Source organism: Anguilla anguilla, chromosome 17 (assembly GCF_013347855.1).
Source record: "Anguilla anguilla isolate fAngAng1 chromosome 17, fAngAng1.pri, whole genome shotgun sequence".
Classification (NCBI taxonomy): Eukaryota; Metazoa; Chordata; class Actinopteri; order Anguilliformes; family Anguillidae; genus Anguilla; species Anguilla anguilla.
The window spans coordinates 822,771-894,859 of NC_049217.1; the positions used below are offsets into that span (position 1 = coordinate 822,771).

The following is a 72,089-nucleotide window of genomic DNA, read 5'->3' on the forward strand; positions in this document are numbered from 1 at the left end:
TTCAACAAATTTTTAAGACAAAATAATATTTGCAAAACCAATGTATTTAATCTACAAGCTGTTTGCATATCTCTGATCACTCGAAAGCTGCTCCACCTCTTTCTGCTTGCTGAATGAAATATATTTGATGAAGCCTTTTAGCTGAATGAAATATATTTGATGAAGCCTTTGGGCTGAATAAAATATATTTGATAAATCCTTTGAGCTGAATGAAATATATTTGATAAAGCCTTTGAGCTGAATAAAATATATTTGATAAATCCTTTGAGCTGAATGAAATATATTTGATAAAGCCTTTGATCTGAATGAAATATACTTGATAAAGCCTTTGATCTGAATGAAACATATTTGATAAAGCCTTTGAAAGTACATTTGAAAGTAATGAAAGGAGCAATGGCACATGCACACACAAAAAACACAAACACACATGAAGAATACACATATATGCATGCACACGTGCACACACACATACATGTACAGATGCACACACAATCACATACACACACACATCCGCACATGCACACACACACGTGCGCGCGCACACACACATAAATGTACAGATGCACACGTGGTCACACACACACGTGTACACACGCACGCCTGCACACACGTTCAGATGCACACATGGTCACATACACATCCACATACGTACGCACGCGTACACACACACACACGGTCGCATGCACACACACACACACATATGCACGTACACGCACACACACACATACAGATGCACACATGGTCGCATGCACACACACACACACGTACAGATGCACACGCAGTCACATGCACACACACACACAAACATACAGATGCAGGCATGCACTGTTGCATACACACACATGCACACACTTGCACACACACACACACATACAGATGCACACGTGGTCGCATACACACACACAAACGTACAGATGCATGCATGCACGGTTGCATACACACACACACACACACACACACACACACATCATGAGATCTAATTCCTTGATCAGTGTGCTTAGTGTTAAAGGCTTAAACCTTCAGGCATGAATAAACGCTAGCAGAATGCATCTTTCAGACAGTATGCAGCCTATGATTGCTGTGTGCTAGGGTTGCAACCATGTTGGGTCTTAGTTTCAAGTGCCATCATTGTCTGAAGCTTATAAGTTACATCATTACAAGAACAATACTGTCAAGGATTTATACATCAAATGTTAACATCTATTGTATATGAAGTCTCCCACAAACCCATTCGGTAGTTCTGCATTAGACACAACAAACAGGTCCAAACCTCAAATAGAAAGGCCAGGACTGATGGGCAAGACTTGGCCCTTGTTAAAATAAAGTCTGGAAAAAAGGAGTTCCCGTTATGTTTCCCTCAGTTTTTCGTAACCAACATTCAGCTATGACATCATGTGTTCACAGGAGACAAGACAAGGACAATACGGATCCAAGAGGTGGCCCTGTGTCCAGTGTAAAATGGGAAACGTGTGTCCCCTCTGCAACACTGCCACGCACGTTACTCAATCTTAAGGGTCCAGATCTGAAGCTCCGTCTAATCCCCAGCCACAAAAATGATTGTGCTAAAGAAACAGGTTATTCCCACAAGAGACCAAGAAGCAGAGGAATTAGAGGCAATGACTTTCACCTCCTCATTTAACATGTCTGGACATATTAATACACCAATACATTAAGTAGTATACAATAATACAAACACATCTCAGTAAATCAATTGAGCGTGGGATGAAATACTTATGTCCCTTTTTGCGTTTGAAAAGAAAACAGCTGACTTTTTTTTCTCAAAACCAAAAGCAGAGCTGAGAAAAATGGAAAATATCTGGGTGTCAGCGTACAGTGTCTGACCAGGATGAACCGCAACACTGGACTTCCCGCCATTTTGTTGGAGAGAGAGGCCGATGGAGCAGGTGTAGAGAGCCGGGCTGAGAGTCTCACAGAGGCCTGCCTTCAGTCCGCGTACAGGATGAACCCAGAGAAGGTGCTGTACTTGTTGCTGTTCCCCCCGTGGGCCTTTCCGCCGTCCAGCTTGATGTAGACCTCGTCCCCGGTGTCCAGGTGCAGGATGACGCTGTTGCTGGCGTAGTCGTAGTTCTGGTCTGCATCCTGAGCGATGGCACTGGCTCGCACCTGGGGGGGGGGGGGGGGGGTCAGCAGGTCAGACTCAGAACGCAGATCTCCAGAGATCTTTCACCTGATAATCGCACACTTACTGCAGAGCCACTGCTCAGATTCTCAGAGTGAATCACTTTTCAATCATTCCTTGTGTGCTAGAGTTGAATCACTTGTATGAATCACTCACCTTAGACCTGCCTTGAGAGGACAGGACATATTGGTAAAGCCCTGAACAATAGGGGATGTTTATGGTTCTGAAAGGTACTGCTGTCGGCAGGCTTCTGCAAGGCCTGGGTGAACTGTAGCATGTATCTAATTATGCACCTGCTCCCCTTAAAAAGCGCTCCCTCTCTCTCTCTCTCGCTCTCTCTCTCTCTCTCTCTCTTTCCCCTAAGACTCTTTACTCTTATACTCTTCCTCTTTGATAGTAAGTGAAAAGTAACTGAACTTTTAATTGATTTTGAATTTATATAATTCATCAAGGTCTTGAGATTAAATGAACTTCACCTAAAAACATTAAACGAGCATGAACAACTTCAGCCCAGAAATTGGAATTGGAACCTACAAAATTAAGTGGTCTTTAAAATGCTTTTTTTTATGTATGCTGTGTCCAACTAAGTGCTTAATACCCAGAGAAGAATGCTTTATGTCCTGCATGACATAAGAGAGAATAGTCTGAAAAATTATGACATCATTCTCTGTATTTGAATTTCAGAGGCCATAATACTATGCAGACCTGGGTCAAATAACTATTTGACCCAGGTCTGGTACAATGTCTTCTCATATAGAAATACAGTATCACAACAAAAACGTTTTCAATGAAAAAATGTTTTCAAAAGTTACTCACACATACAAAGCACTGTCTATAACTCATTAACTAAAACTTCCAAAATATAGGCCTGCCATTAAAAGGATTGATATCAAAATGAGTTACAACAAACAATATTGATATTATAGCTCACACAAATTAAACAAGCTATATTCCAAAGTGATGTTTCCTAAATTTTTAAATGTAACTTGGCCCTGTGTTTTTTCATCTTACCATCTGAAGAGAAAGTGGTCATTCAAACTTCATGTGTCGCATTATGTGTCGAAAGTGTAGCGTAACTAGCTAATAGTTTAGGTTAGCTAATGTAGGTAGTGTTTGAAAGAATAAATTACTTTGCTAAGCTCCTCCAAATGAGTAACATGAGTGTATGAGGATGAGTGTGCTTAGTTAGGGTTAGGGAATGTCAGTATGAGGGTGCGTAGTTAGGGTTGGGGAGTGTCAGTATGAGGGTGCTTAGTTAGGGTTAGGGAGTGTCAGTATGAGTGTGCTTAGTTAGGGTTAGGGAGTGTCAGTATGAGGGTGCTTAGTTAGGGTTAGGGAGTGTCAGTATGAGGGTGCTTAGTTAGGGTTAGGGAGTGTCAGTATGAGTGTGCTTAGTTAGGGTTAGGGAGTGTCAGTATGAGGGTGCTTAGTTAGGGTTAGGGAGTGTCAGTATGAGGGTGCTTAGTTAGGGTTAGGGAGTGTCAGTATGAGTGTGCTTAGTTAGGGTTGGGGAGTGTCAGTATGAGGGTGCTTAGTTAGGGTTAGGGAGTGTCAGTATGAGTGTGCTTAGTTAGGGTTAGGGGTTCGGGTTCGGGAGCCTCAGTATGAGTGTGCTTGGGTAGGGTTAGGGGTTAGGGTTAGGGAGTGTCAGTATGAGTGTGCTTAGTTGGGGTTAGGGTTGGGGTTAGGGAGACTCAGTATAAGTGTGCTTAGTTAGGATTAGGGTTAGGGAGTGTCAGTATGAGTGTGCTTAGTTAGGGTTAGGGAGTGTCAGCATGAGTGTGCTTAGTTATCGTTAGGGAGCCTCAGTATGAGTGTGCTTAGTTAGGGTTAGGGTTGGGGTTAGTGTTAGGGAGACTCAGTATAAGTGTGCTTAGTTAGGGTTAGGGAGTGTCAGTATGAGTGTGCTTAGTTGGGGTTAGGGTTAGGGAGCGTCAGTATGAGTGTGCTTAGTTGGGGTTAGGGTTAGGGAGCGTCAGTATGAGTGTGCTTAGTTATCGTTAGGGAGCCTCAGTACGAGTGTGCTTAGTTAGGATTAGGGTTGGGGTTAGTGTTAGGGAGCGTCAGTATGAGTGTGCTTAGTTGGGGTTAGGGTTAGGGAGCGTCAGTATGAGTGTGCTTAGTTATCATTAGGGAGCCTCAGTATGAGTGTGCTTAGTTAGGATTAGGGTTGGGGTTAGTGTTAGGGAGCGTCAGTATGAGTGTGCTTAGTTGGGGTTAGGGTTAGGGAGCGTCAGTATGAGTGTGCTTAGTTAGGGTTAGGGAGCGTCACTATGAGTGTGCTTAGTTAGGATTAGGGTTGGGGTTAGTGTTAGGGAGCCTCAGTATGAGTGTGCTTAGTTAGGGTTGGGGTTAGGGAGTGTCAGTATGAGTGTGCTTAGTTAGGGTGTGTCAGTATGAGTGTGCTTAGTTAGGATTAGGGTTGGGGTTAGTGTTAGGGAGCCTTAGTATGAGTGTGCTTAGTTAAGGTTGGGGTTAGGGTTAGGGAGTGTCAGTATTAGTGTGCTTAGTTAGGGTTAGGGTTGGGGTTAGGGTTGGGGTTAGATCTGTGGCTCAGCAGGTCAGCTGTGTGTACTGTGCAGAGCACTGAATGTTCCAAACACACAGCAGGCCTGTCTTTGTTACATTTAATTAGCCTAATTGGTTATCGAAATGGAGACTAATAAGTCATAGCTTATAGGTACCCTACTTAACACTTGATACAATATTGTTCAAACCTAGGTCAGGGTGGAGCACAAATGTACTACAATTCATGCTCTTGTGCCACAATGTGGTTAATTACATTTGGATTGAATGAATGGGCTCAATTGTGACTAATTAAGCTACATAATAGTTTCATGATGTCGCTTCTGTAAAGCAACATTATGCTCTTCTTATTGACAGGGCAATTAACCATTATTGTTACATATCCACAGCAGCGTTAGCATAGGGAACAGTGGCTGAGTGTTCTCAAAGGATGTGAATACTGCCATTAATTCCTAGGAGCTTCTAAATGTGTTAAGACTCTCCCCTTCCTTTTAAATTCAGATTACTTCATTGTTCTGAAGTGTTTACGTCTCATTTTATTCACTAAAACCAACTAAACTGATTTTATTCCAAGCCCAGCATGTTTAGAGAATGCAGATTTCTGACTATGCTCACTGGGCAAGGAGGGTCGTACCAGTTTTCTGGATTTCATGCAAACTTCTGCTCTTAATTATCACAAAAATATCTTGACAAGCCTGTGGATGACAGCTGCATGCCATGGATGTCACATGACCATATGCCATGGATGTCACATGGCCGTATGCCATGGGTGTCACATGGCCGCATGCCATGGATGTCACACGGACATTACCAAACTTCAAGGGTGAAAGGCAGAGCTGCCAAGCGCATTGGGAGGTTATAAAGGCACCGAGCATCTGGGAGAAGAGGAATGGCTGGGCTGCAGAGTTCGTTTCTCGAGTCTCATCCCAGGTGATATCTGACATCAATGAAACGCATGGTGAAATGGTTAAAATGCATTATGATGCTTGCACAGTCTGGAAGATAACACAGGTAACAAGCAAGTTTTTTCAATACAAATGACAACAGTAAAAAAGATGTCCTGCCAACTGTCTTGACATAATTTGCCTGTGGAGGCTTGTTTGAAGTGTCATAAATGTACGTGTTGTGACTCTGCACCTTGCAGATGAGTGTATCAGTTTCCCCATGCACCTTGCAGATGAGTATATCAGTTTCCTCATGCACCTTGCAGATGAGTATATCAGTTTCCCCATGCACCTTGCAGATGAGTATATCAGTTTCTCCATGCACCTTACAGATGAGTATATCACTTTCCCCATGCACCTTGCAGATGAGTATATCAGTTTCCCCATGCACCTTGCAGATGAGTATAACAGTTTCCCCATGCACCTTGCAGATGAGTATATCAGTTTCCCAATGAAAAAAGTTCTCCTGAAGAATCCTTGGTGCTGGCTCATCATCAAATCGCCAGGATGCTATGGCACTGACGCACTGATAACTGAGAAAATGCAGCTGATCTATCTATAATGAAATAAAACTCTTTCCACACTAGAGCACCAGTATTACGTTACATTGTCATCGGAGTCTGATAAAGTGTGATCTTGATCTGTAAAGCCATACCAATGACAAACATGTTTGAACATGCAAAGTTTTGTTTGGGACTTCTTAGATATTTTTAATACCTTTTTGGCACTGGAGGACCAACTAATATCAATATTTAACAGAATTTCACCTATTTTTACACAACTATTTTAATTTTGAATTTTGGTAAATAGTAGATTTGATATTCAGGAATGTGATCTTGGTATTAACTCCATTTCGACTGGATAGTGGTTTTGCAATGCTTCTGGCCTCTCGAGCAAGAGAAAAACATGTATCTCAAGCCCAAATAGGCTGACATTTATTTTTCTTAAACCAGCCTCTATGAAAATGTAGGACGTGCTTCTGTGTCTAGAAACCAACTAGAAACTGAGTTGGACACAGTGTAATTCACCACCACCTAAAATTTGCATCAGTGGCTAAACTCGTTTCAAAAAGCCATGCCCAAACTTAAAATAGGCTTATTTTAATACAATCTGCTTTAGTGAATCACAAAGAGAAAGCAAGGTAACACAAAAGAAAATAACAAAAGATTCTACTCACCAGGAAGTTATGCTGTCTACCCTGATCTCAATGTAATACAATATTTTGAAGAGAAATATTGGCACTTACATTACATGGCCAAAAGTATGTGGATATGTGACATCCAACATCTCATCCAAATTATGGGCATTATTATGGAGTTGGTCCACCCTTTACTACTATAATGACCTCCACTTTTCTGGGAAGGCTTTATACTACATGTTGGAGCATTGCTGCAGGGACTTGCTTTCATTCAGCCAGAAGAGCACTGGTTTGGTCGAGCACTCATTGGGCGATTAGGCCTGGCTCGCCATTGGCTTTCCAACTGATCCCAAAGGTGTTGGATGGGGTTGAGGTCAGGCCAGTCAAGTTCTTCCACACCGTTTTTGATAAAAAAAATTAAAAAAACATTTCTAAATGGACTTGGGGGCATTGCCATGCTGAAATAGAAAGGGGCCTTACCCAAACTGTTGGGGAAGCACAGAATCATCTAGAATGTGATTTTATGCTGTAGCATTAAGATTTGCTTTCACTGGAACTAAGGGGCCTAGCCCAAACTATACACAACAGCCCCAGTGCATGGGTTTCCAAATAATTTTGGTCATACTGTGTACATACCCCCATAAAAAAAGTATTTACCCACTTCCTGATTTCATCTATTATTGCTTATTTGTCACCAGGGCTTGACAACTTTCTGGCTCAGCAGCCACTGTAGCCAGTGGCTTTCCAATGTCACTAGACACTCAGAATTTTCACCAGATAAACCAATTTTTTAAAAATTAAAAAATTACATTATATTGGGGAATGTAATTGCATGGAATGTAACTGCACTTGTATGGACAGAACATTCCATTTGAACAGAAACTATTATTGCTATCTTACCTGAGTAAACTGTGTGTGTGTGTGTGTGTGTGTGTGTGTGTGTGAGAGAGAGAGAGAGAGAGAGAGAGAGAGAGGGTAGACAAATCAGTTTTAATCACTAGACTACACTTAAAAGCAGAACCTACAATAAAGGCTGTCTTTAAATGATAATTTAACTTATAAAACCTGCAATATATTGCCATGAGTTGCCATCAATATTCTCCAAGTGTTAGTGCAGAGAACAAAGAATACAGTACATGTATACACAATTTTACATAATAGCAATAACATGGCAAGCCGTTTTAGCTTTAATTCATTTCTAGAGGATATCGCAAATTCAAATTCTAACTAGTTAGAATGCAAATTCTTGATATCAGAAATTCAATTGTAACTAGTTATAATGTGTATTTCTGATATCATAAATATCAGAAAATGAATATTATTGATATCGGAAATCATATTTTAACTAGTCAGATTGAAAACGTTTTTCTCATCATTTCAATGGAAGTTGGAATTTCACCTAGTTAAAAAGCCAATTTCTGATATCATAAAATCAATTACTGATATCAACAATATAATTTAAACTACTTAAAATACCTATTTCTGATATCATGAATTCAGTTTTAACTAGTTAAAATTGGAATTTTTGATATCAATAATAGAATTCCAACTAGTTTTAATTACAATGTCCAATTTTAACTAGTTAAAATACAACTCTTGATATCAAGAATTTCTACTTTAACTAGTTATAATTTAATTCTTGATATCAAAAAAGATAGGTCCCATTGAAATGAATGGGGAAAACACTTGAATTTTAACTAATTACAATTGAATTTCTGATATCAAGAATTTGCATTCTAACTAGTTAGAACTGTATTTGTGATATCCTCTAGAAATGAATTAAAGCTAAAATGGCTTGCCATACAATTAAACGTGAAAATTTGCGATGTTAATCAAAATTATTTTATTACTCGCCTATAGCGAGGAGAACTGGCTATATTGGATGGTATTGAGCATCGTGTGAATATAATATGCTTATATTAATTTAATAATGCCAGCATTGAAGCTCTGCAGATGGACTTTTTTTTTTTTTGTTTTGTTTTTTTTTTTTTTACTTTTAAAAAAAAATTGCAATTGCAAAATACCATTGGCAGCAAGAGTGGGCAGTGTAGGCTCATGCAGCATATGCCACAGGGTTAAACTGAACCCTGCAACAAACCTGCTTTCTTCTTTTCTTTTTGTGCTACTGAATAAACAAAAGCAACTCCGAAATTATGGAAGTCCATCTGTCAAAGTTTATGCTCCTTTGCCAAGCTTTTGCTGTTTTTTGTGCTTAGTGAAGTAATTGTTGTCACTTCCCTGTTTTCCGATCACAACTGCAGAATCTGAATCTGTGCTCTCCACTGGCATGCAGTGTCTAAACATAACATTACATTTATTTGGCAGACACTTTTATCCAAATGAATGGTTTCAGATCATTGACAAAATTCAGTATTAGACAAAGGGAACCAGTCAAAACAAAACACATTTTTATAAATATTATTTAATTTATTTTATGAAAAAGTTTTCTAACACCCATATCACCCATTCGAAAAAGTAATTCCCCCCTAATTGGTTGCACCACATAGCAGATATAACTGCGACCAAATTTTTCTATATAATTTTATATGATTCTTTCACATTGCTGTAGACAAATTTTAGCCCACTCTTCTTTGCTGAACTGCTTTAATTTAGACAAAATGGTAAATTTTCTAGCATGAACTGCTGGCTTCAGGCCTGCCACAGCATCATTACTGGGTTCAAGTCTAGGCCACTCCAAAACTTTAATTCTGTCTCTTTTTAGCCATTCAGACGTGGACTTGGTCTTTCGGGTTTGGATCATTGTCATGTTGCATGACCCTATTACACTTCAGCTTCGGCTAATGGACTGACTCCTTAAGAATTTTCTGGTACAGGGCAGAATTCTTGGTTCCTTCAATAATGGCAAGTCATCCAGGTCCCGAGGCAGCAAAGCATCCCCATGCCATCACACTACCACCACCATGTTTGACTGTTGTTATGATGTTCTTACTGTGAAATGCAGTTTTTTTTTCCTCCGCCTCCACTCAAAATCTGTGAGCCAGCTGTTCTAAATGACAAGCACCACATGCCAGTCACATTACATCATCAGCGTACAACAGATGACCCTGTAGCGTCGCTCAGTCTGGACTGCTGCACAATGAACACAGCGTTCAGTTCAATTCAATTCAAAGAACTTTATTTATCCGTTTGGAAGTTCACTTGGGAAACAGCATCAGTGCACACACACACACATAACAGGGCAGACAGTAAACACAACAAATAGACAGCACACAATGCAGCTTAAACGCACATTTGAAAAAAATCTGAGAGCAGTTATGTCCGGTAGGCTCGGATAACCAGACTGACTCAGCTCAGGAATTCAGGAGCCGGACAGAGGTGGGCACAAACCTTGATGTGGCCCGTTTGCTTTTGAATGCTAGGGATCTGTGTCTGCGGCCTAATGGAGCAGTGCAGAGTGTGTGTCCAAGACTATCTGTGAGCCTTTGCTCCTTGTCCGTTTGTTGCCAAACGGTTCTTGGTCTTGGTTCTTCTATTACTGCTGATTCTGATGATCATATGAAGTGAGTTCAGATGGACCCTGCTCATTGCTCCAAACCAGGCTGTTATGTTGAGGGTGAGGATGGATTTAATGAAGCACTTGTTGAAGGCCTGTAAGACGGATCTGATTGATTGAACCTGGACTTTATGGAGTTTTCTGAGAAAAAAAGTGTTGTTGACATTCAGGGATGATTACACTGTTTACCTTTAAGGTGAGTTTGTGGTCAATGGTGGTGCCAAGGCATCCCTCAACCCTCTCAGGGCTGAGATGGTGGAATGTCCATGGTGATAGTCAATGGCCAGTTCTTTGGCCTTGTGAATACTGAGGAACATTTGTAAGGTCCCAAATGATCAGATGCAGATGTTGGTTGACATCCATTTGAAGCAGTTTTTGTGCCACCAGGTGAGGCTCAACCTTACTGAAGGCGCTTAAGAAATCCACATAGATCAACCTGACGTAGGCCTTGTGCTTCTCTATGTGGATATAAGCAGCATACACCAGTGACAGAACTGCATCCTCGACTCCCGTATGTTATGTTTATAAAAACTGCAGTGGGTTGGTGTGCTTGCCTACCTCCTCCAATACGCTGGGAGAGAACACGATCCTGTCAGGTCCAGGTGATTTGTTTGGGTTTATTCTCTTGAAAACGCATTCCTCTTTCACAGGTGAGCGACATGGCAGTCAGGTCAGAGATGAGCTCCTCCCTCTCCAGTGTAAAGCTATGCTGGTCGAACCTGCAGTGGAAACTTCAGCTTTCCACCCTGCTGACGCAGTGTTCTGCCTTGGAGTTAGATATGATGGGGTTTTAGGAGGGATCTGCCAGGGTCATATCATGTCGCCAGTGATGTGTTAGTATCACATTAGTGCATTCATATCAGGGGAGTATCCACCTCTTGTCAGGCATTAAACAGATGGATGGATGGATGGATGGATGGATAGATAGATTATTTGTAGTTAAAAGATGGCATATATAAACACTGTGCCATGTACCTATGCAAGCAAATATAGTAATCTACAAGTTCTTATTTATGTACTTTTCACCAGCCAACCAACCCCACACTAAAAACTTTGCATACACAAAACTGTGCTTGCGCAGTACAGCAGCTTGGTTTTCTTGCGGAAACATTATTCAACGAGTCATACATTTTCAATTTATACAGACTAAGAAGGTTTGAGACACATTTCAGACTCAATAACTTCAAACAATGGTAGTACTCTTGCCACTCTTGCCATTCCCACCCTTAATGAAGGTTATTGTACACTAAAAAACATACTTCTTAGCACAGAGGCACTTATCAAAAACAGCAAGGGTTTTCTAAGTACTCCTGGGAAAGATTCCCACCCGTGTTCTCTCAACCTGCCACTTCATTCTCCAGTTAAATTTGTTTAATACTTCTGTCCTCTCCTCTATGTTGAATACTTCTGTCCTGAGCAGAGTGAATTCGCATGTCCACAACATGGGGGATGAAGTGGACAACATTATTTATTCGCTTCCCCTATTTCTTGCATCAACTTTGTTTGAAAATTCTTCGGTAACACAAGCTTGACTGAAAAAATGCTGGAGTACAACGTTTGTCTAAAAAGTAACTAAAAAGTTATGAGAACTATCTTAAATTTACATTAATTCATCTTTAAAACCAACCCGTCAATTTAATATGAAAAGTTTCAATAAAAATCCAACAGAACTGAGAAACCCAACTATAACTTTATAAATATGTACGGTATGAAATTAAACACACGAGAGTATTTTTTAATATGAATATGTTCTCAATGGCTACATTTGGGCTGCTCTGAGACACGGGCTGTGTTTGCACATCCGTATGAGACTCGCTAGATTTAATCTGGAAGGTAAACAGTGTGGCTCACTGATCTCCATGGCAACGCAGAGCCAAACAGAGCCGCTTCCCTTCGTGGGTTCCGCACACTATTATCAGCTTCCATATGTAAAAAATACACAGTATCACCTGTTACCATAATCTATCTACAGAAAGTAATGCAGCATTTATGGTTAATAATAATAATAGTACTGACTATTTACTTTACATTGACAATTTGACCAAACATTTGACTGAAATATTTAAATTACGGTGCATTTTTTGTACACACTTTGCACATCAGAAAATAAAAAATACTGAAGCTTTATAATGAAACAGGTATGTGTGTCTTTCAGTGGGAGTGTCAGTGTGATGGTGATAATAATAATAATAATAATAATGAAACAAATTGTTAATGATAACATTAACACTGCAGTATCAATGATTAATAAAGCAATAATAACTACACTGCACATCATTTACATTAAAAAAATACAAAGTAATTATTCATCTAACATACTCAATTATATATATATATCATAAATACTAAATATTACCAAACAACATTACTGAACAAGACATTTAGAAAGGGCAGGCTTTCCACATTTCCCCATTGCAGGTTTGAATTTGCACTGTTGCTATGTTACACTCCCCATGGTACAATCTCAAAAGTTATGATCTTAAATGAAGTTCAAAGCTTCCCCCGTCTCCTTCTTAATGATACGTTTATATATATTAATACCAACTAACCAACAAAGTATTTCTTAAACATTAATAATGCAGCTAATAACTTTGAGCATTAATACGACATGGTAATCTAAAGTGTGACCAGTCGTGTTCTGCTGAAAGACTGCAGTACCTCAAGCCAAATACTCCTTCAGTACTTACATTAAACGCGATACGTTTTAGAGTTTCAGGAAGATATTTTGTTTTATCTGATGTAATCATGATAGTTGGGGTCAGCCTGCAAAAACACATGTTTTACCATTTCCATTTGGAATGGTTATTGATTGATGAGTCAAACAAAATATTTTCTATTTTTGTACATAATCAGTGCCATAATCATTGTGTCTGAAATAAATATGTTTTGCTAATGTACTTCAGTACTACCGGAAAACATGCAACATTGAGTTTGGGTAAAATCCATGGAACATCAAAATTCAGCCTATTTTTTTTTTTTTTTTGTCATGTATAGCTTGTGTGAAGATGGAGAAACTATATAAATAAAAAATGTAATTAATCTTTTAAAAAAAATTTTAGGGAAGGTGGCCTTTAAGGAAACTATAGGTCAACAGAGCCATTTTGCACACATTCTAGGATAACTAAAAGAGATTTCTTAGTTTTCTTTTGTGTCAAGGCTGGTTTTGTGCATCGATATCCAGTCCACTGTTTGTATTTGCTAGTATGCTGTAGGGGTTTTAATATTGACACGAGGAAAACAGAGGTACATGTGAGTTTGAGTTTGCATATATGCACATTGACTGAGGTGTGATGTTGAAACAATACCCTGTACTCTGGAGACTGATTGAGAGACAGCAATGGTTTAAAGAACAGTGCAGTCGTTGAACTTGGGGGAGTGCCATTCCCTTTGTATACTGAAATTCAAAAGCCACCCCCTTGTTAAGGGGGGGGGGGGATTCTGTAAAACATAATGATTCACATAAATTAAAATAAATTAATTAAAATATTCACAGGAGAAAAGAAAATCTTTCCTGTCGACTGGACATTTTCACATGATTGGCTTTTTTCACATGTGACTGACTTTTTCAAATGTGAACCACAATTTTCACATGTGAAAACAAACCATGTGACTTGAAATAGCATAGGTTTCTTTTTCCAGCTCTCTTTCCAGTTCACATGTTTCTTACCTTTATGTTAATACACAAGAGCACAGTACCTCTATGACAGACACAGCATCATTTCATGTGTTTCAACAACTTGCAAATGTCCACTGATTTCTGTTTTTACATCCCACAGCAAGACTGCAGTACCTCAAGCCAAATACTCCTTCAGTACTTACATTAAACGCGATACGTTTTAGAGTTTCAGGAAGATATTTTGTTTTATCTGATGTAATCATGATAGTTGGGGTCAGCCTGCAAAAACACATGTTTTACCATTTCCATTTGGAATGGTTATTGATTGATGAGTCAAACAAAATATTTTCTATTTTTGTACATAATCAGTGCCATAATCATTGTGTCTGAAATAAATATGTTTTGCTAATGTACTTCAGTACTACCGGAAAACATGCAACATTGAGTTTGGGTAAAATCCATGGAACATCAAAATTCAGCCTATTTTTTTTTTTTTTTTGTCATGTATAGCTTGTGTGAAGATGGAGAAACTATATAAGGGAAAGTGGTGTTGTACAGTGTGCCACTATTAGAACACTGTAGTGCAGTAGGTAGTGTTCTGGATTCATGGCCTAAGGGCTGTGTTTTCAAATCCCATCTGAATAACTTCTGCTGATGCTATAAATTTTAGTGTGTTGATAATGTTGCCGTGCTGTGGCACTGCAGACAAATAGCATGCCTAAAGCACACACTTACCTACAGTGTGCACGTAGACTGCCCGACACTTACCTACAGTGTGCACATAAACTGCCCTACACTTACCTACAGTGTGCACATAGACTGCTCTACACTTACCTACAGTGTGCACATAGACTGCCCGACACTTACCTACAGTGTGCACATAAACTGCCCTACACTTACCTACAGTGTGCACATAGACTGCTCTACACTTACCTACAGTGTGCACATAGACTGCTCTACACTTACCTACAGTGTGCACGTAGACTGCCCGACACTTACCTACAGTGTGCACATAAACTGCCCTACACTTACCTACAGTGTGCACATAGACTGCTCTACACTTACCTACAGTGTGCACATAGACTGCTCTACACTTACCTACAGTGTGCACATAAACTGCCCTACACTTACCTACAGTGTGCACATAAACTGCCCTACACTTACCTACAGTGTGCACATAGACTGCTCTACACTTACCTACAGTGTGCACATAAACTGCCCTACACTTACCTACAGTGTGCACATAAACTGCCCTACACTTACCTACAGTGTGCACATAGACTGTCCTATACTTACCTACAGTGTGCAGATAAACCGCTCTACACTTACCTACAGTGTGCACATAAACTGCTCTACACTTACCTACAGTGTGCACATAGACTGCTCTACACTTACCTACAGTGTGCACATAAACTGCCCTACACTTACCTACAGTGTGCACATAAACTGCCCTACACTTACCTACAGTGTGCACATAGACTGCCCTATACTTACCTACAGTGTGCAGATAAACTGCTCTACATTTACCTACAGTGTGCACATAAACTGCTCTACACTTACCTACAGTGTGCACGTAGACTGCTCTACACTCTAATAATATCTTTGCATTTATATAGTACCATTCTGAATGCTCAAAGTGCTTTACAGTCAGAGGGAACTCACCTCACCCACCACCAATGTGTAGCACCCACCTGGGTGATGCACGACAGCCATTTTGCGCCAGAAAGCTAATCACATATTAGCGAAGGTGAAGAGGGAGAGAACATATTTTAGCCAATTACATCTGGGGATGATTTTGGTGGCAGTTTGCGAGAGCCAGATCTGGGATTTAGCCAGGACACCAGAGAACCCCCTACTCTTTGCGATAAGTGTCATGGGATCTTTAATGACCACAGTGAGTCAGGACCTCGGTTTACCTTACAGTGTGCTGCAGAGGTTCTTACATTGTGCTGCAGAGACTCTTAAGCCGGGCACCCACCGCACGCGTATCGGCCGCGAGCGCACTACGCGCGTATTACGCTCGTAACTGAAGCGTAGTTGAAGTACTGTTATTACAACGGCAGCGGGCGACGTCGTCTCCACCAGATGCGAACGCGTCGCGTACCGGCTGCGAAGCTCGCGCGACACAAGCGAACTGAAGCGTAGTTTTTCGCTTCTGTTCTATTTTTTCGGCTTGTCGCGCGTCACGTTGGCCTGTTTATACACAGAAATATGCTCTAAAATGCTAGGTATACATGCTCTGATTTATATTTCATTCTTATATTACTGGGGGTGTGTCCCTAGTTACCTCCCAGATATTTTTTAAGCAGCTAAAAAAATACAAGCCTTTTCGTTTTGTAAAAATAAATAAATAACTGGAACCTGGGGGAAAGGCAAACTTAGTTTCGCTGTCTTATTTTGCGGAGGGGGTGGGGTAAATTTGAAAATACACCACAGAAAGACGTAGGCTATTGAGTGACGTAAAAGGGAATGCACCGAGCAGCGGTTTGTTAGCTCGAGTATTGGAAGATAGTTTTTAACCAACCATTGCTCAGCCTATTTGACTTCTCCGATGTCTTCGTTCGCCGTGCTTTCAAAAAGGGCTTATTAATAAAAATCAGATAATCCACAGAGCTTTAAAAAAATCAGATTATTTAGTGGTCTTGCCGATGAAAATGCACCTATTTTATAAATGAAGTTGTAAGCAAGCCTTTATTGCACTTGTACTTCAAAGCTTCCGGTGTTCATGGCGTTGTGGTGTTCATATCCCTTCAAGATTAAAACTGTTACTGACTTTTTCATGATTAGCTGATTTTACTAAATCTGATCCTATAAATGTTTTGACGTGAATGGCAAGACAACACGGGAATTCCCAATGGTTGATTACGGATTATTTATTATTATTATGATCATTACATATTCTTCATGAAATTGGCACGCTTGTTAACCAAGCAAATAAATTAATACAGTTTGAGATTGATTGTTATGCAGGCTACGTTGCGATTTAAGTTTATGGTACTTCTTGAAAGCGTTTACTTTCTCACGTAGGCTATTTACGAGTTAACGAAATATTACCAAATTAACAAACTGAAAAAGGTCTCTCACCAAAGTATTCACTTAACCCATAATCAACAGTCGTGAACAAACGTGAAATGCACGATGTAAAAGCCCACTGCAGACTGCGAGAGCTACTAGGAATATATAGCTTTTACGCAAGCCTTTGCGCGACACAAACGGAACCAGTGGAGACACCCTACGCGTCGCGCCGTGCTGCTTCGCCCTGCTGTTTACGCGACGCATACGCGACGCGTGCGGTGGGTGCCCGGCTTTACAGTGTGCTACAGACTTTGACAGTGTGCTGCAGAGACACTTACAGTGTGCTACAGAGTCTCTTACAGTGTGCTGCAGAGGCTCTTACAGTGTGCTGCAGAGGCTCTTACAGTGTGCTACAGTCTCTTACAGTGTGCTACAGAGACTCTTACAGTGTGCTACAGAGGCTCTTACAGTGTGCTACAGACTTTTACAGTATGCTGCAGAGACACTTAAAGTGTGCTACAGACTCTTACAGTGTGCTGCAGAGACTCTTACAGTGTGCTACAGACTTTTACAGTGTGCTGCAGAGACTCTTACAGTGTGCTACAGACTTTTACAGTATGCTGCAGAGACACTTAAAGTGTGCTACAGACTCTTACAGTGTGCTGCAGAGACTCTTACAGTGTGCTACAGACTCTTACAGTGTGCTGCAGAGACTCTTACAGTGTGCTACAGACTCTTACAGTGTGCTGCAGAGACTCTTACAGTGTGCTACAGAGTCTCTTACAGTGTGCTACAGAGACTCTTACAGTGTGCTACAGAGTCTCTTACAGTGTGCTACAGAGACTCTTACAGTGTGCTACAGACTCTTACAGTGTGCTACAAAGACTCATACAGTGTGCTACAGACTCTCACAGTGTGCTGCAGAGACTTTTACAGTGTGCTACAAACTCCTACAGTGTGCTACAAAGACTCATACAGTGTGCTATAGACTCTCACAGTGTGCTACAGAGACTCTTACAGTGTGCTACAGACTCTTACAGTGTGCTTCAGAGACTCTTACAATGTGCTGCAGAGACTCTTACAGTGTGCTCCAGACTCTTACAGTGTGCTCCAGACTCTTACAGTGTGCTACAAAGACTCTTACAGTGTGCTGCAAAGACTCTTACAGTGTGCTGCAGAGGTTCATACAGTGTGCTACAGACTCTTACAGTGTGCTACAGAGACTCTTACAGTGTGCTACAGACTCTTACAGTGTGCTACAGAGACTCTTACAGTGTGCTACAGACTCTTACAGTGTGCTGCAGAGACTCTTACAGTGTGCTACAGAGACTCTTACGGTGTGCTGCAGAGGCTCTTACAGTGTGCTACAGAGACTCATACAGTGTGCTACAGAGACTCATACAGTGTGCTACAGAGACTCATACAGTGTGCTGCAGAGACTCATACAGTGTGCTACAGAGACTCTCACAGTGTGCGGCAGAGTCTCTTACAGTGTGCTAGAGAGGCTACTCCACACTACTTCATGATAAAAAGAAGATTACTTATAAACATTTTTGTGGCTCTGGACAGCTGACAGAGACACTCACTGACATTAGATTTCTCAAGCAGATCTGAATATTTCTCTGTTTCTCTCATTATACATAGGTGTTATGTAGGCTTCAAGGCAAGATCCTATAAAATCAGTGATGAATTATTAGCATTATTAATATATGTGTTAAATTAGTTTGGCTGATTTCATGTATATGACTAAAAGTATCTGGACACCCTTGGTCTGGGGCTGTTTTTCATGGTTTGGGCTAGGCCCCTTATTTTCAGCAAAGCCAAAACTTAATCCAATGACATTCTAGATGATTCTCTGCTTCCCCAACAGCTTGGTGATGGTCTTCTCCTGATTTCAGGGCACACAGCGAGGTCCATATAGAAACAGTTTTGTCAAGAACGGTGTATACCAACTTGACCCAACTTGACTGGCCTGCACAGAGCCCTGACCTCAACCCCATCCAACACCTTTGGCATTAATTTATACGCCAACTGCAAGACAGACCTAATCGCCCAATCAGTGTTCGACCTCATTAATGGTCTTCTGGCTGAATGAAAGCAAATCCCTACTGCAATGATCCAACATCCAGTATACAGCCTTCCCAGAAGAGCAGAGGTTGTTATAGCAGCAAAGGGTGGACCACCTCCATATTAATGTCCATAATTGTGGATGAATGTCAGGTATCAACATACTTTTTTCCATGTTGTGTATATTTTTGGTTGGATTTGCGTATATATACCATTCTAAAGAAGAGGGAGACATCAGGCTTTTGGATGGATGGAACTAAAACTCACTGAAATGTCCAGAGATTAATACAGTGGCTTTGGCAGTGTTGTCGTTCATAATTAAACCCTGATGTTCTCAAAAATCCATACCAAAGTTCTGCTGGAATAGTTATTTTAGTCCATATGCTGTTTATATGCGTTATACTTTTAGAGTGTTTCTAAATAATATGCACTGCACAAGCTGAACAGATGTGTGAAAATCCACCAGATGAGATGGCCTGTTGTGTCTTTGAGACATGATGCATGATGGGAGGGGGATACAATTCATATTGTGCAGTGTTTTTTTACATTTCGAAAACCTCACCAATAAACTAATTATGGCACCCGCCCACCATTATTTATAACGGCCAGCTAGGCCTGGCTTCTGCGACCTGTTGGAATTTCAGACAAATGTGTTTCACTACCTAATGGCCCTGCTTCCTAAGCAGGCTTCCAGTAATGTTCCATTTGACAGAGTATCAAATCTAACGTCCAATTATACATCACATTCAGGCTAAAGCACTGATTTTGTGCCATCTCACTGGGGAACACACAAAGTGCCATTCATTATGTGAGCTCTGCGACTCCATCTGGTTCTGTTAAAGGATCTTTCAGTTTAAATGAGTTATGGGTTGCCAGTTAGCAAGCCAATCCATTCTGTTTTCACATGGGCTGAGGCCACTGTTTTAGATCCACCAGTCTCTCAGAGTGTCCTTCAACAGTTTATTTTCTTCAGCTGTCCTTACAATGGTGCTATCCTGTTTCCCTATATACATAAATGTATTAAAGATGGCCAATTTTATGTTTAGAAATAATAAGACATTGCATCATGTAGTCTTTCTTTGTTACATTCTTTGTGTCATACACTGTGTGATACAGTTCAAAATGCAATTGCAAATATAACTGAAAACAGTGATTCCCAGCATCAAGCAAGCCACAAGTGATAATTTGTAAACACACAGAATATATGATGGTATGCGCCAACTTCAAAAACCAGTGATTTTAAGTGAATTTTCTTTTTCAAAATAGGGACCTCTATATGAATCTATACACCAAATTTCATCACATTAGGTCAAGCCATTAATGATTTGTATGCACCTGTGAGAAGCCAAACCCTCTCAAAATTAACTGGCTTATCCTTTCGCAATAAAACCACAAACAATAATACCTGTATAGAGGCTGGTCTGTAAAGATGCAGCATAACAATTAATTTGTGTAATGGTCCATTTTTGTAAGATCAAAAGCATTTAAGTCTTTTTCAAAAAAGAAAAGGCACATGTGGGGCACTCATAAATCTATACCTCGTGACGAGAGGGACCTACATACCAAGTTACTGTCTAAGCTTGTGAAGCAGAAACGATTTTATGTGTACACTATAGCACCACCAGGTGTCCAATATGGCCCATATTTTACAGCATCCAAGAGCTCAGACATCCAAACAAGCCAGCCTCAGACTTATCAGATAAAAGGTATGTGGGATCAATATGGGCAAATAAAAATGAACAAAAACAGTAGGGTTCCAGTACTTAAAGGGCTTGGGCCCCTAAAAATGCTTAATATTTTACTATAGCCAAGGCTGGAGAGGGAACCAGTTCTGTTTCAATTCAGTTTATTTGAAAGTCAATTAATGGCCTGAAAAATGTCCATAATGTTCCAATGAATGAAGTGAATGGAGGCGCTGGAACAGGCAGGCTGGCCTGCATTTCAGTTAAACTACGCAGAAATAGCAGCTGCTCAAGGCTGCTAGCATCGCGGCACGCCAACGACTGAAGTGGCACAGGGGACACGTTGAACACCGAGCCTGAATGAACAGGGGAAGGGAGAAGAGAAAAGGAAAGGAATGAACAGAGGAGAATAGGCGGGAAGCGAAAGAGAGTGGGGAAGGGATCGGGAGATTTATAAAGGGGCAGGGAGAGAGAGGAGGGAGTGAGCAGGGGTGGCGATAATTGCTGGGGAAGAGTTGTGCACAGGAACTTATTAAAGGCAGGAGGAGGCGTGATTACTCACCCCAGGCCCCCAGAGACAATGACGCTAACATCATCAGTTTTAATTAAGCCGGAAATGCGGCTCAGATTAATAAGAGTATTATAAAGGAACTTAAGAAGAAATACATACAGATTCTGGCTCCAGTTCAAAGTTTTTAAATTACAATTAAGCAGACTGCCTAAACAAAACTTTCTTTCCCAGGCGCACAGAAATTGGTTTGGCTTCATTAAACGGCCTCGTCTCCCTGGGTGTCTGGGCACCGTGAATGCACATAATGGGAACTCGCTGGATTATTTCCTAACTGACAAAAAGCAGCCTGTGAAATGCAGCGGCGATGCCATACGAAGTGTATTGCTGCGTTGAACAAAAAAAGAAAAAATGGCCGCTGACTATCAAGAAGGGATTTTGTGTATGAAACCAGCCAAGGTGATTCACTCATCTACAGGAAGCCTCTGAGGATGTGTTTGTGTGGGTAGACCCTCCCTCTGAGGATATGTCTGTGCGGGTAGACCCTCTGTGGATGTGTCTGTGCGGATAGACCCTCCCTATGAGGATGTGTCTGTGCGGGTAGACCCTCTGAGGATGTGTCTATGTGGGGAGACCCTCTGAGGATGTGTCTGTGCGGGTAGACCCTCTGTGGGTGTGTCTGTGTGGGTAGACCCTCTGAGGATGTGTCTGTGCGGGTAGACCCTCTGAGGATGTGTCTGTGCTGGGGAGACCCACTGAGGATGTGTCTGTGCTGGGGAGACCCACTGAGGATGTGTCTGTGTGGGGAGACCCTCTGAGGATGTGTCTGTGTGGGGAGACCCTCTGAGGATGTGTCTGTGCGGATAGACCCTCTGTGGATGTGTGTCTGCGGGTAGACCCTCTGTGGATGTGTGTCTGCGGGTAGACGCTCTGTGGATGTGTGTCTGCGGGTAGACCCTCTGAGGATGTGTCTGTGTGGGTAGACCCTCTGAGGATGTGGGCAGGGGTGAAGTGTGACTGACAGCTGGCTGCGAGGGCCGAGTGTTTGAACATAGACTGCCATAGATGATAAAACACCCTGTGCTATGTGTGTGCCTGTCCACAGCTTCCCGCATAGGGGCCATATCCTTCACTCTCCCGAGAATGAGATACGCAGCACTTCGTTTCAGGGCCAGTGGCTTTTCCTCTTTCTTCATCAATGACACATGGCAAGGCCCACCACATTAACTGTCATGACAGACAAGTCAGGAGGCCTTCACAACCTCTAAAACTCACAGCACCTATCTGACTTCTCTCTCTCTTTCAAGGATAAACAAACAGCTGTGCTCTTTCCTGTGCTGCGTTCACATCACAAAATCAAAAAAGTATGCCTTGTGAAACCGTTAATCAGTAGAATATTACACTGTGGAAATGTACATACTACTCTTACATTTTCAACAATGTTTGGCATTGCATTAATGTAGATGAACTATACATACTTGTCTGTTTTAAGACTTCACACCAAGTGCAGTTATTTTACATAAAGCAGAGCTGTTACTGTTATTCAGGTAGAGGAATGTATGAGCTCAACCCACAAACAGAAAACAGCCTGCAGCAATATTTTAAAATTTGTCCATCTGGGTGGCAAACATGTAGAACTGGCAACACCGCTGCCAGAAGCCTGCAGTGGTGGGATGCACTATGAAACTGCCTGTGTCGCTGTGGGCATCACATCATCACACTGGTTACATATACTAACACTGTCAAAATGGTTATTAGCTTTACCCCAGTGTGTACACTAAACACTGTTGCCATTCATTATATTCAGAAAAATCTTCCACATACTCTATATTGCAGACAAACAAGACAGTCATCTCATTCACTTCTTCCGTTCTCATTTTCTTCTTAACTACAGGAAGTTCCCCTTTGTTTCCATTGCTTATTGAAACTACTGTATCTTGTCACGTCCCTGAATGAATTTTCAGGAGGTGCATCAAACTGGGGTGTTTCAGATTCAGTGGAAAACAGAACTTTCTATGGCAAGAATACAGAGCTGACAATGCAGTTACTGTACAATACCGTCTGTGCAACCATGCTGTAGCAAGCCAGCTCAATTAATAATGTTTATGATATTTATCCAAGTGCTACTTTCGCTGAGTCAAAAGAGTGTGGTAACAAACTCTCAGCCTTTTTTTTAAAAAAAGGCTGCTCAACCCATTTGATTATTTGTTTTGATGGATCTCTCACTAGCCGCTTTCAAAGTCACTTAGATCTTTTCCTCTCGCCGTCTTGATCCAAAATCAAGGTAAACTGGGCTCAGCATTTTTATACATGTGACAGAGTATGATAGGATGTTAAATGCTTAATTGTATCACGCAGTGTACCATGGAAGCATCTGCATTCGTTATGTTCTCCACTCATTTATTGAGGTTTTTCCTTTAATTTGTCACCAGTCTGTGTGTGTGTGTATATATATATATAATATACAGTGCTTTGAAAAAGTATTTGCCCCCTAGTTTTCTCTTATTGTCTTATCTCTCTATTATTGCATATTTGTCACATTGAATGATTTCAGATTTTTAGGCAAAATGTCATATTAGACAAATGGAAACTGAGAGAACATAAACCACATTTTAAAAATGATTTTATAATTTAATGAAATAGTTATCAAATACCCATGTCACCGATGAGAATAAGTAACTGTCCCCTTAACTGCTTGCACCACCATCAATACTGCAACCAAACGCTTCCTGAAATTATTAATCAGGCTTTCACGTTGCTGTGGAGGAATTTCAGCACACTCTTCTTTGCAGAACTGCTTTAATTTAGACTAATTTGTACGTTTTCGTACCCTGCCTCAGCACTCCTATCCGACCCAAGTCAGGACTTTTTGCACTGTAGTTTATTTTAGTGCATTTCCAGCATATTCCATTAGGTTAGGGTGTATTTTTGGTTAGGGTAAATGTTCCCAGCACACACATATGTCCACTTTTTTGGATGTCCCTTTAACATTATTTTTAAGTCACAAAAAACACTGCAGGAACAGCTTTCAATAAAAAGTTGTTTTCCTAAAGATTTTGAATTGTGGATGGTAATTTAAGTTAATTTTATCAAGAATTTTATCAATTTCAGTACTCAGAATTTTCTTAAAAGGAATTTGACATGTTTACTCCATTATGTTTTCCAAGACTAAATAACCACCAGGGGATGCAACATATCTGGAATATTTCTGTGACCGAGCATGTTTAGAATAATTAAATGTTTCAAAATATTTTCCTGTTCTTGGACCATTCTTGTCATAATGATATCTCACAACCAAATGGAAATATAACCTCAATCTTCACCAACATTCTGGAAAAAAACATTAACTGAGTTGATGGTTCTATGCAAACTCATGGAGTTGTGTATTTTGTGTTTCCATGACAGCAAACACTTCCCAGGATTTCATACTACCATGATGTGTGGAATGAAGGGCTCTGCTGGTCCTGAAGAGCCTGTTGTTTTGTAGTTTCCTTCTTAGAATCAACAATCAACTCATACCCAGTAAACCAGATAAGCTGATTTAACTGTGTAATCAGGTGCTTTAATCGAGTAGTTAAATACTGAGTAACAACAAACACCAGCTGGAGATTGGTAATGTGGTAGATTTATGGCTGTGGTTTGAAATCTCAAGTCAGTTACACCGGCAATCAAAGATTAGGACATGTCACTATACCATAAGAGTACACAGTTTGTGACACAAAGTTCTTGAAATGGGGAACAATAAGTGCCGGTACTCATAAGGGCAAAGCGTAGAAGACCCCGACCGGCACACCGGTCTCTTCCAGCCCACTCGAAACACTGGCTACACAGATCTCTAAAGCGACTGTTTGAGCGACCCAAGTTAAAATGAGTGAACGGTGTTTGTCCAGCATAAATCCAACTGCAATTTTATCCACCACCTTCAAATATCCTGTGATGACAGTCTGGTTGCTCAGGCAACATCACTGCCTTTGATGAAAGGGCATGCAATAGAGAGTGTCTGCCTCTTCCTTCAGGTACAGGTATTTCATTTCAATTACTTTTCACACAGAATTATTAAGTTATAGAAGCACAGAGAAATGCTTTTTTTCCCCTTCAAATTGGCAGTTTTTATGAATTTGAAGTATTTCAAATGATATTGTATTGTAAGGGAACAGTATTGTAAGGTATGAGGTTTGTTGTGTTCTGTTCAGAAGGTCCATGTATCATTAACAGTTTTAATGGTAGATATGGGTAGGATGTTCAACAAGTGGCAACAGAAGTGTAAACCACAAAGCCAAAAAGCATGTGACGATGTGATTCATTTCTGTTTATTGAAAAAAAAGTTTTTTTTTTGTTCTGGGGCAGGAAGACTTTTTGCAATTGCATGATGATCTTGGTGCAGTTGACGGTGGTGAAACAAATACCTATAATTCTGTTCAGATTTAAAGATTTTTTTCCTACAGAAAAATATCGATGGGGCAATATTCGCAAGTATAAAGAACGGCGCTGGAGGCTTAATTCAATGTGCAGAAAAACGGTTTGTAACGCTCACTGTGACGCGGAATGGAGCTTGAAACCTAGCCTGTAGGAAACTACTGTACATGCATAAAATCACGTGTGATCTAAAGACCAAAAAAAAAAATCTGCCATACATGGTTTTTTTTTTGCCATACAGGCTATCATCTATGAGAATCTATGAGAATTAGTTAAGTCAAATACGGCTTCCCTTGAGAAATAAACGACCTGATACATATTCTACGCTGCCCTTTTAATTATGATAATAATGGTAATTATTGCAACTACTCTTACTGAAATTACTGCTATAATCATTGTCCTAAATAATAATAATAATTATTATTATTATTATTATTATTATGTTAAGAAGAAGAATACGTTACAATAATTATCATTATATTAATATTACGTGATCCGATACGGCGGATGGGGAAAATAAATAAATTATATGCACACACATACAACGACATATACCGAACCACACATAATAATATTTAAAACATGAAAAGCCTCAAAGCCCCACAACAAGCCTCAGGAGTAAGACGACACTCCTTAGGCTGAAGGTGCCTATTTGTCAGTCAGGATGTCGCTTCACAATGCACTGAATGTAGTGTAGTTAGAATCCGTTTCTGGTTAATTTGAACTGAATTTTGAGATAGTTGTGGCTGTGTTCGCACAAGTATTATTCATCGTCTGTAAAACATGGGTATGTCTAATGGCTGAACAAGTGATGCATTCACTTCGTGCGTGGGCTACTTGATACACGCTTAAACCTTGCGAGTTTATAATATTATTCGAAATTACACAAGTATTGACGAATATTGAGTCAGTATTAATTATCTTACAGCGCGAGCAAACACAGCTTGCTGAGTGTGACTTCACCCCATATCCTTCCACATCTCCGCAACTTCTATCGTAGAAAAACGTACGCTGTAGAAACAGCGCTTTACTTTTATTAACGTGTTTACTTTTGTGTACATATTATAGCGATCGTCAGGTAGGCTATCCTTGCAAGTGTACTCACAGTCGAAAACAAGATTCAGTAAGATAAACTCAGGCAAGCTATCAAGTCATAATAGTTAACACAATGCAAATATATGACATTTGTGAGACGAGTATAAAATGAACATCCAGTGTTTCCAAGATAAATACATAAGCAAGATGAGACGAGTATAAATGAACGTACAGTGTTTCCAAGATAAACACATAAACAAGAAGAGACGAGTATAAAATGAACGTCCAGTGTTTCCAAGATAAGGACGTTAGGAGATCAGGATCGCCTGTCAGGGAACTGAGCGAAGCTCATTGTGTTAATGCTTTCAAATCAATTACGGAACTACTGGCTATTCAAACGTCATAAACACGCGAAAATTCAGATTCAGGTGATAGCCACGAAAAGAGTCGCCTACAGTACAAATCAGTAGACGAAGCAACTGACTTTCCTTGTGGTGCTTGGCATTTAATTTACTTGCAGTTAAATGGCAACACGGGCGCAACTCATGTTTCACCAGCAATAAAAAAAAAAATGAAACTCTCAAAACGATCTCTCTCTCTCTCTGTTTCTGTTTTCAAATATTAATCGTACAGAGTTTAAGTCAGGGACGTACCCAAAAACAGCTTGTATTTAAAATGAGTGAAAGTGTATAAAACTTTCGCAGGCATTTCAGCTGCAAAAAAAATGTAATATGTTGCGTCAAGGAGTTTTTTTTTTTTGTTTAACGATAAAGAAAAACCATCTCGACAACTACAGGGAACGTCGTATGTCAAAAGCCGTAAGAACTTCATCAAAGGATTGCTAAACACATATAAATGAGCGAACAGAAAGGCAGTTGCCCTGTTTCTTCCTGAAAATCCACCTCTGCTTTCGTTTTTCAGGAACTTTTGGCACAGCGTGTTTAATCCGGAGGAGTGTGGAGTGCGCATTTATTACACAGCCTTCTTTCAGGTCACATGTGGCGGTGCAGCTGCGTGAAACTGAACTGTGGGGATTTCAGAAGGTACCGCTGACAGGCAGGTGCTTCCCCCACTGCATATATACACACAGAGGCATTCATTTTCTCAATGCAGCAGTGATATTTAACTATGGATCCCTCAGGTGGCTTCCACCAACAAAGCCACCTGTGTCCAAGCAGGGCTGTCAGAGGTATGCATAAAGAGAGAGAGAGAAGGAGAGCTAGAGAGAGAGTGAGAGAGAAAGAGAGGGAGAGGAAGGCAGTTTCACCCACCTGTCCATTCTTGCAGAGGTCTGCCCACATGCTGGTGCCATCCCCACCCCTCATTAGCACATGGTAGATGAAGAAGTAGGTGCCGGGAATGCTGCAGATGAACTTTCCTGAGGCGCCGTCGTAGTCATTGCCCAGGTTTGTGACGACGTCGTCGAACTTGAGGATCTCATAGCCCTCGTGGGGGTTCTTCAGCCCGGCATAGAAGGCCACCCGGGGGACGGTGGTGTACGTGGCTGTGCTGATAGCTCCACTGTATACCCCCGGCCCCATTATCCCGGGCCTGCCTGGGTCCCCCCTCTCCCCCGGGGGGCCCCTGGGCCCCGGGGGACCCGGTTCTCCTGGAGGTCCCGGGGGTCCGGGCTTCCCCGGCCGGCCCGGCTTGCCCTGCGGGCCTTGCACCAAGGTGGAAGGGGGGGGTGCCACGCCCCGTTCGCTCAGGGCCTCGGCCTCAGCACCAACCCCGTACCCAGAACTGGTGCTGGCGCTGGTGCTGCTGGCGGCTTCCTTGTTCAGGTACGGGTCGCAGACCATCCGGCACGTGCCCAGCATCTCGTAGGACCCGGCGTCGGTGCCCACGGAGCTCACCAGCACGGGAATGAGGACGACCAGCACCAGGATGAGCATGACCCCCACCGCCGCCACCACCAGGGTCTTCCTCCCCAGGCTGAGCCGGGGGAGGGGCTGCGAGGCCAGCGTGGGTCTCCCTGGGACCGAAATGGCGGCTGCCGGGCGGGGGGCGGGCCAGCCAGCGGCGGTCGGGATGAGAAGACCCCAGGAGCGGAGACGGGAGGCGTCCGAGGGAGCGGGACCCGCATGCACTCTCAGCACACTCCCACGAGCACTCGCACCGTCCGCACAGGAGGACAGGACTGGGAGGAGAGAGGAGGAGAACTCACACGGGGGGAGGGAGAGACAGAGAGAGAGAGGCAGGGAGGATGGCAGAGGGAGAGAGAGGACGGGCAGAGACAGCAGAGAATGGAAAGTGGAGAAGTGCAGAAGGAGTCAGAGAGTGGGTTTGAGCTGATTGATTCTTGGGCAGCCCTTTATATAGAGCAGCCGCGGTGGATCCACCCTCTGGCACAGAGCAGCATGAGGATGCTTCAGCGGCACGTCCTCCGTGCCAGCCCTTAGAGGAGAGGCGCTCTGACACCGGTTTGTCATCACACTGCTTCATACTATACTGCTGGCGGTGGTCCGTTCTGCTTCCCTCTCTCTCCTTTCCCTGCATTTATTTTCACTGCTTTCATACACAGGTGTGGTTCGTTATGAACCAAGACCAGGCTATGGAAATTTTAGGCAATAAAATAATAAAAACTATAAAAATAATTGTCAATAACTAAATAAGATTATTGAATACATCTAGATAATGATGTATAAAAAATGAACGGCAAAGTAAAATTAAATTAAATATACACAAAGAATGAAAATCATTACATTCATCATACACAAAGCATTACAAACTAACAATATGCATAGAAAATAAACTGTCCCGTCAATTGTAAACAAACTACCTTTTATCTCTGACAAATTAAAGGAAGAAGGCTTCCCAGAGGCTCTTTTGAAAGGGGGCTTTCACAGATGCACAGTAGGGGACACAGGGGCATAATGGAGGTTGTGTACCAAGCAAACCCTGATGTATACAGAAGCTAATCCCAAACTCCCCCTGCTGTGACATATCTGTGTGGCAGCTCTTATGATCGCGCATCAAGAGCACAGTGTGACTCTCAGTGAAGGGTTATTTACTCCACACGGCTCTTATTCAGGGACCTTTCCTTATCCCCTGTTCTATCTGCAAACATTCTACTCACTTTGGTGCTCTGGGTCAAATACTTATTCAAAGCACTTTAAATTGTTAGACGTTTCAGCAACCCTAATTTGCTAACAGAAAATGGAATCATATGAAACAAGATTTTTGCTCTGAATATTGATGGAAATACATGTTTTTTTATGATAAGTGATGGTTCTGCTGGCTTCAGGCCACTGTCGCTGAATCTGGGCTTCATTCATATTACAGTGTTTCACTGTTTGGATCCCGTGTTTTACCGGCTTCCTCCATCTCCCCCACCTCCACTTCATGCCATTGTCACTTATTGGACTCTTTCCAATATAGCTATTGATTTTCAGTTTTTAATAAGTGAGGGCACCACCTGGAAAACATCCATCAGCAAGGCTGGCATTTCACCTCAATGCCGTAGAGAAGGAAATGACAAATATGCAAGCCCACAAAACACTGGACTTGCGACACCAGACACTTCAGACTCCAGATAACATGTTAAGTGCCCATTAACAGAAAGTGGTATAAGCCCCAGTCTGTTTGACTGCAGGCACCAGATCTGAGTTCTCAAGAAGTAACCATGACTGGCAGCAATGCTAAAGGTCTCTCTTTAGTTTTTCGTATTTGTAATTTCAATGTGTGTTGTGTTCATAAAGACATAAAGAATGTTAATAAGACAGTAGATGAGCCAGGTGTTGGTGAATTTTGGAGGGGGTGGGGGGTGCCGGTCCTGCTTAAGGCACCTGAGCTTGGGCTGATACTGAGCTGCTGGCCTGAAATTGTCTCGTAAGTTTCACTGCATCTTATGATCTGCATTCGCTGTGTCGCCTTAGACTCCTGCAGGTGGCTTGTCAGTGCAGTTTTGATGTGATAGAAATAGTTGTTTCTTGCCAGAATAATAACAATCATATGTTGCAAATAAGTGAAATGCATATTTTAAATTGTAATGAGATTTTACTTAATTGCTTTATTTATTTTTCTGCCAGCCAGAATTTGTAGAAGGCTTTAAATTTCCCAGACTTCAATCATTTTACCTGTGAAAAGCGAGCACCTGCTAGTTACTCCAAACGGTGCCCTGGCATGCACAGACAGGCCTCTGCTTCTGTAAACAGAACAGTACTCAAAGATGCTTCACTCTCACACAGTCAGGCCTTTTTCCATTTCACTTCTCATTTACCTGTGACATCTGAGAGTCTCTGCTCTTGTTACGTGATGTTCTTCGGTAACACTGAAAGATAAATTGGTGGATATATGTCCAATACATGGCTAGATTTCCTTTTTATTATCTGTGGAACTGCAATCAATTGCTTTGCTACAGAATACAAGGCCCTACATGCGTTTTTCCACTATTGACTGTTTTATACCACAGGGTTTCTGCTGCATTATAATTAGGGCCAGTATTTTCAGGATTTTACACATTGAAATTCAGCTGAGATCTACCATGTGTGTCAAGTTGAACACATAAAATTACAATCTGTAATTATAGCTATTAATTAGATCCTATGAGACAATAATGTATCTGATAAAATGCAACAATTTGTTGTTTTTATCGTGAATGGATAAGGATTCTGTTAAAAAAGTAAAACCAACCATGTCGAAAAGCAGCAGCATCTCCCCGATACACCATACAGAGATGAATGCATCTACAGTGCGTTCTGTGTGATATTTTATTCAAAAACACTGAAACTCAAAATTAATTGTTTTAGTGTAACATTGATTCATGTAAGAAAATAATTTTGAGGAAAAAAACAGAAATATTCTGTTTGTATACATTTTCAACCCCAGTGCTCTGCTCTGGAAGTTTACACAGATGAAAATAAGGCGTCCAACAAGGATAACAGTTGCCTTACCTTTGTCACAGTTTGCCTCTGTATGCACTCCATTAAAGTAACCTTTTTTTCTGGATGAAACCCCCACTTTGCTTAACCTCTTAAAACCACTTAAAATCTGGGAGTTTTTGTAAGAATCCCTTCTGTCTTAAATAAACCCCATTAACTACAAAACTATATACAGTACAGACATAGTTCAAAGGTTGAAATAAAGGGCACATTTGTATAATAATGACCAAATCGTTGATCCTACCAGATTCTCATTCAGTAAACATACAGGACATATTAATTCTGGAAAAACACCAAAGAAATCCAAAAACCGTTTTTTATTTTCTTTATTCTGTAGTGAGTATATGTACTTCTTATACTGGGTGAAACCAGATTTCTTTTTCCAATCATACCACAGCATGGATACAACACCAGGATAAAAGTCTGGAGTGGAAGAAGCATCAAAATGCGAAGAGTCTAAGCTTTACAATGGTATATGGGTTATAGCGCTGCACCTTGAATCAGTGACCCATAAAACAATGATTTCAGACATGTTATTGTTAGATGCTGACATCTCATTTCATGGCTATTTTGCTGTTAGGGTTTAAGAACCATTGGCCAGACTGTGAAGGAAAGCTGTGGAACTGAAAACTAAGGAGCATTCTCCGCAAGTTAGTGTTTGGATATCCCAGTAAGCACCGTTGGATCAATAATCAGGAAATGGAAGCTGCATCACACCAGACTCTGCCTAGAAAAGGCCATCCTTCAAAGCTCAGCATCGGACCCAGAAGGAGATTTGTGAGGGAAGCCATGGCTTTAGGATGAAATACAGGAGAATGGGAGAATGCTCACCTTTCAGCAGGACTATGATCCCCAGCACAAGGCCAAAGCAGCAGTCAAGTGGCTCAAGAACAAAAAAATGTCCTACAGTGGCCCAGTGAAAGTCTTGATCTCAATCGCATTGAGAATCTGTGGCACTATTTGAAAATTGAGGCCCACAGGCACCATCCAACCCACCGGAACAACCTGGAGAACATATACCAAGATGAATGGGCAAAAATTACTTTCAAACAGTGGGCAAAACTGGTAGAAGCTTACTCTAAAAAATCTAAAACTCATATTGCAGTTAAAGGTGGCTCTACTGATGGGACAATGGACAACAATTATATTCAGGAAGCCCCTCTGCATACACATTCAGTGCTGCCTCCAACCATCATTTCAAATGGGCTGAAATCCAATACTGTAAAAGGAATTATGCAACACATTTGCCTACAGAGAATCCATGAGAGAGCTATTTCTTGCTGTTAGCTCTAAAGAGATCCAATAACTAGAGAACTGCTTTTTAATTTGAAAGTAACAACTTTGTGTCTGAACCCCTGATTATGGTTCCTATCATCAGGCTTTTAATTTAAAAACTTGTTAATTATACTTGCAAGGACCTGATATTACATTGGAGGCTGTGTACAGGAAGTGTGACTCTTTAGCTTCGGAGAAGACAGCCAGTGAGCAACGCCTTCCCTGAGTCAGGACCGGATTAAGCCTACACGAGCCCTGGGGCAACGGCAACCTTTAGCCACCCATCCCCCACCACTAGCGTTGTCAGATTTAGAATCTGCCAAAATTTGGTGGACAATATGCACTGCTGGAAGCTTAACCGGGGTGAGGCTATCGTGCTTCGGAACGGACCGGGTGGTTGTGAGGAGGGGGTTTTTAGGAATGGATCACATGGACTGGGGGGGTGATTGGGGTGATTTGTAATCAATTACAAAGTACCGGTACAGTTTTTCCAACAAATATGCAGCAGTAGCCGACCAAACGTGAAAGCAGAACCAATACCCTGCCATGTGTAACCCTTCTAGAGATGGGCCTTCAGTGCCTGGGGGGAATTTTCTTTGATTACTCGAGTGCTTGTTCACTTCAGAAGGGGGGGGGGGGGGGGGGGGGAGTGGGAGGGATTCCTTAATTATTCCCATTTTTGCCAGTTCATTCCTCGTTTTTTTTTGCGATTTCCACGACTTCCTTCATTTTTAATGCTTTCCATGACTTTTCCGCAGTTTTGGGTGGGAACTGTCAACCTTAACATAGTCTACAGCAGGGGTGGGGAACCTCTTTCCTGTCTGAGGACAGTGACAATATGTTTCATCAAAGAATCAAACCTCGCAATGTACAACATGCTGTCCCAATGGAAACTTAAAACAATAAAAATGGATGCACGGTAGCCCAGCCCTCCATTATTGGCTGGACCGCAACAACAGGGCCAGCCCTACAAACGCGAACGTCTGTGACTGAGTGAGTGAGTGATGAAGTTACACCATTAGTCGGCCGGATCACCTGTGTTATGTCCAGCCATATACTAGGTTTTAACCTGGTCTTGTTATTTTAGTAGACCTGATGCAATTTGGGCATGATGTGCTTCACAAAGGCAGAAAAGCAGGCTTTTGTTCCGTGATGAACCAACGTGATTAAATCTGCACTGCTGTATCAATGCATTTGAATGGAATTTATTCCTAGAGCAGCAACTGCCCGCTGATTTATTTTTTAAAACTCTGTGCACTTGTTACTGTTGTTGTAGTTATGCATGTTATTTCAGTCTTTTTGGGCATGAGACCTAATTTAATAAATTAATGTTTTTAAAAAACTGCTGCTTTTTCAGTTTTCCTTGATTTTCAACAACTTTACCATGACTGCTCCATTACTTTAACCAATATTTTCCATAGCATACATCCAGCCTTAATTATATATTTTACTAGGCATATATTATATATCCTATTTGTATGTAGGTAGGCTATGTAAGCTCAATACAATGTTACAGAAATGTGACAGACCAACGATTTGTCGTTATTTTTGAGTCTCAAGTCAAGTTCGATTCAACCTATAGTTCGAGACAATGGTTTATTCGATCTCGCTCATTCATTGGTTGTTCCGCTTGCTATGTTTGAGCGCTGCACCTACCGTAGCAGGCTGCAGTGTTGAGTGGAAAAATGCAGGGAGAGGCCGATTCATGAGCACTCTGATGTTTGACAGGCTGGCCCGGTACATACCGGACACTAAAGAGTCGTTCAAAAAGATTTGTTCGTTCATTTTCGCACATCGCTACTCAGCCATGCCTCAACCCTAAAGTGCAAAGAATTTGCTAACAAACACTTACGTTGCAGTGTGAAACATCTTCATTATAAAATACCACTAATCTATTTAAAGACACTCAATTTCAAAAATATTGTATATAACCAAAAGCAGTAACACTTACATATCGATGAAGAGATCTTATCTGTGTTCAGTAGATAGAGACAAAGAATCAATGCTATCGTTCTCCTCTTCTGACTTGGCCCAGAAAACAGTATCAGCTGAGTCTGACAGCAAACATATGCCTTAGCCATGCTGAGAAGTTCTCAAGAATAATAATATTATCCAAGAATTGATGAAACTCATTGATAAAGTTTCACCAGGTGCAGTGTCTTACTGCTACCACGGAGTGAATGCGTAAGGCGGAGATGATGATTCACAACTTTCGGTCACGCTGAGCTATAAAACGTTATTCCAAAAGTAAAATTAGATCTATTATACATTGTAAGAAAGCTTATATGGTTACCTACTGGATTAATTGTCAATCAAGCCAAGGTTGTACTAAAAAGGGCGACAACACCGTAAACAACATGTGTGGTATTACACACAGCTATTTTGGAAGGTACGCAGGCGTCACAAATGAACATATATTTCACAAACGGATGGTTGAAGACAATAAATGACCACTGAATCTCGAAAGGAACATCTTTATGTGTAAAACCAAAAGTAATATTTTATATTTATTACGTATTTAGTCACAGATATTGAGAGTAGAATGCCATAATATAAGTATACTATAATTCCTCTTGTTTATTTCAGTGTTCAATGAGCTGCATTTTTCATGGCTGTACTGGCATACCTTCAGCTATTGTTGGCTTTATCTTGTTGCTATGATGGAATACAAATTCTCAGTGGTGAAAGAATGTTTTTATGAATGCCCAGGTAGACACTATTGTCCAGTGTGTCATGAATGGGGGGTGTAGTTACAGATGAGACTGCAGGGAGGGGGTGCTTGGTAAATAGAGGACAGGCGCCACAATGGTGGCGTTTAGAAACTCCGTCTTTAGCATAGTTGTCCTGAATCTTCTACTAATAAAGCTAGAACACAGAGTTTGCGTTTTAAACTCATAGTTTGATTGCAGGAGCACAGAACATCTGAGTTTAACAATCTCATGACGCCGGTGGCATAGTCACTAGGGGATTGCACCAACAAGTTAAACCCCCTATACCGATGAAAAGATAATTCACACTTGGAAATGATGCAAAAGTGACTTTCATGAGTCAAAACAGTTCATTTCTAGTGAAATGTATGATTATGTTATGGTTTTCAACAATGCAAAATTTAGACATTTTGGATAGATTTGAGGACACTAAGGGACACTAGGGTAAACTGCCTTTGAGCCACTGCGCTGCAAAACGTTTAATAAGTAAGATCTATGCGTCAGCCATTGTGTTTCTTCAAATCAATTCATATCATTGTGGATGGCCACTAGATAAAAAATGCCCATTCTGTTTGCAACATAGAACTTTCACTAGCTAGTCATTTCATTTACTACACATTATTGAAAAGTCATCGCTATATTCTGTAGTCGCCCCCACCGAGTCAACGCACAGCAGGTAGCGGGCTGAGAGCTGACCGTTCCTGGGTATCACTCAGGGAAACTCTTGCATCGAGGAGGAGGTGCGGGAGCTAGCGAGACACAAACCTGGTGTGGCAGCTGGATTTCTTTCAAACCCCCGCAACCTATACATCAAAATCAAGCTTAGAACCTGTAGTATTTAGCTGTATGTTATTTTCCTCCATTTAAAAAACCCAGTCAAAATATTGAAAAAAACCACGTTTTACCTTGTATTTCAGTCAATATTCATCCGTTTAAGATGTAACATGCTGTATGTATCAGTCATAGGTCTTGGCTATAATGAGCACGAAATCCATTCATGGTAACAGTTGCCACGGGAAAATATGAGGACATCAGATGGTTTGCAGTCTATCCAAACTTAGTTCAGTAGGGGAAAAAATAAATAAATAATAAAAAATAAAACAGCCAAAAAAAGTTGATGTAGGCTATTACTGTTATTGTCACGGTGGGGCGAGGGAATGGACCCAAACGCAGAGTCAAAAACACACAAGATCCAAAGGGGTGAATCCAAACTGAGAGTTTTACTTTTAAATAAAAACAAAAAAAACCAAGGAGACAAAAACAAAGCCACGCAGGGCAAGTCTCAAAAACACAAAGCAAAGTTCCTCACGCGCAAAAACAGAGAAAATGCAGAAATCCAAAAACAAAGCAAAAACAGAGCACGGGCAGGGTAGAAAACATAGGGCAGGCTAAACACAGAGTCACAAGTACACGAGGGAGAACAGACCGAAACACAATTCGAAAAGCACACAAAAGGATCCAGCACCTGAGTCAGGGAAGAAGGGAACTTAAATAGACACGACACTGACGAGACACGGGGAGACATAGCTCAGGAGGTAAGACCGATTGTCTGGTAGTCGGAGGGTTTCCGGTTCAAACCCCGCCCTGGGTGTGTCGAAGTGTCCTTGAGCAAGACACCTAACCCCTAACTGCTCTGGCGAATGAGAGGCATCAATTGTAAAGCGCTTTGGATAAAAGCGCTATATAAATGCAGTCCATTTACCATTTACACAGGAGGGCACAATGAACAATCAGGCCACAGAGAGGGAAGGGAAAACAAGACAACCCAAAAACAATAATAGAATAAGTGAAAACAATTAAACGGGGTAAAAGAACAGAACTAAAAACTGAAGGGCCGCCATTTGGCGGCCCAAAAAGGGAAACACAGGCAACCACAGAACCATGACAGTTATACGTAATTACTGTTGTACAGTAGTAATTCACGTTTCCCTAGCGAACTGCAGTAACATTAACACATCAAGAAACGCGAATGCAGCATCATTCATCCCCTTCAACTGAAGCATATGTTTCTATATACCTTTACTGTAAATAGTTTCTATTTCCAATGCAATACAGAATCTTTCGATTTATAAAACATTTTTTTCTGTTTATGATTGTTCAGTGCACCCCAGTTAAAGGGGGGGGGGGGGGGGGTGCTGGGGTTCAGACAGTTCAGAAAACTTAGTTTCGTTAAAAATAAAAAAAGAGAGAGAGAGATGAAAAGTACAGTATGAGGATGTGGAAATATATTTCATAATTAATTATATGCCATTGCATTGCCAATGAATATTAAGTTAGAAAATACAACATTTGCCTGATTCAACGTGACTTCCGGTATAAACCACACCCACTTCCGGTATTCTATCCGAATACAGATACAGATACAGATAATTTTGTTGGTTGAACGGATACAGATACAGATACAGATACAGATAATGACGTCTCTGCCCACCCCTAATATGTATAGTGTTTCCTGTTTTGTGTATCTCTCAGTCTCTGATCTCTCAGTATTCAATTTCAAATTTGAAGAGAAACATTTAGTTTTTGCATTTTAACCAAGCTAATTGCATTTGTGATGCTTCATTACTACCTAAAGTATGAATATAAATTAATCTCATTCTAAATTATACAAATGATAGTACTGTAAATGCATATAAAAGCATCTTGCATCATTTAAGCCATTTTCCAAGTGTCTGCGATGCTCACATCTGTAGATATAAAGCCTTAAATAGAACACTCCCTAAACGGACAAGGATTGGCCAGATTTGGTATCTGCGCAAAGGGGTTAAAATGAGGGCATTAGCAGTTAAACCCTCTGGATTCTGATAATAAACATATTTCACTCAATCCTCAGTGCTCCTTACAGAACCTTTCACCAAAATGAGCAATTTCTAGGTTTGAGCAATCTCCCTCCACAGTCTGAGCAAGTTGAGGTGATAGATTTGATATGCTCCTACCAGAACAAATTCCCTTAAAGTCTACATCCCCTATTTGCCATGCTACCTCAAAGGGTCCTCTCCATTAATATACAATTTATATGTTGACAATTGGACTAAAACCCAAACTACTGGTTTGATATTCATAAATGAGCTCTCTTGGTATATTACCATCTTTGATGCTCTTGGGCCTGGAGCAAATGATCACATGCAGTTTGGCCTAGTGAGTGTTGCTTTGTTTACAGGTCTTAGATGTACTGCACTTCATTCTCTTTTGGGAGACTGACTTTGCTCCCAAGTCTAGGCCTGAAATGCCCATGACCTGCTGGCCTAGAAGTACATTAATGTAAAAGGAAACCATGATAATTAACTTGAAATTCCACACCCTGGCTTTAAAAAAATCTAAACACTTTAACCTGAAAGGGACTATGTTAAGGGCTAAAGGATTGCAACTTTCGAATAGAAAAACAATGACGGCTTGCACTCCCTTGCAAAGGTCTGTGGTGTCAGGAGCTGTGCAATTTGACTGTGCTTCCTGGAGGTTTGTGAGTACAGATTGCAAGTTTTTTCATTGGGCAGTGCCTGTCTACTAGTCCCAGTGTGCTCCTATATCCAGAGCTTTCTTCTGTAATTCCTCACAGGTAAAAGTATCAGCAACACTTTTCTAGTTTTCTTTTCTCTCAAGCAGTGTAGTAATACATAGAGTCTGAAAGCCTCAGCAGAGTAAGCAGAAATGATGCAAAGCTTCCCATTGTTTACACATGGTGGACAATTTGTCTTGTTTTCAAAATCTGAAAATATTGTGATTGTTAAATTTCTTCCCAGTATTGATTTCTTTAGACCTTTGCTGTAATGTGAGTCTTTGTGTGATGTTCTGGCCTGGATTGTTTGTTATTCTGACATTGTTTTCACTCAAGATTCAAAACAGTAGATACTGCTTTTGTGGTTAATTATTTTTAATCAACATGTGGGAATTTCACTTTTATGTCACATATGGTCACATATGGTACTATTAGTGTCCTCTATATGTTAAATTAGCTTTAAATTTAACTCTCCTCTCCTACTTTACTTTAGACTTTCCTAAAGGTAGACTTACCTTTATTTTCCACCTACATGGGAATTTTCCCTTGATTCACAACATAAACTCAATTTAAAATGGACAAACAATAACCACTTGAACCACTATTTGTTAATGGTAGTTAAGGTGTTTCACAAATTGTGTTATTTATGAAGATATGCTTTCATTAAAAACAAGTTAATATAGCTAGTACAGTTGGAAATGACAACATACTGGTGTTCCGTTAAAATTTCACTAATATGTTTTTCCTGATTATTTCACTCTAAAATTAAGACAAATATGTCTCATAAGCTAACAAGCATGGTATATTCTAGCTTCATTACTTCAGTGAGTTTAGGACCCAAATAGAAAATCTTATTCTGAATCACCTTACAGTATTTATTGTTTTATTGGCCGTAGCAACCAAATGAAGACCACAAATAAGCAAAATAAAACATTTTTGAAAATAAATTCCCTCCTGAGGCCATTTTGGATTGTATCACAGCCTGCAGGGGGAAAAAATCAATGAATAAAAACAGACAGGTTCATGGTTTTCCAGCCTGTGTTTTATCTCTGAGTGTTCCTTTAGGTCTCCCAGAAGGGGCTGCTGTTTTACGAGCCGCAGGAGCACAGCTGCTCCGCCCCCAGTGTGAGCTGAAACCTGCTCACCAAGACAACAGGGCTCTCCTGACCCCGCCTTTACCTTGCAGGAGTCTGTCACCCCACACGGCTCTCAGAGCAGCTCAGAGGCAGGAGTCTGTCATCCCTCTCCCCAGAGCAGCTCAGAGGCAGGAGTCTGTCATCCCTCTCCCCAGAGCAGCTCAGAGGCAGGAGTCTGTCATCCCTCTTCCCAGAGCAGCTCAGAGGCAGGAGTCTGTCATCCCTCTCCCCAGAGCAGCTCAGAGGCAGGAGTCTGTCATCCCTCTCCCCAGAGCAGCTCAGAGGCAGGAGTCTGTCATCCCTCTCCTCAGAGCAGCTCAGAGGCAGGAGTCTGTCATCCCTCTCCCCAGAGCAGCTCAGAGTCAGGAGTCTGTCATCCCTCTCCTCAGAGCAGCTGAGAGGCAGGAGTCTGTCATCCCTCTCCCCAGAGCAGCTGAGAGGCAGGAGTCTGTCATCCCTCTCCCCAGAGCAGCTGAGAGGCAGGAGTCTGTCATCCCTCTCCCCAGAGCAGTGTCTTGCCTGACATTGCGGCTAATTGCTGAATGTGCTGGGGCCAATGCTCTGGGTCCCTGGGCACCTGGGTAATTAATGTGTGTGAGAGACTGTGTGCTCTGCACGGTCCTGGTCTGTTTGATTAAGCAGCCCTATACTGTACGTGCTGCTGAACACAAGGAGCGGCGTGCTTGCCTCAGCAGTAACAGTCTCAAACTTCTGGTTTTCAGCAATACTTAAGAGGATATGTGGGACTCTTCATCTTCATTCGTTTTTCATTTTTAAACTAAAAAGATAAGCAGAGAATCACTGCAATGCTGACTGTACCCTGGTCATTGCATTGTTGTGAAGGCAAAGGGGCTTTACAAACACCATTGTTCAGCACCTGTACATTCATTCAGTCATCCTCATATTTTCACTTATTCACCTGGCGTTAGAGCTTTTCTCAGGCTGTGACTGGCAGTGTGTAATGTGTGCATATTTTTCTCTAATGCCGTGCCCAGCCAACAGGACACCCACCTCCATTTGAATCTGAATCCTGAATCAACAGGGTTATGCAATTCAAGGCGCTTTCCCTGAGAAATAAGGCATTTATACTGTCCCAGGGATCCAGTACTGAAGACTTCAGCATCTGCATACCAATCTACTGACACAAGTGGTGTATTCACATTACAGTACATAGACAGCATGCATTGAGTTCCACTGCAGTGCCACCTCATGTTTCCTGCATTCATATATATGGAATAACCTTTGACCTAAGATGGATGTCTCAGCTCACTGAGTCATGTCTTTGTTTTTCACAGGCTAAAAGCTGCCGGTCTTTCTATTTCAGTATTTTTGGTTCAGTCTAAAATCAATGGGCCTCATTCACAAAACTTTTCTTAAATTATTCTTACTTTTGTTCTTAAAAATGTACCTATGAAAGACCAATATGTGATTCATGACACATGTGCAGACCTTTGTTTTTGTGCATATCCCAGGTGTATGAGATGATGAATGCTGGCTGTTCGTAAATTTAATGCACAATCCTGTTCATGTGATTAGCATACGGAAACAGCCATGAACAAATACAGATAAGAAAAAAAAGATGAATGCCAAAATGTTCTTGGAAACAGTTTATGATCAAATGTGATCCTGCGCATGTTTTGTGAATGAGGCCCAATGGGTGTTCACTCACACATTTCAATTAAAGCAAAGCACAACACTGGCGTGATTGTTTTAATGCCTGGAGATAATTCCAGATCAAGGTTCTCAAAGTCAGTCTCAGAGAGATCTCACTGTATGTTTTTGTTTCAATTTCACAAGTGGAATGAGTTTTTAAATGTTCTGGATTAGATGTTTTCAATGATTTAAACTCTGCCATTTCATCCAAAAATGCTGCCTGTAGTAAGTAAAAGGTATGAACATATGGGCACAGCATGGCGCATGAAACAGTCAACCCTACATCCATATTTGGTGATCCATTTAGGAAGTACATATTTTTTCATAAATAGTCTCCCCATTTTAGGGCACCAAAAGTAATTGGACAATTACATTTAAAAATGTAAATGTAAATGTAATGCAACCCTCAGTTTGTGATGTTCCCTTCCCTTCCCTCACAGCTCCAAGGTCACAGGGAACGAGGGCTCTCTGCAGATGAGTGGTGAGTCGTGATAACCTGAGATGGAGGGACTGAGTGGAAGAGACAGCGTGCCGCTGGCCAGGGGACCTAGACTTGCAGTTCTGCGGGTGGGTCAGTCACTCTACTGGTAGGGGGGGGGGGGGTGCTGAGGGTGTGACTGACGTCCCTGCAGGGAGCCCAGCATGGGGTTTTCATGGGACGAGGTGCAGTCGAGGCTGACATGGGCTGCTACATTATTCCCATGGGGACCAGTCACCTGTCCATCTCCCTCAGGGGGCACACAAAACGATAGCATATCTTTCATGTTCTTTAAGTCTGGGGGGGGGGGGGGGGGGGGGGAAGCAGGGTCACTATTATTATTATTATTATTATTATTATTATTATTATTATTATTATTATTATTATTATTAATAATAAAAATGCATTTGCCCTGTGTCACGAGTTCTCCCTGTTGACCACCAGAGGCCGCCTGTTTTCCTCGCCTTGTGTTTTTGTGTCTGGTCTGTGTTCATTTCTTGCGATTATTAGATTATTGTTGCTTCAGCAGTATGTTTGGAGTCATTATCCTGCTGCAAGGTGAAGCACTGAACAACGTCTTTTGAGGCATTTGGTTGGAACTGAGCAGTTAAGATGTTTCCATGCATCTCAGAATTCATTCTGCAGCTGACACCTGCAGACACATTATCAAGTGAGCCAGTTCCAGTGGCAGCCATACATGCCCATGCCTTAAAACTACCTCCGCCATGCTTCACAAATGGGGGGCGGTGGATCACATGCCGTGGCCAGAAGAGCTGGACACAGGGAGATGCGGGAATTCTGGATTACTCCAGGGTTTTATGGTTTTATTCACAGAAAGAGAGCGCTCTCCACCCACAAAAATAAACAAACAAAACTTCTTCGCCCGTCACCCTCACGGGATCTGGGTAAAAACTGAAACAACAAACACAAAATAAATGAAATTAGAAATTGTAGGTTTTCAACCCACTTCTGCCATGACATGCTCTCTCTCTCACCATCATGGGGGATCCCCGGTCTCAGATGCCTACTGTGGGAACAAGCACACTTTTAAATCCTGGACTGATTCATAACACAATTTAGGTGTGTCTACTTAACCAGTAGGCGTGGTCCTCTAATTGCCCGGAATTCATCCCGCTAGCCGAGTCCTGTCACAGGGGGCTTGGATCACAAGTTCTTTTCTTTCTCCACTCTTTCCTCTTTCCATCACTTTTGTTCAGATTACATGTGTCATCTATTCATAGGACTTTGTTCCAGAAATCTACTGTTTTTTTTGTTTTTTAGAAAACTCTAACCTGGCCATTCCATTCTTGAGGTTTACCAGTGGTTTGTATGTTGCAGTGAACCCTCTGAGGCCCTACGCATGATGGCCTGCTTTACTGGTATTGACACTTGTTTGGTCCTCATGTTGAGAGACAACAGCAACATACTCCAAATCTAAATTCCACACCTAGAATCAGCTCTAGACCTTCTGTTAGCTTTCTTCTGCATGACCTAATGATTCAGAGACACACAGCTGGCGAAGAAACAGCAGCCAATTGTCCAATTACTTTTGGTCCCCTAAAATGGGGAGACTATTTATGAAAAAGGCTGTACTTCCTAAATGGATCACCAAATATGGATGTAAATACCCTTACTACCCTTAAAGCTGACAGTCTGCGCATTGACCTCCTATTCATTTGTTTAATTTAAAATCCAATTTGCTGGTGTACAGACAAAAACAAAAATATAACTATGTATGTGTACAGCATCAAATTAGGTAAGCATTATTTTTGCTAAAGTGGTTCTAAGCATGAATACTGTTGGCATATATATTTTATTAACTTATTTAATAAATTATTGATAGTTTTTTTGTTTTTGTTGCTGTGGTTTAACATTAATTTTTGCTAAAATAGCAATCATTAATCGCATTGCAGTTTGCAAGGCAGACTCGCAGAGATTAGTCAAACTTGCAGCATTGACCAGCGGGTGTAGCTGGTATGTGATGAGATGCTGTCATCCTCGCTAGCTGAAATGCTCCTAACCCTGAACAGCACTAGAGCCAGCTGTGTGCTGCCCAATGGGGGTGTTGACTGGAATTGATGCCGGACCATGAGGTCCATCCAAACGAGTGCTTTAAAAGCATGAGCTATCCAGCAATCTTCATTTTAAATCTACAAAGCAAATACCGCGTTAGCTATTTCCCCGTTTTAAATTTTTGTTCTTGGAGATTCGATCGCCTGATAGGCTACTCAGCGAAAACCCTGCTTTATTCCCCGAGAGAGGAAATCAAATTAAAGAGAAATACAGCACCAGTGGGAACAAACTCAAACACTGTTTCCCAGCAGGTAATTTCAAGTGGGAGGACAAACCATAAATCAGCGCTATCCAGACTAATGGGGCCAAAGTCAAGCAAACTTCCAGCCCGTACCTGCAGACTTTGCCTTGCACGTGAAGAGTAAGGTACAGAAAAACACAGACTGCCACAAAGAGGGAAGAAACCAGTCATTTCTTCAGAGCGTTTAGTTTCCAAACCAACCTACTTCCCCAGGTTAGGACTCTGTCATTTACTCTCTAAACCCTCTTAAAACCCAGTGCATTTGGCATCTTTCTTGTATCTGTACTATGCAAAACACAGACATGGTTCAAAGCTGGATATAAAGAGCACATTTGTACCAAAATGACCAAATCCTCTGATCATATGAGAGTCTCATTCAGTGAAAAGACATATTTACTTAACAAAGAAACATTTTGCATTTTCTTTATTTTGTGGTGGTTACATGCGCTTCTGATACTGGATGAAACCAGATTTCTTTTTTTCAGTCATACCCTAGGATGTATACAACATCAGGATAAAGATTTGGAGTGGAGTGAACAAATAAGTAAATTTTGACGTCTTTTCAAAAAGTCGGCCCAAGTGTCCCTAAAACCTCTCCAAATGGCACCAAACCATATCTTATCTTTTTTCCCACCCATATTCCACTGCCAGTAACTAATTCTATTGAGGGTGATACCCTCTGGAACCCCACAAAACAAATATTCTTTATTTACCCATTCTCTCTTTTTGGCTAACCCCTGTATTTCAGTTTTTGGAGAGCTTCTATGTACAAAACATGTTCACAGTGGTTACCCATCACACACTAAATTCACTGAGAAACAAACCCCTTGGTTTTACCGTGTGCTCTGACCTGTACCCAGCTGCTGCTACCCGCTAACATGCAAACAGTGGCTGTAAGGAAAAGGGGCCACCCAGCACCGCCCCCCCTCCCAGAACCCCCCCAGCACCACCCCCCCAGCACCGCCCCCCCTCCCAGCACCCCCCTCAGCACCGCCCCCCCTCCCAGCACCCCCCCCTCCCAGCACCGCCCCCCATTCTGGTTTATCTATTCCTAGACAAACTCTGTGGATGGTGAGACCCATAGATTGTCTGCCTAGATTAGGGCATGAGTGGATTTTCAATTGCCCCAATCACATTTGCTTTGAGGCTTGTGGAGAAACAATATAATATTGTATCCAAATTACTTGTTCTCTGCCTAAGGCCATAATCTAAATACCAGATATCTGACAGTATCAAATTTTTTTTATAGATTACCTCTACTACTTAAAATATTGCCAATACAATTTAATAAAACAAAAAAATATATATTTACTTTCATCATACACATTTCAATTCAATACGGTTGCTATGTCAATAACACAGTAACATTTTCTTGAGTGTAGTTTGCTTTTGTTTAGAGTGGATGGTGGTTGGAGACTCAGGCTTCAGGATATACATCTTTTTTTTTTTTTTTGGCCTAGACTTTTAGATTGGGATCTGGCTGAGTTAATTTCTTCCAGCCCCAATTAGATGCTGCCTCTAAAAACAGCATTCTCTTATTGCTTTTATCACTGTCACTGATTCACTGCTGTAACACCTATACCGTTGTAAAGTGTAAACTCTTTGCACTTTGAGGCAAAAAACCCACAAAACCACTAGCGGTTACAAAAGGAAATAACACACCAGACCCCTTCCCCAAAGGAGGCTGAAATTGACACCCCAGGTCGATGATTATACTATTTTATAATCTAATATCTGTCCACAACGAGTCAAGCAACTGGTAATGCTACAGTGATGGTATTGATTTAGCTAAAATACCCCTCTGATCCCTAAGAAATCAATTAGTTCTTTGTATACAGGCAAGCAAAAGTCATCATTCACTATGCGTTATTTCCATTGAGCTGAAATTGTTTACAGGAGCATTTAAAAACGAGCATTTCCATGTACATAAATAAAATTTCACTCATGAAAAGTGCTGTTTTTATTTTAAAAAAGCAACTTCTTACCTTACATACAGTGAAAAAATGATCTCAATTTGACATTCCAGTGGCGAGTAAATTACCTAAAAGCAAGCTACGAATACCCTCTCTAAGATCTACCCATCATGACTTTTGCCCTGCTTGGAAACCCTGTATACGTTACAGTAAGCTTATAGTTTAATCTTTTTCAAATGTATTTACATAGCTTTCGAACGTACTTTATGGCTTTGTTCGAGCTGAAAATGATGTCTTAGCTATCCCGCTGTGTAGCCAGTTACTTTCACTTTGCGTTTTTGCATTGCACAGGAGTGGAAGCTTAGCTTTATTAATTGTTTATTGGATCTTTGTTTGTTTATCGACAAATGTTTGCATAAAAAACATTGCAGTAGTGATATTATTGTAATCTTGAAAAAGAAAAGAAAAATAATATTTGTTTTGTGGGGCTCCAGAGGGTACTGCCCTCAATGGAATTAGCATCTGGAAGTGGAATATGGCTGGGGAAAAAACATATACACAATAATCCAATTTGGATACGTTTTTTTTTCCATTTGGAGATGTTTTGGGGACATTTGGGCCCACACCTGTAAAATCGCTTGGCAAATTTTACTGCTTTGTTAAATCCACTCCAAACTTTTATCTGGGTGTTGTATACATCCTGTGGTACACTCGGAAATCTACTTTCATCCAGTATCAGAAGCACATATAATCACTACAGAATAAAGAAAATAAAAAATGAAAATTCACAAAATTTTTGAACTTGCAGCATATGCCTCACCTTCTGTGATGTTTAAACTTCCAGTTTTTTCTCTTAATAACAGCAGAATCAATACGAGTAATGAAAGCCTTTGTGACAACTCATGTGTAGTATCTCTTCTGCCTATCTTGGATGCTGCACCTTTCACAGGCAGATATGACTTAAGACAGCTGTTGAACAGATGATATTTTATTTCCTCTTCTGCGAACTACAGCTACATGGTTGTTGTCCTTTTTGCATAATGTCTTCTGTTCACATCAGACCAAGACAGCACATCATGGCCAGACCTTCTGCATACCATTTCTTTCTTCCTGTGTGTCTTTGCATAGTAGTATTCATATTCAGCCTGTACAACTGTTGTCCTGATTAACATTCAGCTTTACAGAATATTATGGACCATAACAGTGAGGCTACATCTTACTATGGCAGATTCATAAAAGCTGCAGTAAATATTGTCACCTATATCCCACAGCTGTCCTGCTGCAGACCCACAGTGAAGCGTGCAGCATGTGTTCCCTTATGGCACACCAACAACTCCGACCCACGCCGCATGTGGCAGGGTATTCAAACAATCACAGACTACAAAAGCAAAACCAGCTGTGCGCCCGCTGCTGATGCTTCTTTGCCGAATGAGCTCAACACATTTTATGCACGCTTTGAAGCTAACACCTCGGAGCCACACTGCAGGACCACCGCATCTCCTGACGACCAGGTGCTCCAACTGTCCAGGGACGATGTCTGGGGAGGATGGACACGCGCAAGGCCGCTGGACCTGATGGCATTCCTGGCCGAGCTCTCAGAGTGTGTGCGCACCAGGTAGCCGGGGTCCTTGCTGACATCTTTAATGTGTCCCTGGCACAAGCTAGAGTACCCACCTGCTTCAAGACCACCACAATCATTCCTGTCCCAAAGTCACCTGTCATCACATGTCTGAATGACTACCGCCCCGTCGCACTGACCTCCATCATTATGAAGTGCTTCGAGAGGCTGGTCGTGGCACACATCAAAGCCAGCATCCCAGACACCATAGATCTGCTCCAGTTTGCCTACCGGACTAACCGCTCCACTGAAGGTGCAATCTCCACAGCCACCCACCTTGCACTCACCCACCTTGATAACAGAGATGCGAATGTGAGGATGCTATTCGTTGACTTCATTTCGGCGTTTAACACCATCATTCCTACAAAGCTGGTTGGCAAACTACAAGCCCTTGGTCTTCTCAACTCCACATGCAACTGGATCCTGGATTTCCTCACCAGCAGACCTTAGTCTGTCAGGATGGGAGACCACACCTCCACTACACTCATCCTGAACACAGGAGCTCCGCAGGGCTGTGTCCTCAGCCCACTGTTATACTCCCAGTTTACCCACGACTGTGTCGCCAGGCATAACACAAATTCCATCATTAAATTTGCAGACGACACTACAGTGGTGGGTTTGATCCACAACAACAATGAGGCAGCATACAGGGAGGAGGTGGAGCTCCTAGCAGACTGGTGTACAAAGAACAACCTCTGCCTCAACATCAAAAAAACAAAGGAGTTGATTGCGGATTTTAGGAGACACAACACAAACCACACGCCTATCTACATTGATAGATCTGCTGTTGAGAGTGTCGATGGTTTTAAATTCTTGGGAGTACACATAACTCAAGACCTATCATGGTCCCTCCACATCTCCTCTCCCATCAAAAAGGCTCACCAACGCCTCCACTTTCTGGGGAGGCTGAGGAATATCAAGCTGCACCCTCAGATCCTCACTAACTTTTACAGATGCACGGTGGAGAGCATGCTGAGCAGCTGCATCACGGTCTGGCATGGCAGCTCCACTGTGGCTGGCCGCAAGGCTCTCCAGCGAGTGGTGAAAACAGCCCAGCATATCACTGGAACTGCACTACCACCCATACAGGACATCAAGAGATGTCTGAGGAGAGCCCACTGCATCACCAGGGACACATCACACCCCAGCCACCACCTGTTTGACCCCCTGCCATCTGGTAGGAGATACCGGACCATGCAGTCACGGACCAGCAGACTGAAGCACAGTTTCTTTCCAAGAGCTGTAAAGCTAGTGACCCCCACCCCCACCCACCCCACACACTGATTACTAAGCCTGACTATGGACACGGGTTGTGCAATAACGGGAATTTTTTAATGGCACTGCAAGACATTCGAAGATGGTTATGTATGACGACTTGCACTTTTTATACATAACTTTTAATTTTTTAAAACTCTTTTCTATTCTATTTTTATTAACCTATTTTGTTTTGTCTTTGTGTTTTTATGTCTAGTTGCACCAGAGAGACTGGCGAACAAGACGTTTTGTTATACTGGAATGGTATAATGACAATAAATTGAATTGAATTGAATTGAATTGAATTGAATTATGGCAGTGCCCATTCACACGAACACTGCCTCATGCGTAAAAGGGGCCAAAGTGGAAAAAAATACCAATTCTATAGAGGTAACAGTGACCCAGAGAGAAATAAATAAGTGATGATATGAAAGTGCACTTGTGTAGGCGCCGCAAGAATCCTGTAATTAGCCAGTACTTGCTAGTGTTAGCCTAAGTTCATCTCTGTTCATCGTGTGTGTGCTGCACAAATGGATGACTCCATAGAGTTAGCCCGATTCACACAGTGAGGAAGGCAGCGAGGAGCGTGGCGGGCCAGTTGCCAGAAGGCTACTCATTTTGTGTGAAGCTGAGCAACTGGCCAACTGATGCTGCCAGAGAAAATTGCATCATCGCCAATCACAGTTCTGCGTTCCTGGTTTTCCAACTGATACACTCCCATTTTGTGAATAATTGTTGGCTTTGCTCATTCCAATGGAGGAGCAACTAATAATTACAGTCCAAGCCTACCCTGTCCTGTGCAGCATTTTCAAAAAACAATGCAGGGACAAGCACATAAAAAATGAAGCTTGGAGGGCAGTTGCGACTGTCCTTGTTATCGATGGTAATTTCTTGAGTTATTTTATTGTGTGAGTAAAACAATGACACGACTGACAGGGCAAAATAAATGCTAGGTTAAGCAAGTCAGCTGAAGTATTGAAAGTTTTACCAAAATAGCAAAAAAGCATGATTTACTGTTCACAGGTAGATGTTGGAAGTCACTGATTTCAGAACAGGAATGTCATTTTGTCTGTTGTGTGTAGACAGCCAATCATAAATGAATGACATAAAAGACGGGCTGTAAGCTATAGCCTAAGGGCGTTTTCATATTAGGTACGATTGCTTCGTACCGTGCCTGAGTACAATTGCCCCCCCTCCCCAATCCCCCGCCGCTCAGCTTTCACATTAGTAATGTTGTTCCTTACCCGAGTACATTTGCGTCATCAACTACACGACATTTGTTTATGTTGTCGCTCCAGTGTAGAAAAGCACTCCAATTGCAAGATCCCAAGCCCATACATTGGAGTCGACCTTCGCACTATGCCTACTGTTATTGATATTTTGGAGACAATGTCAAGAACGACCCTCTCGCCTGCCTTCCTACTTTATCAGCTATGGCCTTGCAGTTCAGAGGACGAGATCGGCGCGTGCTGCGCGCATACGCAGATTTCGGAGGAGACAGGCGACGTTGAGAAGTGCCTTTGTAACTCTACTGCTAAATAGCAGTCCCCTTCTGTGTTTTGGTACGGTAGTTTTAACACCTGATGCGAACCGTGCCCGAGTACACATGAACTATACTCGAGACCACTTTTCAAGTGGACCCGGCCGCGGTTCGGTGATCCGTGCCCGTGTACGGTACACAGTGTTCACACTAATCAAACGAACTGGACTTTGGGGTCAAGTGTACTCGGATCCGGGCCCAGGTCCCTGATGGGAAAGCCTCCTAAGACTGGATGATGTACCGTAACGATAATTATCAAATGTTTATTCAAGTGTAATAAAAGTCAAAATGGATGTTTACTACAGTAACCAGTATAATTACAAATAAATAAATAAATAAAGGCAACCGCATAATGGCGATGACGTTTATTGCATTAAAAAATATTACAGCTGAGGCCAAACGTTTACATTCACCTAGGCTAAAGACATTCAAACTAAATTATTAACTCCACACATTTCATGTTACCATCCATTTCCTGTGTTAAGTCAACTAAGTCAATTAAGTCTACTTTATTTCCATAAGAGGTCATTTCAAAATAATAGCTAAGAGACAGATTTATTTCAGCTTTTATGTACTATATCAGATTTTCAGTGGGTCAAAAGTTTACATACACTTTGTTAGTATTTGGTGGCATTGTCTTTTAATTGCTTAACTTTTAATCAAACACTTTGGGTAGCCTTCCACAAGCTTCTCACAATACCTTTTTTATTCCTCCTGAAAGAACTGGTGTAACTCAGTCACGTTAGTGGGCCTCCTTGCTTGGACACGCTTTTTCAGTTCAGTCTACTTTTTTCTATGGGATTCAGGTCAGGGCTTTTTGATGGCCACTCCAATACTTTGACTTTGTTGTCTTTAAGCCATTTACAACTTTGGAGGTATGCTTAGGATTATTGTCCTGCTGAAAGACCCAGTTGCAACCAAGTTTTAACTTTCTAGCTGATGTCTTGAAGTGTTGCTTTAGTATTTCTAGATAATCCTCCTCCTCCTGTTTTCTGAAGTGCACCAGTCCCTTCTCCAGCAAAACACCCTCACAACATGATGCTGCCACCCTCATGCTTCACAGTTGGGATGATGTTCTTTGGATTAAAAGCCTCACCCTTTTCCCTCCATACATAGCGCTGATCATTATGGCCAAACAGTTCAATCTTTGTTTCATCTGACTAGAGAAAACTTTTCCAAAAGACTAGGTCTTCGTCCTAGTGATCACCTGCAAACTTCATTCTGGTTTTTTATGCTGGTCTTGGAGTAGGGGCTTCTTCCTTGCACAACAGCCTTTCAGGTCATGGCGATGTAGGATTCTCTTAATGGTGGGTGTAGATGCTTTGGTACAAGATGCCTCAAACTCATTCATCAGTTCCTTTGTTGTTGTCTTGGGGTTCAGTTGAACTTTTCGGACCAAGGTTCATTCAGCCCTGGGAGTTAATTTGTGCCTCCTTCCTGAACGATGCAGTGTCTGTGTGGTCCCAAGATTTTTATATTTGCATACAATTGTTTGTGCAGATGCACGTGGTACATTCAGTTGTTTGGAAATTGCTCCTAAGGAGGAACCGGACTTGTGGAGGTCCACAATTTTTTTTCTGAGGTGAGTTGCTTGGATTTTCCCATTGTATCATGGGCAAAAAGGCAGTGGCTCTAAAGGTAGGCCCTTAAATACAGCCACAGGTGCCAATTAACTCTCAATTAACTCCTAATTATGACAACTAGCCAATCAGAAGCTTCTAAAAAGTCATTACATCAATTTCTGGAATCTTCCAGACTGTTTAAAGAGACAGTCAACTTGGTGTATGTAAACATTTGACCCACTGGAATTCTGATATAGTGAATAAAAGCTGAAATAAGTCTCTAATCGATTGTTTTAAAATTACCTCTGATGTGAACACATTAGATGCCCTAATTGACTTACAAAAGAAATATATGGTAACATGAAATGTGCAGAGTTGTGAAAACTGAGTTTGAATATCTTTAGCCTAGGTGTATGTAAACTTCTGGCCTCAACTGTACATCTATAGCTCAATAGCCTGTCTTGCATGGCAGTTCGGTATAAAAATTCCCCAGGGAATATTTTTTATCAGTCAGTGAAATGCATAACACTCATAGAATTGCCTGTCATGCTGAATGGTAGGCAGACATGCTGTGGTTGTCTTTCTCCTCATTTTCATCTCTAACAAAGTCTCCCTCCCTCCATTTTCCACCTGCCTCCCTCCCTCCAACCCTGTACTTGTTTCCCTGTCTCTAACTTCCTCTATCATCCTTGCCTCATCCATCTGTACAGCCTGTTTTCTTCTATTTATGCTCTTTTGCATAAATAGAACCACATATCAATAAAACTAAATTTCCATTACTGTGGTTACATTGGAAGAATGTCAGAACAAAATGAAAAAAAACGCTGCACAATGTACAAGAGGGAGAAGAATGGAGACAGTGTGCAGAAGAGGAGTGGAGCTGCTGCTGGACTCCTGAAGCCCTATCTTCTGAACCAGGACACGAGAGGGAGGGGGAGAGAAAGGCTGAGAGAGTTTCCAGGATAGAGAGACACAGGAAATGGAGAAGAGTGGAGTTGAGGCTGAGGACAAAGATGAAGAAAGCGAGGAGGAGCATGGCAGGCCCATGTTCTGCTAAAAATAGGACAAGGGGAGGTGGCAGTACTCTCCACATTTGAATAGCACCTCCTAGTGGTGATCGAGGAGCCTGATAGAGAGACCAAAGGCAGGATTTCATGCTGAGGACATGTTGTTCTTAAAGAGCATTTACCCTGCTCAGAAGAGGCTCCCTTGAGCCACAAAGGCTGCATTAAAAGTGAAAATGTACCAGCTGGTATTCAAAGCTGAATAACGGCAGACTGATTCATTTCTGTCTAAACGTGTGAATGTGTGTCTGTGCGAGTGAGGGAGAGACACGTGTGTGTGCACGTCCACGGACATTGTGTGTGTGTGTGTGTGTGTGTGCACGTCCATGCGCACGTGTGTGTGTGTGTGCACGTCCATGCACAAGTGTGTGTTTGTGTGTGTGCCTGTCCATGCGCATGTGTGTGTGTGTCTGTGTGCCCACAAGCTTGTGTGTGTGTGTGTGTGTGCGCGTGATTGTGTGTGTGCATGTGAGGGGAAAGGGGAGGAGAAAGGGACAGATGATTTCTTTAATAGTTTGGTTGTGTTTTGTGTTACTTTCATTGTCTGTCAAGTTACTGTTACCACTTTTGTGTTACAAATATACAATTTATATGTGACAAAGATTTTTTGACAAACTGTTGAAAGTAACGTAAAATGTGCTGTCCTTAACTATACCTAGAGGTGTGATAAACACAACACATTATGTGTCGTTTTCAACACATCTGTTTTGAGAGTGTATTTTCCCAGACAGCAAACTGAGAAAAGCGGCTTAGGGCTGACTTAGGCGCTCTGTGGCAGATTTCTCTCGTCATCTGGAGTACCTCTGGTCTTTCAGGGGATTTTCTCCTTGTTTTTTGCCACTCAATGTTTTTCTTTTTGCTTTGTCTGAATTTTTATTTTCCTCTTCCAATGCTTCTTTCACTGACACATCAGTTAGACTTTCAGTGTTTTTCTTCTCTCAACTCTGAACTCTGAACTTGGGTTTTTCTTTGGCCAGCTTTTGGAATAGGCTGAATGGCAACTGGGGAGAAATCCTCTGTCAGCTTCTCTGATCCTGTTCTGTGGCAGGAGAGACAGAAGAGCAGGGGCTGGTCATGGTGACTTCCAGCTGTCTTCTGTGGAAACGAGGTTCTGGATTGACGGGGTAGAGAGACTTTTCAGTTCCTGGGTCAACAGCAATGAGGGTGATCAACATTTCTGCCCCCTCTTGGAGGACTGAAGTGACCACATCTGTACCTGGGTCAGGTGAGGAAGAAGAATCTGGGTTCTGGAATAGAGCTGGTATATAGGAAGTGGCACAAGAGGAGGTGGCACAGGAGGAGGTGGCACAGGAGGAGGTGGCATAGGTAGCGCCCTGTCCGTGGCAGAGAATGGCTGAAAATCCACATCAGTAAAAATATGAAGAGTGAAAGGCTGAATCCTTGTGCAGCAGAAACCTTGCTGGATGTTCGGCCTGGTAGTTGCCAACATCAGAATGATGGTGACCATCTCTTAAAACGCCACAGTTATGCCAGGATTCTTCTTGTGCCAGCTGTCCATGGTGGAGCTGAAGTATCTGCTAGGGGGCCGTACACTCTGCAGTCAAGGGGCTGCAGCCTATGAGTGCAGTGAGGAGGGAAGCAGAGAAGCACCACACCATTTTCACCGCAGAACTCGATAGCCTGGATCGAGACGTGGGACGAGTGGTTAACCAGGATTAGCACTTCATTTTCAGATGTCACGCATGTGTGGCTGACAGAGTGCTGGAGGAAGACAACAAAGTGCTCCTCCTGCATACTCCCACTCCCATCTGCTGTCTCAATGGAACCTTCAGGGCCACCTCTGAAGAACTGGGGAAAGTATTGCTTTTGAGGGAAGACAAAATGCAGTGGAATTATATTGCTCAGTGCATTACTGGCTAGAGCCATGGTGACAAGGTGGAATTATATTGCCCAGTGAATTACTGGCTTGAGCCATGGTGACAAGGGCCCCCCTTTCAGCTGATGTAACTCCCCCAATCTGCTCCTCCCCTCTACTGCCTGCAATCTTTTGTGGGGTTTGAGCTGTGGTAAAGTCTGTCTCGTGCATATTACATGTGTCCTTCCCATAAAATTTGTAGTTTTTAATTACCTTTTCAGATCTGCAAAGAAATGTTCAGTGCTTCTTTTGTTGAAACTTGTGGCGTGTGATAAGCTGGTTGCCTAGAGACGTCTGATGGACAAGGCAGGATGTCTTCGTGGGAAGCCGGTGACCCATCCCTTGCTGGCCACGCCTCTCCTCTTCCAGGAGGAAGGAGATTATAAATTCTAGTGCTCTGCAAGCTCATATGCTGATTTCAGAACCTGAAACAATAGAGCAATAGTACACTTTAATGAACTGAGCAATCACTTTGTGTGTGAATTTAAGATTAACTCTCTTATCCACCCTTTAACTATAAATGTACTTTTCTTACATTTACACAATTTATGGTTTGGGGTAGGTTTTAGGAAAATAAATAACCATTAATCCATGAATTACTAATATATTTAATTAGGGATGCACTGATATAAAAATTTCTGATGGATTTCCGATTTTTGGGGGAAAATATTGGCGGATACAGGTTGTTTGGTTGTTCTTCTTACATAATTTTTTTAAACAACAATTTAAAATCTTGCCATACTAATAAATAAAATTTCAATTACACAACTTTAACCCTTTGGCTCGTAAGGTCACATTGGTGTTTATGCACTAGAATGGTCCCTGAAGTATATAGACATCACTATCAGTGATTGATCAGTTTTAACAAGTTTGCGTGTCCTAAAATGATTTCCTGGCGAATTAAAGCACTAGAATCCAGTGTGAGCATGGCACCAACTAAAACAAGGAAAAACTAAGGCTGGAGACGGACAACCAAATATTCATGTTTTTCCTCTTGTGTTCATGATGTGCTAGTATTTTGCAAAGGTTAGAGGATTGTTAACATTAAACCTGGTAAACCTGCAAAGTAATGCCAGCTGTGTCCCTATTTTTTCCTCCAATAGCAACGCTTCTGAATATATGACCCCAACATCTCCCTGGCACTTTAATTGAATCTAATGTAAATTAGTTTGATCTAATACATTTTTATTTAATATTCTAAAAAAGCTTACTTGTCAGTGAAGTTTGTAGCATTGTTAAAGATGCTCTGTATGCAATTGTGGAGTCTTAATTATAATGTGGCACAGGTTGCACTGCATATTTTTATGCAATAAATCCAACAAATAAAAGCTATCCTCCCCTTGTGATCTTTTTGTTTTAATATACTGAGCAAACGGAAATTTTAACACAAATATAAATTGTAGACCAGCTGCAGCAACATCTAACCCATATGCCACCCAGTGTGCCATGTCTGTTTAGGGGTGTTTCGGTGTATACCACCAGGCCTGAAAATAATTGTTGGGGAACCACTGATATTTCTGGAATGTACTTTCAGTTGGAAGAATGTACTTAATTTAATATATTTCAGGAATACACTTTCAGTTGAAGGAATGAATTTTATGTGGGATGAATGTGAAGAAATGTCATAAAAATAAATGTTTAATTTTGCTGCATTACTTTAAACTTAATTGTAATTAAAATAGAGGTTTTTTAGAATGGCAAGACAAAAAAACAAAAACAAACTTTTGGAAACAGAACCACCAAACTATTGGTATCGATGTCGCCCCAAATTATCATAAATCGGTATCAGTCAGAAAATTTCAGTGTATCCCTAGAAAATGATTTACCCCTTTCTGTTTCTCATTAACGTTTCATGTCATTTATTAGGGCACAACAGAGCCATGGCCTATGCCAGTTTTAGCAGCAATGCCCATGAGTGGACAGGATCTGTCTATACTGCCCACATACCTTTCCCAGGGCCAGGCAGAATGTACCTGTAGCTGTGTATGCTCATTAGCGTCAGGGCCACGGTTTGGAGGCGCGCCAGATAGTCAGCGAGGATGACTCTCCGACCTTAGGAGACAGGCTGCCATCTGGTGATATGGCCGCCATCTGGAATACATCATGAAGAAGAGCGAGTGGCCCTCTGCATCCTGGGCCGTCATGACTTCACTCGTGTGAGCTCATCAAAACAAGCACAAGAGGCGGCTTCAAATCCTGGGGACTAAATTAAGCTCCCAAAAAGCTTAGGAGGGAGCTGCAAAATGGAGGTACAGCATAAGTCTAAACCAGGGTGAACAGTTTGATCCCTGGAGAGCCGGCGTATGCACTGGGTTTTGCTTCTACCTATTACTCTGGTTCAGTTAGCTAATTAGCCCTATACGCCTACACCAGTCCACTCATAGATCACCATTAAACACTTTGTATAGGGAAACAATAACAGTTATCAGCTGCGATTCATCACATTAATGACGAATGTGACAAATCACATAAACAATTGGGTAAATTTACGAATGGGTACTGAAATCATTAAGAAAGAAGTTGGCATGAAATGCAGAAACAGACAATGCCCTCCTTACCTACCCCAAAATATTGCACAGCAGCACTCAAAATGGGGTGTTACGAAAATGTTTATAAAGCTTTGCCTGTAGGAGTTTCTTTCCTTATTAATCAATAAAAACACAAGAGACTAGAGAGGAATTCATATTTATGTGTGAAGTCAGTTCCAGCCTCATTAAAGGTAGCAATGAAAGGAGGCCTCCACAGGAATAAGCTGTGAACTCACACTATAAACTATGTGGAGAATGAGAAATTAAGAATGTGCAGAAAAATGCAGAGAATAGTATAATATCTCTCCTTTGGTTCCTGCTTTAAAATGGCTTCCTTTTGTTTGTGAGCTGTGTGTTTATAAAAGTATGAGGTATTTGTTTTTAAACATAATGCAACAGTGCACCATGGGATTGCTGGCTCTGTGGCTCCAAAGTCTCATTTTGAAGGGGCAGTTGACTGTTCACTGTTATCAGGGGTGTGGTTTTAACAGTCACTGATTTTGATTTGATTTGGAACAGAGGCATTCAGCTGAATGCCCATACAACAAATCAATGACCATGAAATCAACACCCCTAGATACTTAAAATAGTTAGTGGCTCTCCATAAAGGCAGGCTTTGGATAGACAGCAATTCCATAGTTTTTTTTAGCAATTTTGAAACAGGAACCAATTGAGAGATATTCTACCATTCTCTACATTTCTAGTTGAACCGTTAAGCCACAGACTGTTAATTTTCCTTCCATTTATTTTGAATAAAGCCCAAAAAGAAATGTTCATTTCGTGCTGCTGGACAGACTCTGGGAGTGTGTACCTCTCGGCTCAACAGCAGAGGGATGTTTCGTGCGGGAGAACGAGTGCGTCTTCCCTGGAATTATGCACTGCCAGCCAAGCTAATAACACTGAGCAGGCTCGGGGGCATTCCACCTGGTGCACCAGAGCAATAAAGTCAGGGGCAGAATCACGGGGCTTTAATGGAAATTCTGCTGAAAGCCAGCGGGGATCTGTGCTATATTTACCATTACCCACATGCCCCGGTCATATGTCTCACTCACCAGTAAAGACAGCGTCAGCCCTTCCCACAGACTCCTCTGTTCCTCGTTCACATGAGCTCTGTCATCTTGGCTCAGTCCTTTTTTTATTTTCCTGGGCGGAAGATAGAACAGAAGGAGGCATTCCACACTAAAAAGTTTCGAAGGACCAGCAGAGAAGTCTTTGGTGGCATGCATGAGCAGGACTTTGAGGCATCCAAAATAGCTGGTGCCGTGTGGTCAGGGATGTGATGTCAGCACTTTGTGTATCATAAGTGTTTTCTTCATTTAGACCATCTGTCTCTCATGTAGGCTGATATGTGTCACAAAATGGGGCCTGGAATTATTCTATTTAAACTGCAGTGAAGAAACAGCCTCTACAGGGAGAGAAACATAATGAAGTAAAAACCTTCACTGCCCCTTTCTGGGAGCATAATGCTGTTGGCAAGGAGCCCGTAACTCAGCTGACAGTTAACACTGTGGTTCAGCATGAATGCATAACTAATACATACATTACATTTTAGATATCTACACTGCTCTTACTTGCACAGCTGCAAGTTACAAGCCCAGTTCCATAACCATTATACTGCAGTACCACTAAAAGGCACAAAGACTCCTCTTTTCCTCACAGAACAGATCTTAGTGCCCTTTATGCTGTGGCTTGTGGACATTTGGGGCTTATCTGACTGGCCTTCTCTTGCAGTCTCTCAGCATGAGAACACAGTTGTAAAGCAAGTGAGCCAAGGCCAATGTTGACATTTACTCAGAGTAGTGTACGCCTCATCGCCATCTCCCAACAGCCCAGATCCACAAGGGCCAACTGCAGTGACCCAATAAAAATGGCTTTGGCTATTGACTGGGCTGATCAAACACAACTGTGGCATAACTGACTGAAAAGGCATTAGTTTCTTCTCCAGTGTGGTTCAAAATCCTTTCTGTTTTCTTACAATATCCAGTACATTCAACTACTGCCCATCAGATACTATTCCGGTGTACACCTGTATGACTCAGATAGTATTCAGGCGTACACCTGTATGACTCAGATAGTATTCAGGTGAACACCTGTATCACTCAGATAGTATTCAGGTGTATACCTGTATGACTCAGATAGTATTTTGGTGTACACCTGTATGACTCAGATAGTATTCAGGTGTACACCTGTATGACTCAGATAGTATTCAGGTGAACACCTGTATGACCAGAGTACACTGCTTTACAACACAACAGAACGGGGAGGAAATACAATACAAAAATGTGGAATATATCTCATAGAAATGTGTATATAAACTACAAAAAAAAACAAAAAACAATAGAGGCAGCGGTCGCTTTTCAGACAGAGACCTGTAAGCCATACAAAAATGCCAGAATCCTGCATTGCAGTGAAATACGTGCACATTCAGCACTTAATATGTGCTGGATCCTGGGACCCGGGACCTCCTCCCCAACCCAAACCCTAACCCCATATTAATGCATAGTCCCCCCCCCCAAAGCTGTCAGGGGGCCTATGTGCTCTGATGGTAAAAAAAAAAATTGCAATAATCACAATTAATTAACAATGTAATTCCTGGTTGTGCTGATACTGCACTTGTTCCACAGGTGAGAGCACAGGGAGAGCTGTCACTGCCCTATTTTCCTGAGCTGTGTCTGTCTGTCACTGCCCTATTCTCCTGGGCTGTGTCTGTCTGTCACTGCCCTATTCTCCTGAGCTGTATCTGTCTGTCACTGCCCTATTCTCCTGAGCTGTGTCTGTCTGTCACTGCCCTATTCTCCTGGGCGGTGTCTGTCTGTCACTGTCCTATTCTCCTGGGCTGTGTCTGTCTGTCACTGCCCTATTCTCCTGGGCTGTGTCTGTAACTGCCCTATTCTACTGGGCTGCGTCTGTCTGTCACTGCCCTATTCTCTTGGGCTGTGTCTGTCTGTCACTGCCCTATTCTCCTGGGCTCTGTTTGTCTGTCACTGCTCTACTCTCCTGGGCTGTGTCTGTCTGTCACTGCCCTATTCTCCTGGGCTCTGTCTGTCTGTCACTGCCCTATTCTCCTGGGCTGTGTCGGTCACTGCCCTATTCTCCTGGGCTGTGTCTGTCTGTCACTGCCCTATTCTCCTGGGCTGTCTGTCATTGCCCTATTCCCCTGGGCTGTCTGTCACTGCCCTATTCTCTTCAGTTCCTGCTTGTTCTTGGGGCTTTTTGCCTTCAGTTTTGCCTTCAGCAAGTGAAATGTATGCTCAATTGGATTCCAGTCAGGTGATTGACTTGGCCATTGCAGAACATTCCACTCCTTTGCCTTAAAAAAGCCTTGGGTTGCTTTCGCAGTACGCTTCAGGTCATTGTCCATCTGCACTGTGAAGCGCCGTCCAATGAGTTTTGAAGCATTTGGCTGAATCTGAGCAGATAATACAGCCCTATACACTTCAGAATTCATCCTGCTGCTTTTGTCAGCAGTCACATCATCAATAAATATAAGGGAACCAGTTCCAGTGGCAGCTATATATGCCCACACCATAACACTACCTCCACTATGCTTCACGGATGAGGTGGTATGCTTTGGATAATGAGCAGTTCCTTCCCTTCTCCATACTCTACTCTTCTCTTCCCATCATTCTGGTGCAAGTTGACCTTTGTCTCATCTGTCCATAAGATGTTGTTCCATAACTGTACAGGCTTTTTTAGATGTTTTTTGGCAAACTCTAATCTGGTCTTCCTGTTTTTGAGGCGTACCAATAATTTACATCTTGTGGTAAACCCTCTGTATTTACTCTGGTGAAGCCTTCTCTTGATTGTTGACTTTGACACAGATACACCTACCTCCTGGAGGGTGTTCTTGATCTGGCCACCTGTTGTGAAGGGGTTTTTCTTCACTAGGGAAAGTATTCTTCTGTCATCCACCACAGTTGTTTTCTGTGGTCTTCCAGGTCTTTTGGTGTTCCTGAGCTTTCTTTTTAAGAATGTACCAAATAGTTGATTTGGCCACACCTAATGTTTTTGCTATATCTCTGATGGGTTTTTTGTTTTTTTTCAGCCTAATGATGGCTTGCTTCATAGACAGTGACAGCTCTTTGGACTTCATATTGAGAGTTAACAGCAACAGATTCCAAATGCAAATGCCATACTTGAAATCAATTTTAGACCTTTTATCTGCTTACTTGTAAATGAAATAATGAGGGAATAACACACACCTGGCCATGGAACAGCTGAGCAGCCAATCGTCCAATTACCTTTGGTCCCTTAAAAAAGGGGAGACCACATATAAAAAGTGCTGTAATTCCTACACCGTTCACCAAATTTGGATGTAAATATCTTCAAATTAAAACTGAAGGTCTGCACTTTGATCTGATATTCATTATTTAATTTCAACTCCAATATGCTGTGGTAGACAGCTAAAATAACAATAACTTTGTCAATGTCCAGATATGTATTGACCTGACTGCATGGAGATGTATGTGTACCTCATATTTGTTAAACACATGAAGTACAGGTGGCCTAATACTTCTGGCCTGTCATCAGCAGTCTCTCGAGGCGAGTATGACTGTCCTCTCCGTTGGGTCGTCTACTTGTGAGTCTTCAGATGGCTGGCCGATCCGTGATCCACATACTTTGGTGCAGCGTGGGCAGGGGAGAGTGGTGATGGTTGGTGGTGGTTGAGCCTTTTTCTCTCTCTCCTTGCGGTGCTGTTGCTTTGTCACTGCGCCATGGCGGAGTTCCATTTCATGACGTGTAGCTCCTTCCTGCGCGGATTTCTTCCAGACGCGCCTGTCCAGTGCAATGTGCTCCCAGTTGCTCAATGTGATGTGGAATTTCTTCAGATTGGTCTTGATATTGTCCTTGAAACGTTTCTTTTGCCCACCAGGGGCTCACTGACCTTCCTGCAGCTGGGAGTACAGGATCTGTTTGGGGAGACGTGTGTTGGACATGCGGATGACATAGCCTGTCCATCGGAGTTGGTGCTGCATTATTGTGGTGGTGATGCTGGTCATGTTGGCTTCCTCCAGTACACTGATGTTGGTGGTCCTCCCAGCTGATCCTCAGAATCTTTCGTAAGGATCTTTGGTGGTGTTGTTCCACAGCTCTCAGGTGCCTGCTGTAGGTGGTCCATGACTCGACTCCATACAGCACGGTGGGGAGGACAACGGCTCTGTAGACCAGGAGTTTTGTTTGGGCCTTTAGGTCTCGTCTTCAAAGACTCTTTTCCTGAGTCTGGCGTAGGCTCCACTGGCACAACTCAGACGATGGTTGACCTCAGAGTCGAATGGAATTATAAGGTTCTATCTGACTTTTTTTTGACAAAATTGAGTTAGGCACATATACTTGATCATTGGACGTTTATTTACATTTGTGTGGTGGTGTTTTTTCCAAAAAAATGTTTTTTGGGTTTGATATTTCGAAAGTTCTATCTCCAAAAGCTCATAAGAACTTGGCGTTATAAGGTTCTATCTGCAATCCAATCACATGCTTGAATCAACACAGATGGACCAATCAAAAGCCACTTAGCTATGTTCTGTAACAGCATGTTATGCTCCCCTAGCAAACAGCATAATGGCGCGCAAGCCAAAACATAAGGAAAACTTTAAAACTAGTGATGTTTTAACTTCACTTTTTAATGCTGAGAATAGTATTGAAAGGTGAGTAGGGATTAGGCAACACTATGAAGTTATTAGGATAATCGCTAATGATCGCTAACGTTAATGCTGAATAGTTAACGCTAGCTAGCTAACACAAGGTATGCCTATGGTCCATGTCCTCTTTGTTACTACCCTGCCACTGGTATTACTTGCTAGTAAGAAAATTAGCTAGCACTGGTATGGAATTAGGTTATGATAATCGCTAACGCTTGCAGGCTAATGGTGTACTCTTTGGTACTTTGCTAGCTATGCACATTAGCTAGCTAACATTAGCTAGCTAGTATTTGTCCAGACTGGCTAATTGTTGTGGTTAGTAGGCAAATATTTCTCCACAGCTAGCTACAATAACGTTAATAGTCAGCTATCAAACTAACAATCAATCTAACCAAGGAACTAGTTTCAGTAAGGTGATTAGCTGGACTGCCAGCTAACTAATGGTATCAGATTCATAGCTAATGCAGCGTGGCTTTTGTCATGTGTACATGCTGGTGTTAATAAAGAAAAATTAACTGTTAAAAATAAATGTACAAAATCGCTATTCAGCTATTTTAAGCATAAACTATACATAAGCACACTAGCAGGGTTGGGGTCAATTCATTACCATTAATTCTGGAATGAAGTCATGGAATGGAGAATTAATTCTGCATGGTTTCAGTTACACTTTGCCTCTTCCAAATGTCCAACAGTGGTTAGCATTATGTACATGAACTGAATGTACTGAGTTAACTCCAAAAGTATTTGGACAGCGACATGTTTGCTTTGACTCTTTTATTTATGTTAAAGTAAGTCTTTGCCTATGAGCTGGAGTTGCGTGATTAAAGGGAATTGCATTATGGAAATTTACTGGATTGAATTTTGTGGAATTGACCCCAACCCTGTACACTAAGCTGCAAGCTATTGTATAAAATCTGCTAAAAATAAAGTTGTTATTATTATAAACCAAATTGATTCAATGGGCTTAATTAAGATGGACTTGTTCAATTTGAATCTAGGCTTATTCGATTTGTATTTTGTTACAGCAGTGAAGGTGATGGCGTGGCAGGAACAAGCAGAAGTGAGACAGAGACTATCAGTGACGAGACAGAGGGGAGCATCAGGGGTGTGACAGATACAAGCAGAAGTGAGACAGAGACTATCAGTGACGAGACAGAGGGGAGCATCAGGGGTGTGACAGATACAAGCAGAAGTGAGACAGGGAGCATCAGGGGTGTGGCAGATACAAGCAGAAGTGAGATAGTGGAGCATCAGGGGTGTGACAGATACAAGCAGAAGTGAGACAGGGGAGCATCAGGGGTGTGGCAGATACAAGCAGAAGTGAGACAGAGACTATCAGTGACGAGACAGAGGGGAGCATCAGGGGTGTGGCAGGAACAAGCGGTGTGACAAATAAAAGCAGGGATGAGACAGAGCCAAAAAAGACGAGGAAGAGAGTGTCAAACCCATCCTCATGGGTAAATGTGAAACGCAAAAAACACCAGCAGGCAGGGAAAGCCTACACCAGGGCAAAGAACATTGATGTGCCAGCCAAACACATACAAACTCTAAAGAACTGTACCACCTCATGTAAGTTGAAATGCAACCGGAAAGTATCAGTCACAGAAAAAGAGGCTTGTTTCGCTGAATATTATTATCTCAAACAGGACAGAAAGTATGATTATATTGGAATGACCACCGAATGTCAGGTTATAGAATAAGGCCCAGAACATGCCTCATGCCACATCCATTCATTCAGATATTTCTTAAACATAAACAATGAGAAAGTACGAGTATGCAAGATGTTTTACTTAGGAACATTTGTATTAGCCAGAAACATGTGTACAACATACACTTGAAGAAAAACATGTCCACTGGCATACCAAAAGCAGATGGTAGAGGAAAACATACAGAAAAGTGCATACCTGAGGAACAAAAGGTTCAGGTCCGGGAACATCAAATCGTTTCCAGTGGTAGAATCACATTACTGCCGTGCCAGTACCCAAAAGCAGTACTTGGATCCTGCTCTTAATGTAATGAAGATGTATGAGCTCTATAAACTTAGATGCACTGAGAATGGGGACACAACAGTCAAGCAAACGTACTATAGGTACATTTTTAATACAGAGTTTAATCTCAGCTTCCATGTCCGCAAATCAGATAGGTACGATCAATGTGAAGCATATGATGCGTTTACAAAACAGGGTTTGGTGGACCAGGACTGGGAGATCTCACCAAATTCACATTGACACTAAAAATGCCATGCGCAGGGAAACACAATGAGACAGAGATGGCAAAGAGCAGCTCACTGTCTGTTTTGATTTTGAGAATGTAATATCTTGTCCACGTGCAGAAATCAGCTTGTTTTTCTACAAACGAAAGCTCAATATGTATAACCTCACAGCACACACCTCGCTCTCAAAACAAGGTTATTGTGCTGTGTGGACAGAGACCAGGGCAGGAAGAGGAGGCAATGAGATAGCAAGTGCTCTCATGACAATTCTTGAAAGGGTTTTGCAAGACCATCCAGAAGCCAAAGAAATTGTGACCTGGAGCGACAGCTGTCCCCCTCAAAATAGAAATTTTGTGATGGCCTTTGCTGTTGCAGATTTCATGACAAAACATCCCCAGATTGAAAAACTCACAATGAAATATTCGACACCCGGGCACTCAGCTGTCCAGGAAGTAGATAATATGCACAGCAACATTGAGAAGGCAATGTTTTAGTAGTGCAACTTCAGACTTATTTTTTGCTAAATATGTCTTTTATCACCCTTTTATATCTTTTTATTACAGAAATGAATGCAGTTTTCAATCAAAACTAAGCTATTCTCAGTGTAGTGTCAGATAGAACCTTATAGAACCAAACACGCACAGGCCTTATAGAATTATATGGTTCTATCTGCGTTTTGACCCTCTTAAAAAATACAAATTTTACATGTCCTAGGATTTTGATATTCTGCACTTCAAGTACCTTTAGGGTACTGGTCTTGTTGAGCTGTGAAGGTGGTTTACACTACATAACAGTTTGGCCAGCTGAGATGTGAAAACTTTGATGCTCAGTATCTCAGAACTGCACTCAACCCAGATAGAACCTTATAATTCCAAGTTCACAAAGACTTATCATGGCAGCTGCACCTTGATAGTATGCTCCACAGAGCCTGGTGGTCTACCATGTCAAAGGCTTTTTTCAGGTCTATGAAGGCCATGTACAAAGGCTGCCTTTGTTCACTACATTTTTCCTGGAGTTGACGTGCTGTGAATATCATGTCTGCTGCACCTCTGGATGGGCGGAAGCCACACTGTGATTCTGGGAGTACTTCCTTAGACAGTGGTAGCAGTCACTTTGCGAGGACACGAGCAAGGGCTCTGCCTGTTGTTGACAGGAGCGAGATGCCCCTGTGGTTTCCACATTCAGCCTTGTCCCCCTTCTTGAATATGGTCACTATCAGAGCATCTCTGAGCTCTGAGGGAAGTTCTTCTTTCTCCCAGACCTTGAGGAGTAGGGCGTGGATGTGGTACAGGAGCTCTGGTCCACTTTCCTTTAAGATCTCAGCTGGGATCCCATCTGGACTGGCAGCCTTGTTGTTTTTAAGGCTCCCGATGGCATCTTGAACCTCTGTCATGGTGGGAAGTTCCCCCATGTCTTCTCTGATGGGACTCTGGGGCATGTGGCTGGTAATGTCTGGTTCAGTTGTGCTGTCACAGTTGAGGAGTTCCTGGAAGTGCTCCTTCCATCGGGCGTTAATGGACTCGTTGTCCTACAGCAGCTCCTGCCTGTCCTTTGAGCACAGGGGGTTTAAGCTACGGTAGCTTGGACCATAGACGGCCTTAGTAGCACTGAAAAATCCTCTGGTGTCACCCAAGTCTACCAGTCTCCGGACTTCCAGAGCCTTTTCTGTCCACCAAGAGTCCACTTAAGCTCCCTCACTCGGCTCTGGACATCCGCCTTGGCTCTGGAGTGAGCCACTCTTTTGGCCTTGCAGGTTACATCATTTTGCCAGGCATAAAAGGATTTCCTTTAGTTGGAGATGAGCTGTTCTATTTCTGTGTCGTTCTCATCAAACCAGTCCTGGTGTTTTCTGGACATGTACTCAAGGGTGGTTTTACAGGTATCGAGGATGGTGGATTTGAGCAGGCTCCAGTGCTCTCCGATGTCATCAGGATATTCCTGTTGGAGGATTTCCCCAAGAGAGGCCTGAAGTCGCTGCAGGGTGGCAGTTTCATCCGGGCTTTCAAGGTTCAGTCTTGGCCGGATCTGCTTCTTTTGAACCCTCCTCTTCCTCTTGAGTTTGATGGACATCGTGGAGCGAATAAGGCAATGATCTGTCCAGCAGTCATCTGCATCGATCATGGCCCTTGTGATGTTCACGTCACAGCGGTCCCTGGCTCGTACAATGACACAGTCAATGAGATGCCACTGTAGCGGGGGTGTCTCCAAGATGCCTTAAGTTTGTTTTTCTGGCAAAAAGATAGTTAGTGATGATGAGGTCATACTGAGCACATTTGCTGAGAAGCAGAACTCCATTAGAGTTGATGTTCCCGATGCCTTCCTTTCCTATAGTGCCCTTCCAGAGGTGTTGGTCCCGGCTGACCCTGGTGTTGAAGTCTCCTAGGAGAATAATCTTATCCTCCCTGGGGATTCTTGACAGTGTCTCGTCTAAGCAGGCGTAGGTCTCTTTTACTTCCTCTTCAGAGTCTAAAGTAGGGGCATAGGCACTCACAACTGTTGCCATCTGGTTGTTGGCAAGCACCAGACAGATAGTCATGAGACGCTCACTGATCCCCACAGGAAGTTCAGAGAGGTGACTGATGAGCTGGTTCCTGATGGCAAATCCAACACATCCAACACCTGTACTGTATGTATAGCCATTATATGTGCATATATGAAAACAGCAAATATTGGGCCAGTCGCAGCACAGAACTTTCTCTATATCATGGCTCTTGTGGCTGCAGATACTGACACATAAATTACCAATTTATCTGGACTGGCTCTATTTACGCAATCAAATAAATACAACACTCTCATTTGCAATTTTGCGGTAGAAGACACCCATAAAAAGATTACAATATGGGATGCTTGCACATTCAGGTTACATGGTGCTAAGAAATGGATATGGTGTAACCAGGCACAAGAAGCAAGAGAACCACAAAATAATAATAATAATAATTTTACAGGAAATATAGGTTGCTAGTTCTAGAACTGGGGGTACATTTCACATCTCCCAGATTAGCCTTTTGTATTTTTTTCAAAAAATGTTCTTTAGTGTATCAGTTTTGATAATCAGTTATAATAATATTAATTATATTAAACATTCACAAATAATGTTTGATGTATATTTTAAGCCTGATTTACACATAGAATATTAACAAAATGACTCCCTCCCACCCCATTATTAAATGTCTTTGGGTCCTGATTCATGCATTCAACTTCAATCAATATAGAATAAATAAGTCAAAATAAATAAACAATGTTCATTTTTTTTGTGCTTACTGTATTAACAGTTAGCAATTCATCACAGCGAATATGTATTTTCTATATTACATGTAATTTCAGTAATAAAAAAAATATTTTATGTCTGTTCATATGTTCTGGTCAATTCTGTTACCCCTGGTATAAAACGGCATTAAAAAAATCATGTGACCTGCACCTGGTTATGTCACTTCCTCAGATGGGAAACATCTGGAAGAGAGTGAGGTATGTCATACTTTTTCTCTCATTATTTTATACAAATTGTTTCGGATACTGCAGTAGATTAATTCATGTCAAATCTGTTATTGTGATATTGCAGTGAATCTTTCATTCGATAAAAAACGGATAATATGATGAAAATCCATAAAATTCAGTTAATTCAAACATAAGTAATTTACGAGATCTAATGGCTGTTTTCTGCCCTCTGGTATCCCCTCTTTCTCAACCTCTCTCTCCCTCTTGGGCTGTATCCTGCTCTGTGTGTGATATGTTTAGTTACTCCTTCTCTGCTGTTAACAATAACTTTACCTGTGATAAGTGTAGGTTAAATGCTAGGCTGACGGAGAAGATTGCTGAATTGGAAACTCCCATCCGTACCTTACATGAAATTCCAGATAGTGAGAAGTTTTTAGAATCCTTCTCGGTTCCGGATGCACCAGCTAGTCTGTCTACAGTTAGCACCCCGGCTGAGCCTTTGCAGCAAGGCGGGTGGATTACAGTTTGGGAACGTAGTCGAAAATTTAAGCCACCAGTGCTCCAACGTTCTATTCACGTTTCAAACAGGTTCTCCCCCCTCAGCAACACACCAGCTGTGAAACCTGTTGAAAAAACAAGGTAATTGGCGACTCTATTTTAAGAAACGTGAATCTAGCGACTCCAGTGACCATAGTACAATGCATTCCCGGGGCTGGGTGCGACCGACATTGAAGCAAACTTAAAAGTACTGGCTAAGGCTAAACGTAAGTTTTCTAAAATTGTTATTCATGTCGGCGCTAACGATATCCGGTTGAAGCAATCGGAAATCAAAGATTATTTTAAATTGGTGTGTGAATTGGCGAAACAGATGTCTGGGTCAGTTATTTGCTCTGGCCCCATTCTGTCTCGGCGTGGTGACAATCTACAGCAGATTGACATCACTAAATCGCTGGTTGTCTGTTTGGTGCCCTAAAAATGGTGTTGGCTTTATAGACCACTGGAATACTTTCTGGGGGAGGTCTGGTCTTTTGAAAAGAGATGGTATTCACCCCTCATGGGAGGGTGCCGCTCTTCTCTCGTAATTTATCGTATAGTTTTAGAAATTCCATTTCTTGACACACCAGAACCAAGGCCAGGCAGCAGACCTACTGTCTGTCAGGGTGGGTGCGGGAATGGACACAAATGCAGAGTGCAGGGAAAAACACCAAACTCCAAAATAGGCAAAACAAAGACTTTACTCAAGATGGGGAACAAAGGGAACAGAAAGCCTCCAGGGCGGCTATAACAAACAAAGAAAAAATTCCAAAAGCGGGGAACAAGAAAAATACAAAAAACCGAAAACACGTAAAGAACAGAACAGGGGCAGAAACACTCAGGCAGAAACTCGGTCGGAACCACGATTACACAAACTAACAAACTCCAAAAGCAGACCACAAGCAGGCAGGCAGGCAAGTACGCAGGCAACAGGCAACAGGCAACAGGCAACAGGCAACGGGCAACGGGCAACGGGCAGGCAACAGGCAAGGAGCAGGCAAGGATCCAGCACCTGAGTCAAGGAGAAGGGAGACTTAAATAGACACGACGCAGACGAGGCACAGGAGGGCACAATGAACAATCAGGCCACAGAGAGGGAAGGGAACACGAGACAATAAGGAACCAATAATAGGATAATTGAAACCAATGAAACAATCAAACAGAACACAAGAGGTGCCGCCATCTGGCGGCCCAACCAGGAATAACAGGGGGAAGACACAGACCCCTGACAGTACCCCCCCCCAAGGGACGGCTCCTGACGTCCCAGGAGGCCGACCTTGGGAGGGGGTGACCTAGAGGGTGGGAGCAGGAAACGGGACTTGGGACTGGAGCACAAGCGGGGGAACAGGACTCAGGACTGGACTGGACAGGAACAGAAACAGGACTCAGGACTGGACTGGACGGAAACAGGACTCAGGGCTGGACAGGACTCAGGGCTGGAACTCGCGACTGGATTCAGGAACAGGAACGCGGAACCGGACTCAGGAAACAGGAAACGCGGAACCGGACTCAGGAAACAGGAAACACGGAACCGGACTCAGGAAACAGGAAACGCGGAACCGGACTCAAGAAACAGGAAACGCGGAACCGGACTCAGGAAACAGGAAACGCGGAACTGGACTCAGGAAACAGGAAACGCGGAACCGGACTCAGGAAACAGGAAACGCGGGACCGGACTCAGGAACTGGAACGGGACTGGGGCGAGGCAGAAACACCGGACTGGACTGGGGCGAGGCAGACAGAAACACTGGACTGGAACATGACTAGACGAGACAGTACACTGGACAGGAACAACGCGACAAACACCGGACGGGTACATGACGAGACGACAGTACACTGGACAGGGACGAGATGGCACGCTGGGCTGAAACGAGACGAGACAACACTGGACTGGGTTTAAACACAAGACTGAACACCGGAACTGGACTTAGACAGGAAGGGACTGACTTGATAAGACAGGAACGGACAACACCAAGACCCTACACGAAACAGACACACACGCACACACACACACACACAACACAGGACTGGGGAAAAGACAGACACTGAGCGGACTCGACACTACATGGAACTGGGCAAGGACACTAAACTGGGGTGGACCAAGGCTGACAGAAAAACGGACTGACGCAGACACGGGAAACAACACGGGGAGACCTACAAGGACAAACAAAAGGACAAGCAGGTGGGGAGGCACACTGCAACACCGACAGACACACTAAGGGACAGACAGACAGGGAAGGAAAGGGGTGATTTCAATGACTGACACACGGACTGACAAATAGGCAGACAGGACAAGAAACATGGGGATTTACACACAGACAGACAGGCAGACAGGCGGGAGAACAAATTGGCAGACGGGCCGACGACCTG

The 72,089-nt window shown here is 42.2% G+C and overlaps 1 protein-coding gene across 1 annotated transcript; it reads right to left on the bottom strand.

The window, feature by feature from the left end:
- Positions 1 to 849: 849 nt before the first annotated feature.
- Positions 850 to 28,874, bottom strand: LOC118216280 (C1q-related factor-like). Its single transcript, XM_035397366.1, has 2 exons — positions 27,873 to 28,874; positions 850 to 2,124 (listed from the first exon to the last, which is right to left on the bottom strand). The coding sequence occupies exons 1-2, from the start codon at positions 28,494 to 28,496 to the stop codon at positions 1,945 to 1,947; spliced, it is 804 nt and encodes a 267-aa protein (XP_035253257.1). The 5' UTR covers positions 28,497 to 28,874; the 3' UTR covers positions 850 to 1,944.
- Between the last annotated feature and the right edge of the window lie 43,215 nt (positions 28,875 to 72,089).

What these genes read in the sequence shown, in the direction of transcription:
- LOC118216280 (XM_035397366.1), bottom strand. Translation starts at nt 28,496, where the DNA reads ATGCTCATCCTGGTGCTGGTCGTCCTCATTCCCGTGCTGGTGAGCTCC. An exon ending in ACCTCTGCAAGAATGGACAG is followed by an intron (nt 2,125 to 27,872) that starts GTGGGTGAAACT and finishes CCCCCCCCCCAG; the next exon opens with GTGCGAGCCAGTGCCATCGC.